Source organism: Cannabis sativa, chromosome 6, assembly GCF_029168945.1.
Source record: "Cannabis sativa cultivar Pink pepper isolate KNU-18-1 chromosome 6, ASM2916894v1, whole genome shotgun sequence".
In the NCBI taxonomy this organism is placed as follows: Eukaryota; Viridiplantae; Streptophyta; class Magnoliopsida; order Rosales; family Cannabaceae; genus Cannabis; species Cannabis sativa.
The window spans coordinates 9,427,116-9,488,320 of NC_083606.1; the positions used below are offsets into that span (position 1 = coordinate 9,427,116).

Consider the following 61,205-nt stretch of genomic DNA (forward strand, 5'->3'; position numbering starts at 1 on the left):
TTATTTAGTTTCTAAATTAATCACAACCATTTAATAGTAATCCAATGGTTTAAAAAAATGTAACCATAATGGTTACAATAAAAATGTAACCATTGAAACCTCTTCCTATATATATATGACATTTTAATTAATTTCCAAGCTCCATCAAGGAATTTAGACGTGCGTGCACATTATCATTTATTTAAAGTCTTCTATTACTATATAATCATAAAGACTATATAATATAGGTTTTTTTTTTTTTTTTTATAACTATATAATATACAAATTCTTTCAAAGGGAAAGAAAAACCAAAAATATACTATATGTACATTACGTATATAGCTTATATATGTAGATAGTATAAATGGATTATTTTTTGATGGAGTATTATCTATTCATTGAAAATTTTAAAAAATAATTACAATTAAATATCAATTTTAAAAATATTATGTTTTAAAAAAAATAAAGATTTTAATCTAATGACCCGTACCGTAATGAAAGAAAAATTAGAATTTATGTGCTTAATTTTACTATTTAATTAAAAAAAATATTATTTTACGCTAGCTACATCAAAAATATATTTATTTTTACATTATTTTTATTCTATTGTCTAAGGCAAACTCAATTTTATTTTTTTTATCTCTCTTAACCTAATGTAACAACCACAACTATATAATACAAAATAAATTCTCTTTTAATTATAATAAAATTAAATATAAGATCTCAAACGGTTCTCATAATAATCATTCATGGGTAGTATATATATTCACATAGTTACATACGTACGTACACTTTGTAATTATTTCTTATTAATCTTTTTTTTTTATTTTGGAAAATATTTATGAAGCATAACTGCATGCAAATTAAGAGTGCAATGTTTAAGAGTGTTTTTTACAATCTTCTATTATTTTTTTAGTCAATTTTCATGCTTGAAATCACATGCTAGAATTTTTTTTTTCAAATTACGTTTCATAACGATATTTGTTATAGTTGCAATATTAATTATCCCTATAAATTTTTAAAAAATTTTGACTAATTTACAGAATCGAAAATAGAGTCCTTCATATTTTAGTTTACGCGCGTATTCAAAAAATTTCAAATCTATTTTTAACATTGTATACTATTAAATTTCTTTAAAAAAAAACAAAGATAATATTGTAACTATAACGAACACCGCTATAAAAAAAATATTTCAATATGCATTTTTTTTTTGAATAAATTTAGCAACTTTATTAACTAGCAATCGTTAATAACAATAGAACGCACTTCATTGGAACAATTCTCCAATTGAAGCACACGACCTGGAGAGAAACAAGAATCCCTGGCTAAAACATGAGCCAGCTTGTTTGCAGATTGTTTGACAAAACACCTCAACATTATTTAAAGATAAGAGAAGAGTACAAACATCATGAACTAATAGACCAAAAGAGGATGACAAAGTAATTTGGTTATCAGTTTCCAAAATCAATTGTCCCCACAAATGACGGTCAATCCAGCTTAAAGCTTCTTTTATGCCAACAAATTCATCTATTTCAGGTTGCACCTGCCATTTCGGCATAAAATCCCTGCCATTTTCTCTGCTGCCTCCATCCGCTGATAACTACCCGACGTCATGGACACCCGAACGAATCCAGAACCAAGAACCAGTAACTAACGCCAGAAACCAATAAACCAAACCCAATGAGAGAAACTATAGAACCATGTCAAAAGACAAAGACTAATGGTAAAACTTAATTAGTTTCAATTCATGAAACTAAAAATTCTAACCCCATAAAAATACTAATAGGAATTAACTTAATAATAGTAAAAAATAAAAAGATCAAAAAACTAAAAAAAAAAGAGTAATTTAAAATAAATGAACAAAAACCAATCTTTCACTGGAAAGCAACCAATTGTTGACTGTAACTCACGGAAACAATAAACTAAAGCCAATTGTTCAACAAAAGAACAAAAGAACTAAAGCCAACTAATAACTCATGAAAACAGAAAACTAAAACCAACCAATCGTTGACTGTAACTCACGGAAACAGGTTGAACCAATCTTTTACTGTCTTTGATCAACGACACGGAAGAACACGGAACTGCCGTCGTTGACGTTTGCGAGAGGGAAGGAACTCGCTGCTGTCGTCTGCGATTGGAAGATCGTGCACCGCCGTCGTCTGCGAATGGGGAAGAGCTTACACCGTCGTCGTCTGGGAATGGGGAGGCACTGTTATCGTCAAATCGTCTAAGCGGTTGGGCTGAAGCGAAGGACAAAACCCTAGAACGTGACTCTCTCCAACACGCGTATTCTCTCTCCAGCACGACTGTAGCGATTATTTAATACTTAACTAAAATTAACAGCTCAATATGTATTTTTAAGTAAAAAAATTTAACTAAAAAATTATAATAGAACCCATCACTCATCTAATATCTAATGTCTAATAATAATCCTCTAAAACCGTCTGGTACTACTAGCTAGCTACTGTGTAATTAATAATTAATAATAATCACTCATCTAATGTAATTAATTAATAATTTAGTATACATTCGAAATAAATATTATTGCTTAATAATAATGTAATGATAGTTTTTTAGTTGCTTTAATAAAATGGAAGCACTAGAAATATATAAGGTAGTAAATCTTGTAGCTACCTTATTTATATAGTTGATTCTACAATATATTATATTATATTGCAGTAGTATAAATACCTACTCTATATACAACATATATATATATATATATATTTAAATAGATGCCAATGATTGCAAGCATATACTCTTATTTTGGGGTATGAGATTTAAGTATATATTTTGACAAAAAGTACAATACATAATTATTGGATTTAAATAAAAATACTCTCTTTCTTTTTTCTTAAGAAAAGTGAAATTATTTATTTATTTAAATTAAATAAATAAATGCAAATCCTTAATTCTAAATTTGGTTATAAACTGTACCATAGTCTAATGATAGTCAAACTATTCTTTTAATAATAAAATTTAAACTATAATCTCACTTTAATATGCTAACATAATGTTTTGTAAAATAACCTTTAAGAAATATTTTATTAATAAAATAACTTTACAAAAAATTGTATTATATTAGCAAAATAACCATGTATATATAATCGCAGAAATACGACTATAAATTACATTGTCCAACCATAAACGATTATTATTTATAGTGCAAAATGACTGTAAATTTATATAGTACAACCATCATAATCGCATAAAATAAGCTTATTTTATAAATTTTAATATTTCACATTGTTAGTTTGATAAATTTTACATTATAACATCTATACTATTTATTTTTATATTTTTGTGATTTGTACAAAATAATTTTATAACTTTTAATTAATTTAGACTTCAAAATTATAAATTAGTTGTTTCTGTATAATTCTATATAAATAAATAAAAGAAACTCATTTTAATTTATTTTTAAAGATCATTACATTTTAAAAAATATAAAAATTTACATAATAAACTAAAAATTTGAAAAAAAATTACAAATATGTCAACACAAAAAAAAATATTTTCAAGCTTTGAACTTTTTATTTACAAAAATACATCTTCAGTAAAAATAATAATTTCTTTTTTTTTTTTGTTTTATTGTTTACTTATAGCTGTATTATAGTTGTTTTGGGTTGTTTTATAGTTTATTTATAGTTATCGTGTGAGGTTGATTTTTTGTTTTTTTTTATTTTTTGTTGAGAAAATTATATTTTTATAATTTTAAAATTTTACAATCGTATTTTTATATATTAAAACTTTATATCGTAAAATTATAAATAAAACAATAAAAAAATATTGTTTTAAAAATTCTCCTATATATATTGTATAAGTAACAAACAATCTAAGAAATAATTTTAATACATAAAGCTGTCAAATAGAAGTATTTAAAAGGAATGAACTTGACAAAAAAAAAAAATAATAACATTTACTATCCAGTATTTAGAATCAGAATAAATTAATGGAGAAATATAACGAAATATAAATAAAAAAAAATCGAAATCAATATTTATAATATGTTATTTACTAAAATTACTTGAAAATAAAATAATAGTAATTTATCTTGTTTACTTTATCAGAAAATGTAGTCAAAATATTTAATTGACTAAATTATCCTTTAGAGTTAAACTATAGTTATTTTGTAAGATATATTTTTAAGGATAAAATTGTCATTATAAATTTAATATTAAAAAATAAAATAAAAATAAATAAAAATCATTAGTGGCAATTATTAGAAAATTAGTGGGGGAATTTCTCTTTTTTTTTTCTCTCCCTTAATTAATCAAGTTCTCTTTTCTAAATTTAATAATAAATTAAGTATATAAATGTAAGGGAATGTCTCCTTTACCATTCTCAATGCTTAATAATAAATATATTATTTTGAATTAATGCCTTTAATAAATTTATAAATAATTTTTTTTTAACAAAATGGTATATTCTAATTTCGATGCTGTAAATTACAAGCTATACGTCATAGATCATTTTAATTTCTTCTAGTAGTGTAGCCTAATTTGATAGAGAGAGTCTTTCAAAAGAAAAAAAAAATTGATAAGAGTGAGAGAGGTGGCACTTTTCACTTTGAATTTAATATTGTGTAATAGTGCATATATATACATATATATAGTCAACTCTAGAGGTTTAATTAAAATAAATAGTAATTATTCAAATTTTGAATAATAATAATTAATCAAAATGTAAGCTCTTATAAAAAGAATGAATATTTAAGAGATGAGAAATGGAATTTTATATTTGAAGCATATTCTATAAAGTGCCAACCCTTGTGTTGTGAGCCCCACTCACAAATTGTTAATAACCCAATTAATATCAGTTCAATCTTGATCTACCCTTTAAAAAAATCATATTAATCCAAACAACTTTGCTTAATTAAGTGGAAATCCCCTACAAAAATATATGATCCAAAAAAAAATTCTTGGGGAAAAAGCTAATAAGCACTTTATGAGATGGTTATTTCATTAAAAAAAAAAAATAGTAGCTAGAGTCCCAAATAATCATCCTAGAACTAATTAATTTGCTAATTGATTAGGCTACATAATAATTAACATATCTTTAATTAATTATTTTCGAAAGGGATGGAATCCACAAAAGGAGGCAAAGACCCCCACTTGTACAGACTCTTCCATATGTAAAAGAAGATTAGAGAAAACTTGTTAATTAAAATTAAAAAAGTTGGAATCCAAGAATGTTTAGGCCAATAATATGAATTAGGTGATTTTGGAGGTCTTTTAGCACTTGTTAATAATTTTAATGAGAATGTGGATAAGACTTTAAGAGAAGGAATAGTTTTTTCTTTTGGACTATTATATAATAAAATCATTAATCAATGTATTGGTGGGTTTAAGTGGGATTTGCCTCAATTATATTCCCTAGTAGTTACACAAAAAGATTTGTAATATAAATTAGGTTTCTAAAAAGGGCTTTAGGCTTCAACTTTGAGATATATAACTAATTAAAGTACCAAACCCTTTTTAGTGTTATATATAATATAATATATTATAATTATTATTAGTCACATTATTATAGAAAAGAAAGAAAAAGAGTTTCCAAAGTAAAATCAAATATATTAAAAAATTGATGGAAATGACAAAACCAAATTGAGATATAGTACTTTCTGAATATTGTGGGGAGCAAAAACATGTTTAATATACTCACAAGCATATTGACTCTTTTTATAAATATTAGTACTTGTTATTATTAATTATTAATTTAAATCATAAATAGCATTCCAACAAAGCATCTTTTTCCACACAGAATGTTTAATGTGTGGAAATAAAAAGAAAGAAAAAAGATTGCTTATGAATTACTCATAAAATGATCACTCTCTTTACAAGGTGGTCTAAAATTTGACTTAATATTTACCCTTATTTTAAATGTTATTTATTTAACAGTTTTTTTTTTTTTTTCTGCATGAAGAAAAATGAATTCATTCACTTAATTAAAATGGGTTAAGTTGGAAAGTACTCAAAGGAGAAACACAATTCTCACAAACAAAATGACTTAAAGCTAACTAGGTCTAATGTAATACATTAATAGAATAAATTAATTGAAATATAATGAAAACCAACAATAATATTAAAACTTCTACACGACACCACTACTCAGGCCCGGCTCTGGGCATAGGCGGGTTAGGCCTGTGCCTAGGGCCCACCCAACTCAGGGGCCTAAAATTTTTTTTTTCTTCTTTTAAAATTATACATTTTTTTTACCAATTTTGAAGAATACCACATTTTTTCTAACATAAGGGCCCAAATTTTTTTTTTTTCCTATGGCCCACTTTATTTCAGGGCCGGCCCTGCCACTACTAATATAGATCTACTAGATGAGTCACATATTGTAGACATCTTAAAATTAAGAAATGACACTCCTTGCTAAATTGAGGACTCCACCAACAATCCAAGACCGTATGAAGTAGGGGGAAAGCTCAAACCAAAATTGGCTAAAAGCCTAAGTCTTTGCCAAGTGTAACGTCCGTGCTAAGATGGCACGTTACAAGCTAAGTGATGCCTACAAGTTGTTCAAGTAGTGGTCAAGTGGTGGCACATGTTAATGTGCATGCTGGTGGCATGCTGATGCTTAGTTTGTAAGGCAGTGGCATTTTTGTAAATATCTTCGATATTGTCCAGAACGGGACGGGACTTGGTATTCGCTATTTATTTGGGTCTACAAATACAATGGTGCAATCAGATTGGCGAAACTATGTGATTTGGTATATGGTTCGGCCATATGTTTACAGAGCCAAAATCATGTATGTTCCTGGTAGAAGGCTAAAAGCTCATAATGCTCTTTAAGGGGTATCCTGGTGTCAGCTATCCACCACCCCTTGGCACCTTGGTGCTAAGTGAGCTACTACTAGCCAACGGGGCTAGGGCGAGCATATGAGGATAACAAGGGGACTCATATGTCTCCATGAGTTGGAGTACTTATGGACATTATCGGGTCGACCCGGTAGTGCATCGAAGAATGCCGCCAGAGGTTCACGGGTACGTTTCCATTAGCTTTCTGGTATGCCGCTTGCACAGGACGTGGCCTAAACTTCCAAGAGACGTTGCGGTTCGCCTTGGCCACGAGTCTCAACACGAGATGACACGGGTAGTCATTCGTGGGCTAGTTTGCATACGCACATGGGACGGATGCAGCATGTTGGAAAGGGACAAAGGTTTAATGTATGCAACTAGTTTGGCGGCTTATCTCGAGGGCCTGCCAACACGCGTGGAGGCATGGCGCCTTGAATATTGGTCCATGGACGTATGGGAGTCCTTGGGCGACGAGGGAGACTGTTCGGACAGTATCGAATGGGGCATGATAGAAGCGTTGGCACGTTGACTTGGTGTTGGTATCTTGCCACACATGCTACCTTGGTCACGAGTGACAAGGTGAGCGTCGGTGTTGGGATTTTCCTTATCATAGTGGGAACCTATGGACAGTGCGAGTATCTTAGCTAGAGAGCCTCGATGCATGGATGCACTCATGGATGCTTGCGAGCATGACTCGGCGGGAGTTGTTTGAGAGACGGAAGTGTGCACGGGGTACACGGTCGCGAAAAAAAATGAGCCATTGTTACTCGGATGATTGGAAAGCTGACTTTGGCTTAGAAAAGTCAAGGTGTCGTGCGGGTGTTCTGATGCCTGAAAAGGTGAGCCCGTGACACCAAGTATTCATTATTCAAACAAAAACTCAACCATATCTACAAGCTAAACAAACATAAAACTAAAAACTGAAACACTAAACACTAAACACACTCTAAACAAGAAAATAAATCTAGAGTTAAATAAATCTCGACAAACAAAAGCAAGATCATCTCCGTTGAAATTAATATTGTGTTATATTTATTACAAAAAGTTAATTTATCATATATTTTGTACAGTTGGGAATTAACACACTTCAAGAACGAGTTAGTTTCAATAATGCAAAATGATAATTAAAATAAATCCATAAAATAACAAATTATAACAAACTGATGCTAGGAAACAATGTTGTACCATTAAATACAGGTAACACCATAAGTTACAATGTTGAATCTCAAATAACTTTATTACTTAGATCTAATCTCCGGAATGAACCACCTTGTGACCAATCTTTATTCAGAAGAGAGTTGCTCATAATTACAGTAATTGATTTTCAAAGATCAAACTCGAAATGGTGTCTTGCACGTACAATTTTCTCACTTAAAGGTGTTGAGATCAAACACGGCCCTTGTACACCCCTCTTCACTCCTCTTTTTCTTCTCGATTTCTCTCTCTAAATTGTCACATAGAACTAAGAACTAAGAACTAAGAACTAAGAGCCCTATATAGACACACACATATAGGCTCCAAGAGATTGAGAAAGTCTAGCTAACAACCTAACTAACTAAATGTCAAAACAGTTAAGTTAGTTGCTAACTAAATCATCTCAGTGGCTAAATTCTAACAGTTCTACCTAATTTAGTCAATGGATAACACTATAAAATTAAGCTAAAAAAACAATAAATAAATAATTGGTAGTTCCATCAAACATTGAGAGTGCCTCTGAACAGAGGCATCAATCTTCAGTAGGCTTAGGCATAGCCTAAACTTTTCTCTTGTGACTGGTTTGGTAAACATGTCAGCTGGATGGACATGTGTACTGATCTTCTTGACACACCTTTCGTGGCAACTATGACATCTCTGATAAAGTATAATTTTATGTTTATATACTTTGATCTCTCATAGAATATGAGGTTTTTCATCAAATAAATTGCACTTTTGTTAGAATGTACTGTGATGTTGTCTGAATTGTATCCCATTTATTTTGTCAAATCTTTGATCCATAAAGCTTCTTTAATGGCTTCAGTTGCAGCTATGTATTCCGCCTCAATTAATGAGAGTGCTACAATATTTTGTAAATTAGATTTCCAACTTATACAACCTCTTAAGGTTGTAAACACATGACCAGTTAATGACTATTCTGTGTCTAGATTTGCAGCATAGTCAGAGTCTACAAATCCAGTCACCTCTTCTTTTTTTTGATCTATTCGCCTCCATATACCAAACTTGTACTCATTGTCCCTTTGGCATATCTCAGTATCCACTTGAGTGTTGACCAATAATTATCTCTTGGTTTTGTAATGTATATGCTTACTACACTCATACAGTGAGAAAGGTCTAATCTTGTGCAAACCATGACATACATGAGACTACCAATACAACTAGCATAGGAAACCTTCTCCATTTTCACCATTTCTGCCTCTATTTTGGGATATTGTTCTTGTGACAAATTGAAATGAGGTGCTAAAGGTGTAGAAACAGGTTTGGCATCCTTCATGCCAAACTTTTCAATCACTTTCTTGAGATAACCTTCCTGAGTTAGAGTGCACTATTACAAAAAGCACAAGTATTGACGATTTAAAATTCACAATTTTTAAAAACTATCGCAATTAAAAATATATGATTATTTAAAACCGTAAGTTATAATTGGATATTTCCAATGATTTTAGAAAGTCATAAAGAATCCCCGATGGTTTAATATAGTCACTTAAAAGTTTGTCAAAATTTTTATTGGGTATCCCTAACAATTTTAAACTGTAAAAGAAAAATAAAAAATCCCGCCCAATTTTTCATAAAACCCCCCCAATTAGATATCTATCTCAATTTTCATTTCAAAGTATCTCTCTCTCTCTTGCTAGTCCGCTCTCTCTCGTCCCTCTCCTTCGACGGAGCACAATAGCAAAAGTCTGATGTAGCCACCACCACTCTCACCAGTTGGTCTATCTCGGCATCCTTTCCAACCTCATTACCTCAGTAGTCGACACCACCTTCTAGTCGCACCATGTCGGTGTTGGATATATTTTACCAGGATCTAGATTTACTAACAAGTATGTTTCATTAACATCCTAATATGAACTCTAAAACAATGAAATAAACACATATAAAGTTTAGGAAACCTTACATTGGGTGCAGCGGAATATAATGACTCCTTCCGTTCAGATATCTAGCCCTTGATTCCTTTCTGTGGCAGAGCATTATCAATATCTGAACCTGGATCTCTTTCTCTCCTTCCTTTGATGCTGAATCTCCTTCTTGTTGGTTGATTTTTCACAGTCTTACACACTATGATTGAGATACCACTTGATGTGTGTGGGCACTCACTCATTCACTCAAGGAATTCGAAATTTAGAGAAGAAAAGAAGAGAGAAGTGGTTCGGCCTATAGAGAAAAGAATAGGAGGCTTAGTTTTCATCTGACAGAAGTTCACAAAGTTAAGTGTGAATGAGAGCCATCACTATCTATTTATAGGTAACCACCTAGGTTTAAGTTAGAATTATTTGGCATTAAAATAATGAAAAAATAAATGATAAAAGCCTATAAGTGTGGCCGGCCATGGGCCTTGGATAATGGGCCTCACTTATGCAATTTTGCTGTTTTATCATTCCTGCATCTGATTTTCTCAAAACTTCCAATTTTCAAATTCAACCATTTAAATGCCAATTCTAATTATTTAATAACTAAAAATTAATTATTAAATAATATTGTCATTTAATATATTTATTAATTAGACATATAAAGTCTCTTAATTAATAAATAAACCTAGAATCTCTTTTCTTTACAATTTCGCCCTTGCTTAATGAAAATTCATAAAGTAGACATAGTCTAACTTTAGAATTATAATTGATTAATCAAAATCAATTAACTGAGTCTTACAAGCAGTATGGTCTCAACTAGTATGGGGACCATGGGTCTATATATCCGAGCTTCCAATAAGTAGATCAAGAATTTATATTTTAAATTCACTGACTTATTAATTCTTCGTTGAATCCACGCATAGAACTTAAAATTGCACTCTCAGTATATAGAACGCTCTATATGTTCCACGATATAGACACGTCATTAGTTATCTATTGTTATAACCCTAATGTGATCAATGATCCTCTATATAGATGATTTACACTGTAAAGGGATTAAATTACCGTAACACCCTACAATGTATTTTATCTTTAAAACACTTAACCCTGTACAAATGATATTTCAGCTAAGTGAAATGAGATCTCAACCATTTATTTCTATTTAGCCAAGCTCGAAGGATATCATCGTTTCACTTCTAAATCCCTATAGAAGTTATAGATTCCATAGTTATGTTAGCGCTCCCACTCAATTATACTATCATGTTCCCAAAATGTACGTATCACCCTGACCCAAAAGTAGGTTAACTAACAAATCAAAGAACATGTATAATACTCTTGAGATCGAACCTAAACATATCAGGATTATGATCATTTGATCTAGGATCAACAGGTGATATTGAATTGAATAGATATTACGGTAAATTTTAACAAATCTAATCAAAGTTCAATATCGGTCCCTTCCGATGTATACTCCATACATCCGATGCTGGTAAACTTTGCCAATGTCCTGGAAAGGACATAACACTTATCCAAGGTGTAAGAATACCTATCGCTGATTATACCATGTCAGTCTAAATTCAGTGTTCTGAAAAATCAGGGAATAAACTTTCTAACATATAATTAAGATTATATTCCACTGTGTTGACAACACTATAATCATTAACAAATTGATATGTTCTGAACTTAAATAGAATTCATACATTATGTACATATAATCATGAAATAAATCATGTGAACCATGCAACATTAAATTTTATTTCTGATCTATATTAATAAGTAAATTTGATTATATTGAAATGAGTTTTATTTAGGGCATAAAACCCAACAGTCGGCAGTTGGCACCACCACCAGTCGCACTATCATCTCGGTGTTGCCTCCAAACATTAGCGCAATTATCATTCGTCAATATCATTCTCGAGTAATCTCTCTTGTCTTTTATTTGTATTTATCTATTGTGTTTTGCTTTGATTTGAGATGTTTACGAGTTATTATTGTGACTATTTTTTATTTGAGATGTGTAGAGTTTCTAATTTTGCATATGGTTCATAGATATGGTAGACGTTTCGAGAGGTGATATAATTTATTTTTTTAATGTGATAATGCAAAACCGTTGATAAAATTTTTTGCTGATTGTTTTAAACTGTCACCTATTCTACCCAGTTTTACGACAGTCGGGATGGTTATAAAGGCTGACAGTAATACATTAGCCAACTGTTTAAAATGGTCAAGAAATCTAGTTTTTTAGCAGTGGTGATTGTGTGTGGCCTGAATTTGATAAACTCAATGCTTAGAATTCTTTTGGCTGCACCTAGGTCATTCATCTCAAACTCACTATTAAGTTGTTACTTTAACTAGTTTATAGCAGATTTATCCTTACAATATACAATAAAAGACAAATCTAATTAAGGTATTAAACACATGGATCATGTTTACTCTTGATAAAAACCAATTTTCCTCATGAACTCATCAAATTTCAAATTCCATTGCCTAGGTGCTTTCTTTAAGCCATATAATGACTTGTTCAAGAGACAAACCTGGTTGAGAACTCGATTGTCATATCCCTCTAGTTATTTCATGTAGATTTTCATTTCCAAATCACCATGCAGAAAAGTAGTTCTAACATCCATTTGCACCAACTCAAGGTCAAATGTTACAGACAATAACATATAAGCTTGATTGATGTTTGCTTGACAATAGATGAGAATATGTCATTAAAATATATCCCTTCTAGTTGTGAGAACCCCTTGGCAATTAATCTAGCTTTGAATGTTGTTCATTCTATTCTTGGAATGCTATATTTTTTGCCTGAAAATCCATTTGCAACCTATCACCCTATAGTTTGCAGGCCTAGGAACCAATATCCAAGTCTTGTTCTTCTTGAGGGAAATATTTCTTCATTTGTAGCTTTTAACCAAGCTTTACCATTCTTCTCTGTGATGGCTTCTTCACAGTTGGTAGGTTCATCACTCTCAATTTCTTCTGCAATAGCTAGTGCATATGTTATAAACTCAGCATAGCCATACTTGTCAGCTGCTTTAATGTCTCTTCTTACTCTATCTCGAGCCAACTAATAGGTACTTAATCCACCTTGAGTTGCATCTATGTGTGTGTCAGTTTCAATTTTTTTTGCATCATCTGGTGGAACTTCTATAATTTGGCCTCATTGGATGGCCAAATCCACCTCAAACTTCAAGTTATCACCTTGTGACTGTGATGTACTTGTTATAACTTCCTCCTTTGACTTCATGGCCATTTCATCATCTCTATATACCTTACAACAAAACATATATACCTACAATAAAAAATAATATAAAATAAAATAATATTATTAAAAAAATATGTATATACCATATTAACAAAATTATATACAACCACTACTACAAAACAAGTCTTTAGAGACACTTTTTTCAGCATAATAATTAATAACTGACGCCATAGGGTTGAAATTTTTTGGAAGGGAATTTGACGCCACTTTTGGAGTCAGTTATTTGAAAATAACTGACGCCATGACTTCCAAGATCCTGGCAGGCACATGACCTGCCAGATCTTGGCAAGAGCATGGCTGGCCAGACCTCAACCTGCACACATAGCATGGTCGGCCATGCCTCATCCTGTAGATGTAGGGCCTGCCAACTTCTTCCTGACAGGATATTGATGTGCAACCTTCATCCATGGACAGCAAGCCAAGCTACAAGTTGGGCCTTGACAGCCCACGAAGATGCTATGAAAATATCTACTTTCAAGGGGCAATTTGGTCATTTGTATTTATTAATTTAATATATAAATATCTCTTATTTTATTTATAAATTAGGGTTTAAGTTCTCCTATATAATGAGTCGTAACTCAACCCTAGAAAGGCTAAGTCTCATTTAAGCCTCTAAGTCATTAGTTCTTTACTCTAAGTCTAAAACCCTAATCTTCTCCTCTCTCTCTCTTCTACACGCCCAAAGGGGCTTTCTCTCTTCCTCTCTCTCACATGCCTCAAAGGCCATATCTTTCTCTCATTAGAGATCTGCCTATTGATTCATACTTTGTAACCTTAAAGAGAGTTATATTAGATCCCACCTACACCTATAGTGATTTGAATAGTATAATCTCTCGGTATCAATACAACTAAACTGGGAGTAGGTCATTACCCGCTAACTAAGGGAGCCAAACCTCTATAAATATTTTTGTGTTTTTTTACTTTATAATTTTAATTGTGTAACACGTGGCAAACATCAGTGTTAATATGACTTCACAATCGGTTGGTCACTTTTTGAGGTTAACAAAGCGCACCTTTGCTACTAAGAAAACTTTTATATATACGTTATTAAAAAAAAACATTTATTGTATATAAATGGATGAAAAAAAAATGGAGACTTTTAATATAGGGGTCCTTGTGCAATGACCAAGCTGCCCAATACTTAGGTCGGTCCTGTCTCTATCTCTCTCCTTCCATCCCTTCTTTTTTCTTGAGAAAATTACATTGTATACCCATTATGTACATTAGGAACTATAATTTTGATAAGTTATGTGAAGTTATATTTGGCAGTGGCACTTTAATTATAAAACAAAGTGTTTATCAATTCAAATTATTTTGAAGTTATATTTAGTGAATGAAATAAAAAGAGGTAGTTTTGAGTTTATCTCCTCCTTCTTTCCTCTCTACCAAACATAGTATTAGGATAATGAAAGGGTTAACTAGTTACCTCCTTAGAGTAATTAGTTACCTTATACTATTTTTCTTATTTTTTAACTGCTTTTTTTAAACTTTTTCAATAAAATAATTTTTTTTAAAAAAATCATAATTTTGCAAAAATGGTATAAATTCAATGTGAGAGTGCCACTTGTCAGTTAGTTTATGTTTTAAGTTAAAAAGTGTGCTTCATCTAATTTCTAAATGATTTTTTTAGCTTTTACATTGTAGTCTTAGTTAAATATATGTGAAGATCCATAGTGATTATTATTACAACATGAAATTATTATCACTTCATATGAATATTCTAAATCTTGGATTTTGGAAGTCGATGTGGGGTACGTTCACCATAACCTGCAAAATTCAAATTCATTTCAAACTTATGTGAGCACCAATATATCATTTTGATAATAACTTTTTAATATAAATATGAAGTAATTAATTTATTAAATTCAATGGGACATTCAAAGTTCAAACTGGAATAATCTTGCTTATCTTATATAAGATTGAACTTGTAGTTGGGTTACACTTACATACATACATCTTGGTATCAAATCAACTATCTTTTCATTTTGACAAATACCAAAATCAATGAATATCACTCCCATATAAACAAAAAGGAAAAAGAGAGGTATGAACTAAATTGGGCCTAAAAAATGGGCTACATCTCAGTCTTCCCGGTGCTGTGATATCCAGCCCACATCAGTATTTGCGGAATTGGGCCGAGAAGAGGTGAATTTTCATGTCGTTTTCTCAATGTTTGTAACTTGCAATTTGCAAGTATAGACTATAGTTCTTTGAACCAAATATGCTATATTAATATTAATTTAAACAAAATGTGAGAAAAAGATTCATTAAAAGTCTATAAATAAACAGTGAACTTAAGTGAGAAAATGCTTCAATTTCAAACCTTAATTATGAGCAAATAAATAAGGCTTCATGTTCTTATTCATACCAAGATTTCATAACCCTTTTGGTTAACATAACAAACAAATACAACAGAAGCAAAAGAAAACCATTCTTTTTTTATAATTTTCTTCTTGTTTTCTTTGTTTGCATTTAACATCATAACACTACAAAGTAGAACATTATTGTAGCAAGCAAGAGTCTCTACATTATTGTCACCCTTTCTAATAATACTCAAATACTAAATAATAATAGTTATAATACAATTTATTATATTATAAGTCTTCTACTACAACACTACTAAGTATTATTATTGAATGTGAATATCCAATTCCTTAAAAGGGTATTACTACTAACCCATGGTGTAAGAAGGAGTTGGCAAGTTTATGACAGTGGTCTTCACTTTGGTCATCATGTTAATGCTGTTTGTGATCCCTTGTGACCCAATACCACTGTCTTTTATACCCTGCAACCAAGAAAAGAACTTGTTTGGATTCAAAGAAAATGTTGATCTCAAATATGATCATATGAAGTGTGTTTGTGTGTGTGTTTACCTGAAATGGGAAATGATCTGGTCCGCGAGCCGGTGCAGAGTTTATCTGAACGGTTCCAGTCTCCATTGCATCTCCAATTAGGATTGCTTTGTTGATATCCTTTGTGAAGACACAACCCTGTTTGAAATTCAAACATGAACCAATTTTAAGGACAATGCATAGAAAGAGAGATTAGACTAAAAATGTTCCACCTCAAAACCATATTGCAGTAAGGGAAGTAACTCCTTAATCTTATAATGTAATCAATCCTATGTTGTTTAGGAAGGCTGTGCTTTAATATCTTAATCCTATGTAAGAACTTCTCTTATGTTCATTACAGATTAGTGAACATGAGCAAAACTAACAATCATCATAGATAAATGGGGTAATTTAAGTAAAAGGGTAATTTCAAAATTTTCATTTGTTTATGGGATAAAGAAGGCCTTGGCCAAAAAGGAAAAAAACAAAAAGAAAAGAAAAATGCAGATAACATTGCACATCAATCAAGATGAGTCTGGTCTAACCAACCAGAAAAGGTCAAAACACATGTATCAGAAAAGACAAATTTGTTGGAAGATGATCCGAAGATGAGGAGATAATATTAAAGCTAATTAGGATTTTTGCCTCTGAACTTTGACAAGTATCAAATCATGCCCCCTAAACTTTTAAGGTCGTTAATAATACTCCTTGAACTATTGAGATTGTTGGATTTAAGGACTTTTGTTTAATTTCATTCAATTTTACTATTTCAGTGATTATTTATGTACTAAACCATGTTTCCCAGACTTTGATATCTACCAAATCATGTCTCTCGAACTTTGACATGTACTAAATTATGGTCTTGAACTTTCATTCATGTTAGACTTTTTTAATAAAATTGGAAAAGAGTCTTTAAATCCAACAATCTCAATAGTTCAGGGGGCATGTTTAACGACATTAAAAGTTCAGGGAACGGGGACAAAAATCGTAATTAGCCTAATATTAATATTAATATGGTGGATACAAGTATGTACCTGGAGTCCAAAATTGCTGGCATTGCAGTGGTGGATTCCTTCTTCAACAGAGCTAATCCTAATAACTGGTAAAACTGGTCCAAATGGCTCTTCCCAAGCAATTCTCATATCAGGCCTCACATTATCTAATAACAAAGGCCAAATAAGATTGCCTTCTCTCTTGTATTCCTGGCAAAATGTTGCTCCTTTCTCTTTAGCATCCTTAACCAATCCTTCAATGTAATTAGCTGAAGATTCCGAAACAACAGGAGTGATATCACTGTCTTCCTCAGGTGGTCCAACACTCAATTTTGCTACCCTTGCCTTCACTTTCTCAACAAGTTCATCCGCAACCGATTCCATCACCAAAACAACTTTAACAGCAGTACACCTTTGACCACTGTTGAATAAAGAAAAACAGAAAAAAAAAAAACAATAAATGGGAATCTATAACACCATCAAAATGACTATGGTTTAACTAGTTTGACATCATTTTCACCTGTAGGAAAAACCTCCTTTTATAATGTTTGCAGCAACCAAATCAAGATCAGCATCCTCAAGCACAATGCAAGCATCTTTTCCTCCCAATTCCATTTGGAGAGGTATCATCCCTGCCTTCTTTGAGATTGCAATACCAGTGTCTCCACCTGTGAAGCTGAGAAGGAAAAACGAGTTCACAATTACCCGAAAACAATTCATAAACAAGAGTAGTGGATTGGTTTGTGGATTTTGAACCGAAAGGGGGAGACAGCACGGCTTTTTGAATAAAGTGAATGGGGTTCTATTTCAAAACTAATTGGCAATAGGAAGAGTAGCATATTCATCTTATATATCACAATTTATTTCCACACATCAGTAATGTGGGACTAACTCTTAATAAAATTAGTACCTTATACAGTTTACTCCAGGGTGCATGGTAAGAAAGTCACCAATCTCAGATCCTTTCCCAGTGACACAGCTAATAAGGCCTTTGGGAAAACCAGCTAAGTGAAAACAGTGCACCATGTGGAGACATGACACAGCACCCTTCAAAAAGAAAAAATGAGTTAATATATATGTGTAACAAGTGAGTTGGGAAGTTGGTAAAAGTTATCACAAAATCCATTAACATGGTATGTTGTTATTACCTGAGTTGGGGGCTTGAGCACAAGGGAGTTTCCAGCTATAAGAGCAGGAGCAATTTTTGAGACAGCAAGGTTGACAGGGTAGTTAAATGGTGGAATAGCTAATACCACACCAAGAGGAATCTGCAAATCAAATTGATATAAACTTGTTTTTTTTTTTTAATTTGGTTGCAACATAAAATCTAGTAGCATAAAAAAATTAACCACAAAAACATGGTTTTCAGTGACTTGAGATATTGACACTTGACAAGGGATAAAAAGAGGAGGACAATAAGCCAAAGCAAATATATTAATAAAAATTCAGTTACAATAAACATGACGTAAAAGTAGTTTTCTTTTTTTTTTTCATTAGTGCTCATCTTTGGCCAACAGAAATTATTATTATCTATATGACCCACTTCAGAAAAGTTCTACAGAACAATTTGCTTAAGCTTGCGTCAATAAATCTACTTCTGCATGGCTCAAATCAGTAGAGGGGGGGCATATCTCCACTTGAACTTTTAATATTACCATTTAATTCCTTTTTAAAAATTAAAAGTTTAATTTTGTGAATATTTTTATATTATTTTTCTTCTTTATTATGTTTTTTTTTAATAATTAATTTTTATTATTTCTTCATTTTTAAGTTTACTTTCATCTCTAATTTTTTTGGCTCCCTCTGAACAAAATTTTTGAGTCTGCACCGAGCTCAGATAAATATATAAATACACACATCATATGGGTCCATCTTCTCTTGTCTTCCAAGAAGTGCTATAACAGAATAACATTACTTGCACTAAAAAAAGAAAAATATTAAAGAATGTGTAACAATATAAATATAATTTAATATTAAATTTTACTTATTTTATTTTAATAAATATTATAAAAAAATCACTAAATAATTATAGTACAACAAGTGTCTCATACTCATAGCAATATTTCCCAAACACATTATCTTTAGTCAAATTAAACTAAATAGATAAGTAGATATACCTTGGAAGTGAGACAATACTTGGTCCTCTCATTTCCTGGAAAACTGTCAGAAACCAAAAACTTCCCTTCTCCCAAAATCCTAACCCCTTCTTCTGCACAATATGACACAAGATCTCCAGACCTCACAACCTTCAGAAAAAAAAAATCCCAAAACATTTCATCAATCACCTTGAGAAAACCCTCAATTATGCATTAATACATAAATAGTAATAGTTTAAAAAAACACACACACACATATAGTACACACCTCAGTGACAGCATCTTTGGCTGGTTTAGCAATTTCCTTAACAAGACACTCTGCAATTGGAGCTTTGTGTTCCTTGAGAATAGCAGCCGCTTTATGAAGAAGCTCAGCTCGTTTCCAAAGAGGAGTCTTTGCCCATGATTTTTGAGCTGATTTTGCTATCTCCATAACCTTGTTCACTTCCTCTTGTGTACAAGCTATTATAAATAACCATATACATACAGATTATATATATGCATTAAAAAAACCAAAGAAATCTAAACAATCAAACTTAGTGATTATGATAATATCTTATCACCTTGAACCTTGTATTGGGTCTTTCTAGTTGTGGGGTTGATAATAGCAACACTTTTAGTAGAAGAAGATTTTTTCCACTCTCCATCACAGTAGTACTTGTACACATCTCCCTCAATTACATCTGCAAAAACTCCAGTCCCAGCCATAATTTCTCAACCAAAAAAACAAGAAAAGACAGAATTTTTCTTCCTTCACAAACTAAAATGAAAACAACCCAGTTTTGTTTTTGGTGTAAAAGTTCTGGTGATGAGACTTTGGGGAGTGAAGAATGAAAGAAGAGAGGAGATGAGAGTAAGAGTGACTGGTGTGAGTTTGGTTTGGTTTTTGGGAGAAGAGATTTAATGGGACTGTTTTTGGGGTGTTATATAAGATTAAGATGAGCCACACTTTGAGTAGCTTGAGGCTAATATGGGACCAAAACAAGACAAGGTTGGTTAGATATAGGTGGTCTAAAGCTTGCCAAGTATGCTTTTCATTACTCTTCTTTTTCTCTTGTTTTGTTTGTGAACTCCATTAACATCTACAAATTCATAGTGAATATAGGTTGTTGGCCTTGGTTATAACGGAGGGAATGAATGAGATTAGTTGATGAGAAAATAAAATGATGACTAGTAAAATATGCAGTTGCAAAAAAATGTTTAGTCTTGGGATTTTATTTTTTCTTTTACTAGAACTCTTAGCAAAAAAAGAAAACACTTGTAACTAATTATATATAGAAAGGGTATTGTTACGAGGTATTTTATGGTGTCTAGCTATGATAAAGTGTCACTCTATAATTAGTTAGTGATTTTTTATAATATTTATTAAAGTAAAACAAGTGAAATCTGATATTGAGTTACATAAATAGTGATATTACACCTCACAAGAATGATAGACACCATGAATATTTTTTAACATTTCTCATATAAAAAATGTTCATTTTTGGTTAAGTTATTTTGTTATTTATTTTAATGTTATTTTTGGGAAATTTATTTTTGGTTAAGGCTATTTATAATGTTTATACATTTTTCTTCTAATGAAGTTAATAATGGGATGATTTAAATTATTTGCATCATATTTAATATTTTTTATCAATCCAAATTATATATAAAAATATAGGATTTTTTTTTTAATTTTTTCATACAGTTGCAATTTTTTTTAGTTGATTGGTTTGAAACGGATTTTAATTAAAATGTGTTTTATTGTAAGAGTATTGTTTTAGAGTACTAAAGTATTTAGCATATCTATAACATAACGTCTTATAATTGGTTAGCAGTTCTCTATATTTTTATTAAATTAAAATAAGTGAAACCCGATATTAAATTATATCAATAGCAATATTACACCTGATGATAAGAGTGTTACGCACCATAAATACTCTTTAACATTGCTATTAACTACATTCAAAAAGCACCAACCAACCCTAAGAATAATTTGGCCTAGACTAATCCCCTAGATTAATTAGGCCAAGGATTTATCTATAACTTAAATAAAATCACAATATTTTGAGTTTTTTATCATTAAATTATATACATACCCCTTAGAAAATATATTTAACTTAACAATATTAATAAATTACATCCAATTAATAATATTTGGAGATTTTTATCTTCATTGAATTAGATACTCCCTTAAATTAATATAATTTGTAAATATATTAAGGTTTATGATATATTAGCTTATTCTAATATTTCTTTACTATAATTTTTAATAAATTTAGAAAATGTTATTATTTAGTGTAATTCTAAAAGTAGTAGTTGAAATCAAATGGAAATTAAAAATCAATAAAATTTAATTAATTAAGAATGAAATTTATTTTAATAACAAATTATTATAGCTATAATAGACAAATATATATATATACTACATTATAAGTTTACTAATAATATTTAAATATTTGCTTTCAAAACAAATAATATTTGAATATTTGACAAAATAATATATTGTATTAAATAATCTTACAAAAAAATCCAAAAAAATTAAGGGAGAGTTATGTTTATTCTCCATAAAAATATAATATATACATTATACTTTTCAAAATATATACCAAAAATTATTTAGTTAGGTCTTAAGTTTTGTAAAAAAATCTTCTCATAAAATCACTAAATATTATGATAGTATTTGATAAGAATAGGAATGAGAATAGCATTGACATTTCAATTCTTTAAGATGTAACTAAATAAAATAATACAATAAAAATTGCTTTCTTTTCTTTATATTTCATTACCTTTAATTAAATGCCACCTAAATATAAATATAATTTAACATAATGTATCATCCATATACTAATACGTGTGAAGCACGTGGTACTTCACTAGTTAAAGAAAAAAAATTGGAAACTTTACACTTAAGACTTAATTTTTAATCTAGTTGCTAAAAATGACTTGGTCAAGTATCCATAACGTTTTTATTTATTTGTGTATGTTTTAATACTTTCATCTGTACATTTCCATATCTTTTTTTCCTTCCCTACTCTTAAACCTACTCCTTTTCTCCCTTTCTTCTTTCTCTCTTTCTTATTTGTCTTCTTTTCTCAAACTTTAAAAATAATTTCTGATCACGTCATTACTCGGATGAGCTAAAAAATATATCATTATGATCTACTCTTTAATGTAAATATTTCAAGATGTGGGAAATATATATTTTTTCGTTATTTCCATAAAAGAAATCATTTAGTTATTAATATAGTGATTAGTGTTTTACAATTTTTTTAAATCTTAGTTAACATTAATTTTAGAATTTTGTTAATTGAAATATATTACATTATATGATAATTAATTAGTTTTCAAAATAATAAAAAAGTAAATAAAATAATTGGTATATAAAAATAGTAGCTTGTTATATTACATAATAACTCATTAGTTTCGAAAAATAATTTTTAAAGTTATCTAAACGTATTTTTAAATATAATCTACCATAATATAACTTAAAAATAACAAATTAATTAACAAGATAGATACAAATAAATTTTAGAGGTAACTAAAATGTATCTTAAATTATATAATATAAAAGTAAAAAATTTTAACTAATTGGTTTCTTATCAGTACTATTAGTAACCAAAAAGTTATTCTAAAAATGCAAAAATATAAATAAAATTAATTAATTTAAACGGGACAACGTCATATGCGTCAAATTTGGCTGACGTGACACGTCAGTAATAGTAGTAAATTGTTGTAAATTAAATGCAAACAATGTGTATTATTGTAAACTTCTCAAAATAAAATTATTTTTAAAATACATATATTTTTTAGTAATTTTAACAAATACTACATTTTTTTTAAAATAGCCCAACAATTTTGTTGCTACCTAGGGCTTAACTAGCCTAATTAGGCCCTAGGTAGCAACACAATTATTGGGTTATTTAAAAAAAAAATGTGGTATTTGTAAGGTCCCCGCTTCAAGTCTCTATTAGGTCCTTACACCCACGGAATGAATGGCTCTTATACACGAGTACGTCACTCTGGCTACTTCATGGACTGATGACTGACCCTACAGACCAACATGAGTGTTTCCAGCGTGCTTTGTCCTCACTCGCACGCTTCCTGGGAAAACTTCCCAGGAGGTCACCCATCCTGAAATTGCCCCAGGTCAAACACGCTTAACTGTGGAGTTCTTTCGAGATGGGATACCAAAAAACAAGATTCACCTTGTTGATATAGGTAGTACCAATCAATCCATTTAAGCCCTCTTCAACTGTGTAGTCCCATACCTACACAGTCTCAGAATCATCCCACTTGACCTTCCCCATATTGTGACAGTCAGTAGTCCCGTGATCTGTAAGGAGAAATACCGGGTAAACTGTGCAATCCCATACCCCCTGGGGAATGCAGACAGTTTGTGTTGTGAAATAAGAATATAAAATAAAATCTTTATTAAGTGTAATTTTAGTATAAAGGTATGATTGTGTGAGTCCTATTTTTAAATTTATCTTTGTTAGTTAATCTCAACCCCTTTCAACTTACCAAGAAATCATTTACACTAACACCCCCTAATACTATAGGCTTTAATTAGTGCCTATTCAAGCTTAGACAGGCTGGTGTAATATCCCCCATGGACAGGACAACGATATCAAGTTTATCAACCACAATAATGCCTCTTTCACACTCTCGTTTCCTACCAAAAAAACCCTAGCTTCCTTCCCATTATTTGGTAAAGATACAAATGGAAGAATGCATAAGAAAATGGAATGGTGGGCACACATGGATAACAAAAAGAAAAGTAGCTGAATCCAAAGTTACAAAACCAATAGTAATGGTATTAGCTGAACCCAATTTGTTGACTGACTAAGTGTGGTTGTTGAAGGTATTTTTGTGGTCCAAAACCAAACTTTGTTTTTGTGGTGCAACAAGGAACTTGAAATAGTGATTTTAATAGGGCATGAGGGTTAAGACACGCTCAGTAAAAAGCATTCAAGAATCAGAAATCCCCACCTACTTTAATGGCCAACTTATAATGAGATGATGAATCACTATTTTTTTTTTTCTTTTTCTTTTTTTCTTTTATGAATCATTATCTTAAAGAGAGTCTTGGCCCATGTTTGTTTAAGTTGATCTACCTTGCAGAAATACATCAAATACCACCCAACCAAAATGTTTCAAGTGAAAGATAAAAAAAAAACAAAGTGAAGATTTATGTACCAAATAAGTACCTCCAAGAACAATTTTGATAAGTACTGATAACTCTCAAATAGAGTATTTGAACGAAAAAATTTATTAGATAATTAATGAACTATTAATTCTAAGCCATCTATTTAAAATACTTTTATTACTTATTCTTAATAAACTAACCATATATAGATGTAGTAAGATCTGGAAAGTAAGAAACTCCTTTAACATCTCTTCATCCTCAAAAAATTCTCGATGTGAAGCTATTGGTGGTACATTTCAACATCTCAACTTAACCCTAACATAGTGCCAGTACCATCATAAAATGTAATATTTCATCAGTGTAATTAAATATTCACCCTAACATTATAAATATTAGTAGTGTTGCGCCAATTAACATTTACAGAAAAGCTTCAGTAAATAATTATTACAACAAAAAAATTGACAACCGGATTTTTAGAGGAACATATGAATCTTGTAAGGTTATATTTCCACCCTAGGGATATATGCAAATAAAGAAAGTGAGATCGACACCGTAACAAAAATATTATCACCCCAAATGAACTAAAAAAAACAGAAGTATTTGTAAATAATTAAATATTGTTTACTAAAAGATACAGCTGAAATCGATAACAAATGGGTCTTTCAGTGTCCGAGCATATCATTAATGAAAACACAAAAATATTCAAAACTTCCTAAAGGGTAAAAAGCCCTCTCCAAATTTTGACTAATTTAATGAGACTTCACATACTCCTGAACAACATGAAGACCCTCTGTCTCCTCACCAAAATCCTGCAAAATAATCAAGCAATGAGTAGAGAGCAATTAAAAAAACAAGTACTAATTTCCATTGAGCAAAAAAGAAAGACGAGGATTGCAGTCTCGGATTTGTTCATACCTTCACAACCACACAGGAACAACCAACCACCTTTCTTGCCTTCCCTTCTGAATCAATTTTGCATAACTGTGAAAACAAAGTAAACAAATTATTATGAGGAAGATTTTCAACCAACATTATCAGATATTGTAAAAATAAATCAATCAAAGATCAGCAGATCTATTTGCATATTGGAATCTGAAGAGATCAATCAAAGATCCAGAAACAATAAGCAGTTCCTGGAGAAATTTCAGAGAAAGACAATGGATGTGAAATGTAGCAACATATTAATCAAAACGAAAGAAAAAATATCAGCAGATGTGTTTGAAAACATATTAATCAAAACGAAAGAAAAAATATCAGCAGATGTGTTTGAAAACATATAAAACAAAGTCAAGAAGACTTTTTACATGTTATAAAATGTGCTTACCCCAACCCATTCACCCAGAGTTTTAGCACTAGGAACTGAGATCAACTTGACATTGTGGTCAGCACATAGACCCTTGATCAACTTAACATAGTCTGGTTGATCACAATCCTCAGCTAGCACAACAATCTGTGCAGCGTGCTTCTCAATAACCTTTGCTCCCTCGTGGAGTCCACGTGCAAGGCCACTATGAGCCAAGGCCTTCCTTAGGACAAGCTGCAATGCTGTCATAAGGTCCATGGGCTCCCCTGGGGCAACAACAGGGGCGGGAGTCTCAACAGGGACAGGAGCAGCTCCGTCTTCTCTGTAGTAACAAACACGCAACAAAGAAGATAAATAAGATGCAATAAACGCAACAACAATCATATGATGATCATGCTCGATGACCATTAAGCCCACCAGGAAAAAAATAATGACATGTACCAACAACACAATTCACCAGAACTCAGTAAAATACTAAATGTAGTAGCTATCTAGTAAGGAAGCCGACAAAGTCTCCTACAATAGCAAAATATGTAACAACCAACTGGTAAGGATGACTAAATTTCCCTCTCATTAATAATTACAAATCAGGGAAGAAGTGTTACGATCAGTATTAAAGAAAATATTTTGAAACACTGTATTTGGTCGTATTGTATTCAATTATATTGAATTAGATTAATTTAATTATCATACTTTTATATAATACTATGTTAAATTTCAATTTATACTAAAATATCATATAGTTAAGTGCCAATAAAAGTCAATACCACAAATATTTTTATGTAAAAATATTGCAAAAAATAAATTCAATATAATACTGTGCAGTTTAATACAGCGTACTAAACGATCTTAAAGAACACAACTATTGTAATGACATGCCAATACAATAATCAATTGTCACAGCAAAAAAAAAGAACCCAACTTACCCAGACATTTTGATGAAGATGTTCGGATCGGGAGCTCTGAAAAAAATGAAATAAACAAAACAAAAAGAGAAAAAATGTCAACAATATTATTTCAAAAAAAAAAAATGGTATAGACTGCAGAACGTAATAATCGTAATTATATGATTCAACGCATTCATACATGTACATATATTAATATAATAAGAACACAAACCTATAAATACTCATTGGATAATTTAAAACCAAAGATCACATCAACAGAACTACAGAAGTGAAATAAGTACACAATCTGATAACACTTTCTTCGCAATTGCTAAATTCAGGGACAGATTTATCACAAATACCTTTTAACAAGAAAAATCGTTTAGGGATTTAAAGTTCAAAAATTCACATTAATTTCCTAGCTTACTTTCTCAGAAACTAAACGAAAAATTAGATAGTTTCCAATATACATATTTTCTTTCTTACTTTCCATAATCCCACAAAACAATTCAAACATAAATGCGTCGCAGCAAAACTGACCTTCAAGAGGGCGAAGATGGTGAAAACAAATCCAGAAGGTGCAACGATATTTAGGGTTTCAAACAGAGAACTGAAGGAGGCGAGTGAAGATTTCTTATAAATTCGTAGTAATTGATTTCTAAAACCCTAGTTCACTGAATTTACCAAACTACCCTATCTCTAATGTCTGGGCCTATATCCAGTGGGCTTCCGTACATGTATTTATAATATAATGGGAATTTTACACTCAAAAGAGTATTTTTTATTTTATTTTTCCACATATTTACCAATTTTTATTTTTTTTACACATTTTGGTGGATTTTTTGTTAATAATTTTTTAAGGGAAATTTACATAGTATACTAAATTTTGCTATTTTTTTTACAAAAATACTGTCAGGCGGAATTTATTACTTTTTTACTGTATTTTTTTATAAGTTTCATACTGCAGTATACTGTGTTAAGTTTACACTGGTGTTTTCCTAGTGTTCTACTGTTGTTTTGAGTTGTTCTGCTTTGTGTTTTACTGGTGTTTTATAAAAACACAGTATTTTTGAAAAAATTTCCGTGTGACAGTATTTTTGTAAAAGTTAACCCAAATTCTAGTATTTTTGTAAGTTTCCCATTTTTTAATTAGTTTTCTGTTTTTAAAATTAAAAAAGTGAAAATATTTTTCAAAAACATGTTTTATAAAACTGTTTTCACTTTTCAAATTTTGTAATTGAGAATCAAAATTTTAAAAACAAAAAAAAATCACTTTCAATATTTTTTAAATAGATTTTTTTCTTATTAATATTTTGGACTCCGACCACACCCGGATCCAAATCTCCCTCCCACGAGCCTGGCACTGAACCCACCCTCTGATCTGAACCCGAATCTGACACCGGCCCTAGACCCGACTTAAATAAATAAAAAATTAAAAATGAAAAATAAACTTTACAGAACACACTTTTGTTTTCTGTTTTTAAAATTAAAAAATAAAAGTGGTTACAGAACGTATTTTTGTTTTTCAAAAATAAAAAATTTACTTTCATTATGTGATTAAAAAATTAAAAAATAAAAATGTTACAAAACGGCACCTTTGTTTTTTACAAAATTTTTGTTTGTATTTTTCAAAAAATAATGCTATTTTTATGTAGCAACAATGGAAAAACAATCAAAACATGTAACTGTCCCTATTTTTTTAAAAAAAAAAAAATATATATTATTTATGGTAAAAGGACCTAAGCTACGAGTAAAATGGGGCCATGTAAGTGAACTTAACAATGAGAATTTGGATCAAAAAAATTGGTTTAGGTACTTGCTAAAGTACTACAAATATAATAACCTGTGAAGTTTTACTTTTAAGTATTCTTTTTTTCTAGGTTTGTGAAAAACATAATTGAAAATAATAATTTTTAACTAATATTTAGATAATTAATCAGTTAATAAAGTTGTAACTCTCTAGAACTAATAGTTAGGTATTGAAAAAAAATAAAATTAAACAGTAAAGGCTTCAGAATTTCAATATTTCATAAAAGTGATAATTATCAAAATTTCCCTTCTTTTATATCTACGGGCCATTAGATATTTAAAGTAGAATTTACGTGGGGTATGGGTTTTTTAAACCTTTTATGATAAATATGGCATAATTGATTATGTACACTTTATATGGCTTTTTTATAGTTTAACCATAGTTTATGGGATTTTAAAGCCCATAGGGTTGGAATTTATTTGTCAAAAGCCCACAGTATGTGTATTGTAGTTTATTTAGGTTATTTTAGTAATTTTAGTTCAGTTTTTTTTTTAACATAACCATTTTTTTTTTTGTAGAGTTTTGCATGTAATCATCAGGTTTTGATGGTTGTTTCTACATTTTAATTTACTTTTGTAGTTTTCAATTCAGACCTATTTTCCCTAAACTGCCTATGCCATTATTTCTCTCCCTCTCTTTTTTCATTTCACCATTTCTTCATTTTCCTCTTTCTTCATTTCCTCTTTAGTTTTCGTCCTCTGTTTTTTTTTTGCTCTCGATTTTTGGAGGACATTGCCGCCATTGTTCTTCGGGTAAGAGCTTCCATTGTTCGTGTGTTCTTCAAGGTACGCATGAGTTTTTGCCTTTTTTTTTCTCTGATTTTAGGGTTTTTGTTCCTTTTCATTTTGTGAGTTTGTTGAAGTTGCATTTTTTCTTAATCATTCTTACATTCTTACTTTTTTCGTTTTTATTTTTTTTATTTCTGTTTTAAGATTACTAGTGTGTTGTTGTTCTTCTTTTTTAAAAAATGTTTCATTCGAAGTGATTAGTGTGTTGTTGTATTTATTCATATTGGATTATTTGAGTATTTTGTGTTTTGGGTTTTGTTTTATGCTTTAGAATTTGGTTGTTTAGTTTAATTTTTTTATTTTTTGTTGATATTCGGTGTTGTTGTTGTTGTGTTTTTTAAAAAAAAAAAATTGTTGGTTTTTGGGTATGATTTTTGTTGGTTTTAGTGATAAATTTTCTTTCATTTTTTAAAAACTGGTTTTTGGGTATGATTTTTATGATGATTTTAGTAATTTCGGGTTTTAGAGTCAATATGTTGTAATAAATTGTGAGTTTATTGTGTAATTTGAAAAGCTATGTAGTTTCTGTTGAAAATATTGTATTAGTTATAAACTTGTAGGGATTTTATTTTGCATGAAGAAATTGTTGTTGTGTTTGAGCAGTTATAATCTTTGTTTAATTTATAGAAACTGGTTTTTGATGTGTATGGGTGGTTTTGAGGTTTGAGGTTTCAAAATAAATCTCATATGGAAAACCAGTTTCTAGATCATGATTACAGTTTTAAAAATGGGTTAGAAATGATGCAGGTGTTGTTTGGGATCCTCAGATACCTAATTTTGAAACATGTCAAAAACCAGTTTCTGGAGTTTGATTTATGTTCTAGATATGTGTTATTTGTGCATTCTGTGACATTGGGTGTATGGGTGGTTTTAAGGTTGATGTTGCAAAATGTTTGGATTTTTGAGTGGGTTTCCTTTTGGCTGGATTATTAGTTTTATTGTTTAGTTAATTACTGTTGAGGAAATTGTTGCTACGATTTTTTGTTTGTTTTTTTTTTTTGTTGTTTTGTTTCGATTTTGTGTGAAACTGGTTTTCATGTTAATTATCAGGATCGATTTGTTGTTTGTGTCTAATGTTTATTTTGTGTTTTATTTTTTTATCAGATGGAGAGTGAATCAGACTCGAAAGTCCCATCTGTTGTTGAAAAGGTTGAGCCGACTACGAAGGCTAAAGGCCGACCAAAAAAAACTTCACGTAAAGCTAAAGTATGTTTTTATGTTTGTATTGAAACCAATTTTTAATACTTGTGTTTGTTGTTTTTTTTTTTTTGTTATTATGTTATTATGAAACTGGTTTTATTTATTTTTTATTAAGATCCTTCTATTGAAGAAGAAAAACCTGTTGAAGTTGAAACGAGGAAATCTCCGCGTAAATTCAAAGTGTGCTCTATGTTTTTTTTTAATATGTTTTTTTGCTGTTTATTCATGTTTTTGTTTATTTATTTTTTTGAGATGAAACTGATTTTTTGTTGTTTTGTTGTTTTTTTGATGATGAGAAGATGACTAACGTTGATAAGAAAGTTAAAAAGAAACCAGTTTCCAAATCCCTTGGCAAGAAGAAGAACGAGGCTCCTGCTATTGACGCTCCATTGGTAATTTTTATTTTCTAAAGAAACCGGTTTCTTGCTTTTTTATTTTTCATGTTTTCAGGTTTTCTGTTTACACTTTTATTTGAATGTGGTTTCTATAATCTATATGTTTTTATTTTTAGTTTTTAGTTTTTCTCTTTGTTTTGGGTAACCAGTTTTTGAATATTTTTTTTTTGTTGTTGTGTAATTTTAATTTCGATTGTTTATATTCTTTTTTCTCTCACAGAAATATTATTTTAAAATTGATGTTAAGAAGAGGTTTGCTGGGAAACCTCAACTTTACAATCCTTATAATGTCATTGATGATATCAGTGAGTTATAACTTTACAATCCTTTTTTCTTTTTTTTTTCTTTACTAATTCCAACAAACTTTTTAGATCACAGTTTGTTGGTATTAGTAGTCCAGTCATTATGTAGTCTTCATACTTTTTATCCTCTTTCCATTGCCCTCCATATTTGACCACACACATTATTGAGTGCATTCCTGTACAATATTTGAAAATTGTTAGTTAAAAATCATAATGTATTAAGAAACCGGTTTTTTTTTTATTTTATTTTCAAATTATATGTGTTTTTTTCGCAATATATTTGAGAAACTGGTTTCCAACATTTCTTTATATTTTGTTTATGTGTAACAGATAATTTATAGTAACCGGTTTTATATTCATAATATTCAGTAATTTTTTCATTTTCAAGCGTGTATGTCTAAAACTAAAATTATCATAATTTTCATTTTCAGTTTCTTTTTGTCTTTTGTTTGTGAAACTTCATAGTCTCAATCTAAATTGATTATGAAAATTTCGTTATGAAGCAATGCAAGATGATATAGTTTTGGTATGAAATTTATTTCAATCTAGATTTATTTTTATTTTTAAAGTTTAAATTGCAAATGCACATATTCAGTGTATTTTTCTTTTATAGTTTATATATATACATATAATATTCATAGCATAATATATATAAATGTACCTGTATTTCTTTTGATCGGTGTTGACAGGGATGATCGGAGTTGTCTTGATTGTTGATTGAATTTTGTGTGTGCAGGTTGATCGGTGCTTTGAGCTTAAGCTTTCGTTTTCTGCTTTAAGGTGAGAGTTTCATTGTTTTTCAGGTGCCGATGTTGCTGGTTGCTTCTGTCGATATCATAATTGTTGAATTTTATACTTTTCTGAGTTTTTCAGGTCAGCGTAGGTTGCATCAGAGGAAGAATTGCCCCATGGAGAAGAGAGAAAGTGAATCAGAGAAGATGGAGAAGAGAATCGCAGGTGAGAGAGAATCACAGGAGAGAGAGAGAGAGAGAGAATCGCGGGGAGAGAGAGAGAGAGAGAGAGAGAGAGAGAGAGAGAAAGAATCGGTGTAGAGAGAGAATTTTGTTTATATATGGTTAAAAATAATAAATTTGCTTGATTTAAAATCAGATTCTGTTTTAAGGTATTTTATGGTTTTTTTTTAAAAAAAAAACCATATTTGTAGTTTGGTTGGTTAGTTAATACCATATTTTGTGGCATTTAGTTTTCTTGCCATATTTATCATAAAATGGTTTATTTTTCCCATATTTTTGAAAATATCCCATATTTAAACGAAAGAAGTAAGCCCAAATCATATTTTTATTTTTATTTATTTTGGGATTTTTACAAAAATATTGAATTTTGGCTAAAACTTTATTATTTTACTATCACACAGAATTTTTTACAAAAATATTGTCTTTTTATAAAACGATTGTAAAATAACAAAACAAAATAATTAAAACAACAACTAGTCAACTAAAAACCAACCGTAGAACAACAATGAAAACTTAACACAGTACACCATATAAAACTTACATAATATTTTTGAAAAGAAACACAGTAATTTTAAAAAAAATCAGTAAAAAATTCAAAAATTTCAGTATTTAACGTAAAAATTCCTTTATTTTGACACAGTTGAAGAGTATTTAAACTTTCTTTTTTTTTGTTTTTTTTTTGTTTTTGAACAAAGAATATTTAAACACCTTATTACTAAAAAACGAAATTAAAATTAAATTATTTTTATATCAAAAAAAATAATACTTGTTTGTTACATTATATGGTGTTAAAAAAAAATTAATAAGACCCATTTATTTTATTTTTATTTTAAGTGGAAATTATCTTTTTTTTTTTAACAAAGAATAGTTAAACACCTTATTATTAAAAAACAAACTTCAAATAAAATTATTTTTATATTAAAAAAATAATTATTTTTTTATACATTATATTGTGTTAATTTTAAAGTTTTATTCTTATAATTTTTTTATAGGACCCATTTATTTTTTTTTTTATTTTAAGTGGGAATTACTTTTTTTTTTAACATATAGTATTTAAATATCTTATTATCAATAAAAAAATCAAATTAAATTATTTTTATATTAAAAAAATAATACTTTTTTTACATTATATTGTATTAATTTTAATAATTTTTTTTTTTAATAAGACCCATTAACTTTATTTTTATTTTAACTGGAAAGTACCTCACTTGATGGAGGTATAATTTTTTCCCAATTTTTTAAAATTTTAGGTAAGGAGCTATTTTATCTAGGGATGAGCATCGGTCGGTTTAGTCGGTTTTTTTCTATATAAAAATCCAAAATTCGATTTTCGGTCTGGATTGGTGGAATCCGAAAACCGACCGACCAATTCAGAACCTATCTTAAAACTGACCGTTTTGAACCTCGGTTTGATCAGTTTAAACCGCCCAAACCGAACTTTTTTTTTTAAAAAATGATCCAATTTGTTTTATAAATACATTATTCTACATTTTACAACTACAAACATACAAATTAATTGTTCAAAAACTAATTATCTTATTCTTTTAACTTTAATATTAATAAAAAAAATAATATATTATTTTTATATATTATTTGTAAGTATAATACATGCAAAAAAAACTTAATAAATTAATATATATATGTATAACGGTCGGTTTCGTTTTTTTCCGGTCGGTTTATTACCAAAAAAAAGCCTGACCGTTCAATGGCGGTTTTAACCGTTAGCAATTTTTTCAGTTTTTGGTTTCGTCGGTTTCGATTCCAACGGTGTTCGGGAGGTCGGTTTTAACGATTTTTTCAATTTTCTAGATTTTATGCTCACTCCTAATTTTACCTCTTTCTATTGTGAGTACTCTAATTACTCTAATTACCTCTTCAACTATTTTTTTTTTCTAAAATAAACTATAAAATTAAATAGGAGTACGTATAATTTGAAAAATATCTTATTTATATTTAGTAATTTGAAAAATAAAAAAGAAAATTTTATTTGCACCTTATAAAATATAAGTACATTCCAATATTTAAAAAAAAAAATTTAAGATAATTTTTAAAAATTACTTTTAATATATGTCTTTTTAATTTTTTTAATTTAATTCTTCAATATTTTTATTATTTTTTTTTATAAATTTCACATAATTTTGTATCTTAATTTTGTTATTATGAATATAATTTATTTTAGTTTGATAGATATATATTTTAAGAATAGCAAAAAGCTATGTGCAAGGCACATATACTAAATTTAATGCTAGTTTTTCTCTATGTTATTTGAAAGCGATACAATTAAAAATTAAAGAAAAAATATTATTAGTTATTAGGTGAGATTATTATTATGTGTATCTAAATATTATAGTTTATAATGTTGTCAATTAAAAGTGAATACCGAATGCAATATATTAGTGTTTAAGAAAGTTTGATGATGTAAATATGTTCTTAAGTTAATCCAAAAATAAATTAAAAATTGATGTTCCAATACTTAAAGAAACATTACTTAAATTGGTGTAAGATAAAAAGAAAATTAAAAATCAATCTCTAAATTGTTGATAATTGAAGATAGCATTTGTCTAAAAATTGTAGATAAGAAAACTAATGATAGTCATTGGTGGATTTCAATTTTCATTTGCTTCGATAGAGACAGTAGTGTAATTTTTGTATTTTGCACTTGTCATTCTAGCTGGGTCTGCATATATCTGGATTGTCCATTTTTTCGTTGATAAATTGAATATGGTAATGTCGACAAAAAGTGAAAAACCATGTTTAACAAAAAGTGATAGTATTCTATAACAAAATACTATTAAATTATTATTTCTTGGTTTAACAGAATATACTTTACAAATAAAAGAATATTCTGTTAAAGTTAACGCCAAAAAAAACCATCCACCATTTTTTTTAGAGGTTGGTTAACCATCCCCTTCTTCACACGATTTTTTTCAAATGGCCGTAAAGCTAGCCATAATCAACAAAAATTCCAATCGCAGCTCAGCAAGCGTTCTTCACAAACATAGCGTTACTGCCTCATATCCTGTCTCTACTCGGATACAATGACTTGGCGACGGCAGCTCCGTCTCTCTCTGCAGATTCATCTCCATCGGCCTGGATCGGACCTTTCACTCTTTTCACTCCGTCCGACACAGCACTCCGATCATGCATCTCTTGCTCAGTCCCGAACCTCCTCCGCGAGCACATCGTTCCTGGCCTCTTCAGCATGGATTACCTCCGGAATCTGGCGTTCGGAACCAAGATCGAGACCTTGAGCCCCGGTCGCTGCCTGACGATCACCGCGGAAAGATCACCGCTGCCTCCTCCTAACTCTGCTGGATCCTCTGTTCGTCGGAGCAGCCCCGCTTCGTTTGGCTCTGGGGGTATCAAGGGCGATGATGGAGGTATTGTCTCGCTTCGATTTGTTTCTAAATTAAAATGTGCTTTCGTTTCGATTTCAAGCGTTTATTATTCAGGAGAACTGGAATAAAAAAAAGAATGGAAATGAGCAAGTTTTGGGGAACAATTTTGGACTGAACATGACAAGTTATTTGCTTTATTTTAAATTAATTATTTATTCAGCTTAATTAGATTCTTAGCTTTTTCGATAATCTTTTTTATTCTACGGGCATATATATTGGATTTCTAATGTACAAAGTTTAAGAAATTTCTTTAACTAATATGATGATGAATTTGTGTGAACCTTTCTGGATGTTGTTTACGAGGAAAATTCTTGTTTTACTTTTAACTATGGTGTTATATTTAAGAAAAAAGAATGTTAATATTATGATTACTGACCGATTAATTCATGAACAGTGGGAGATTGGTTCCAAGGTCCTTTTGTTTACTACCTTTACAGTACTTATGGATTTGGTAAAGGTGAGATTGGACAGCTCTTTATTGCTGGTTTTGGCTCCTCTATGCTGTTCGGAACAATTGTTGGTTCTCTAGCTGACAAACAGTAAGTATTCTTTCAAAGTTTTGTTCAATAAATTTATATATGATGTTATGAAGATGTTTTCTGATGTCCTACTGGCTTCAAATTCAGGGGTTGTAAGTGAGCACGTGTGACTTACTGTATTACTTACATACTGAGCTGTATTACCAAGCATTCTCCTCAGTACAGAGTTTTGATGGTTGGCCGTGTTTTGGGAGGTATTGCCACTTCTCTGTTGTTTTCCTCATTTGAGTCCTGGCTCGTTGCAGAACACAACAAGGTAAGGGGCATTCATCCTGTATATGTATTTTATTTTGCGGTTGTAATCATGTTAAATATTTAAACTGATTGTTTGTGAGGAATGGATCAAGAACAACGAAGTTTAATTTGTCACTTTGAAGGGCCTGTTTTATTTCATGTTTATTAATTTGTAGGATTACTACCCGTTTGATGTGCAAATTTGTTTTGTTACAATTTATGTGATTTCTATCTTTTCAGGTTGACACATTGGTGTGTTTATTGTTAAATTGGTAATATTTTAGATTGATCCTGTATTGATAAACTGATTTAAGTGCTTGCATAATTGTCTGAATTGGCAAAATGTAGGTGTAAAAAGAGGAATTGATTATTAGTTTGTTTGCAGTTTCATGTGTGGGGATCGTGTTGCTTTTCTCTTCCATTCTCTTTTGCATCTGATTTATAAACCTTTTGTACTTTGCTCACTGTTCTCCAATATTATCTGCAGAGAGGATTTGAACAACAATGGTTGTCAATAACATTCTCAAAGGCAATATTTCTTGGCAATGACCTTGTTGCTATTGTGGCTGGTTTGCTTGGGAATCTACTTGTTGACTCATTATCTCTTGGACCTGTTGCACCGTTTGATGCTGCTTCGTGCTTTCTTGCTATCGGTATGGCGGTTATATTATCTTCTTGGTCAGAGAACTATGAGAATCCTTCTGAGAGCAAGGACTTGCTTACCCAATTCAGGGGTGCTGCTGTGGCCATTGCTTCTGGTAGACTTTAAGCCTTTCCTTGTTTAGTTTTTTCACATAAAATTGAAGGCAAAACTAATCTGAAACTAAAAGGGAGAGAGTGATAGAAACTATTCTCTTTCCAGTGTCTTCTACTTTGATGAATTTTCCTTCTCATTTAGTTACTTCTTTGTGATTCAGATGAAAAAATGACATTGCTCGGGGCAATTCAGTCTCTGTTTGAGGGTTCAATGTATACATTTGTGTTTCTTTGGACTCCCGCTCTAATCCCGAACGATGAGGACATTCCTCACGGATTCATCTTTGCAACATTCATTTTGGACTGAACGTGAATCAGTTATATATATATATAATTTTTTGCTCTTTTGTTTTTATCAATTTGAGATTATAGAGTGGACTAAGTTTAGTTCAGTTCGTTTTGGTTTCTATTGTCCATTCGTGCTTTGAATGATACCAAAAAAAGGAAAATTTGAGTAGATAAGTAACTGTAGGCTGAACCCAGATAACCAAATGATGAAATTTCCTATTGCATTCGTTCTTTTTTGTTTTGTTTGTTTCCCCAAACAGTACCTGGAAGAGTTCGAGTGGCCACAAGATTGAGACCCCGAAATGCTGAAGAGTTGGCAGCAGATGTAGATTTTGCTGACTGTGTAGAACTGCAGCCGGAGGTACTTTCAGTTTTGTTGTTTCTCACTCATTGTCGTTTGTAAATTTCACGATGCTAATAACAATAGCACTTTAAAGTCCCTCTTAGTCTTAATGGTCAGTTGGGCCTATGTTCTGGTTGATTGTGGTTAATGTGCAGCCAGTTTTTTCTTCAATTCTTCTGCTCACCCCCAAAAATAAGAAAATGTCAAATTCTCATTCAATATATGAAAATAAGAGCATAGCATACTTAATAGATTTTGAATTTGTTACCAAAGCTTGCTTGTGAACTAATAAATATTTCATGATATGAAGAGCCATATTTGACTCCAACTCTTATGGTGGGAGTTGACACAGAACTTGGATTCACAGCTTCTTTTCTCTTTTGAACCAACATTCCTCCAGGCTAACCCTCCCAATGCTCCACACTTGGCCCTCCTTCCTCTTCAGCAGAGCTCTTATTTGAAGACCAAAACTTGGTATTCATCCTTATCTTCACAGACTATTAACACATATGTATGTATTATGAATATGTATATGTATATGAGGTGAAAAGAAAAATAGTAAAAGAAAGAAAAAGTTGCAAGATTTTATGTTCTTCCCTTAGACTTGAGGAAACCCAGAAGACAAGAAAATTAGAGTTGTGAGAATTGGTTTGTTGACTTTAATTGTACAGAGATATGTAGAGATGAGTTCAGTGCATACCCACCAACTAATTAAATGGCTTCTCATTTACTTAATTACTGTGAAATGATTTTATCAATGTATTGAATAATGGGACGAAACAACACTTCAAGCTTCAAATTGTAGTATACTATACATATATATATATATATATATCTTACTAGGTGATTGTTACGTGCCAAGTCGTCACGTAGTGTTAGTTTTATTTAATATTTTAATTTTTTATTTTAATTAATAATTAAAATAGTATAATTATTTGAACGATTTGTTTTATAAAAATAAAATATGTGTCAGTATATTTAGTAAGTAAAACATAGTTGTGTTATAATAATGTATGTTATTAATAGTAAAATGTACATTAATCTTCTAATTGAAAAAAGTTCTATTATCTCATTTCATATCTAATAACAGCTACACAACTATATATTTATAGACTTTCACATTCTTTGCAAATTACTAATAAGCACCAATACTATTTTCATATTCTAATATTTTTTCAACCTTCTCCTCTTGCTGGTAAAATTAAAAATAAAACTAAAAATAAGCACAAACATATAAGGTAAATACTAATAACAGCCAATTTCATCTTCTTTTTATTTTTTTAAGCCCAAGCCCAAAAATCTCTAAGCCCAACACAATCAATCTTCTTCTTCTCCGATAGCAATGAGTTGTCCCTTTTGTAATTATTTATATCATGGTGTTAGAGAGATATGTGGCTAAGATGTTTTTTTTTTTTTAATTTAAAAAGAGATTATTAATATTTAAAAGATTGTTTAATTTTTTGGGTTTAATTATTGGGTTTATTTGTTAACGGGAGATAAAACCTAATCGTTAAATTTAACAGAATATTCTTTTATTTTTAAGTATATTCTGTTAAACCAAATGCCGTTAGATAGGCACTTTTAATATATAAAGATATATCATTTTTCTTAATAATCGGTTGGTTATTATAAATTGCACTCTCTCTTAATTATATATTTGTATAAATATAGAAAGAAACTCATTACTAATAATATTCATAATTTTATAACAAAGAGAATTATTTGTATCTCCTTTTAGCATGATTTTGATTTGATAAAATATACTCATTGGCGGCCACTTTTTTTTAGCCGAATAATTTCTCTCGATCATTAATAAACAAAAAAAAATAGTAAACTAAACTTTAAATAAAACTAATATTTACGTGCCTCGGCACGTAAATTCTACCTAGTAAATAAAAAGTCACCCATAAATTTCTCATAAACCAAGAATTTATATAGGCACACTTTATATAGAATAGATAGATATAAATTGAAAAACAAATTAAAAAAAAAAACTAATATAATTAAATATATATTTTTATATAAAATCAAATTATTAAAATTATTTGGAAATAAAAATCTCCCAACAATTATAAATAGGGGTACTCGTACATTTTTGTTTGCAAATAAAACTTCCTCATCAATACTATCCTTATTTCTTCTTCGATTGTTTTCATCTGAAAACCCTAATTTTCGCGAATTGTTCATACTTGAATCGAGTAAAGGAAAAGATGCATCGCGAATCTCACCAGGCTCAGCAGATCTTCGTTCAGTTCCCGGACCTGCAAATCCCAAGCAAAACCCTAAGCTTCACCTCCAGCGAAGTTCGGACCCTTCGCCAGTTGAAGCTCTCTCTTCTCCCCAAACTTTTCTCATCCGAAGCTCTCTCTTCTTTTTACTTTACATTAAACGGTAGGCCTCTCGATGATTCTTCGCAGATTTTGAGTTCACAAATCGCCCCTCTTTCGACCTTAATTTTACGATCCAGAGCTCGCGGTGGGGGTGGAGATGGCGGTGCGACTGGGGCAGAGTCACGGGACTGCTACCTCAAAATGTATGCAGAGAAGAAGCCCGATAAAGTCGATCCGAATGAGCAGAGGCTGTCGAAGTGGTTGAATTGTGCTCTTTCGAATGAGCCCTTGAAGGAACCGTGTGTTGTGGATTGGCTCGGTAATCTTTTCAATAAGGAAGCTTTAGTGGAGGCTTTGTTGGGGAAGAAGATTCCCAAAGCGTTTGGGCATATAAAGGGTTTGAAGGATATGATAAAGATTGAGCTTTCGATGATTCCTGGGGTCGAAAAAAATGGCGATGTGAGGTCTGCACCAAGGTTTGAATGCCCTATAACTGGGCTTGAGTTTAATGGAAAGTATAAGTTTTATGCTCTGAAAAAATGTGGGCATGTTTTGAGTTCAAAGGCTTTAAAAGAAGTGAAGTCTTCTTCTTGCCTTATTTGCCATGTTGAGTTTACAGAGACTGATAAGATTGTGATAAATGGGAATGATGAGGAAGTTTTAGTGCTGAGAGAGAGAATGGAAGCAGAGAAGGATAAACAGAAGCAGAGGGAGAGGGAAAAGAAGGCTAAGAAGGTGAAGCATAGGGAGATTGAGGAGGCGTCTGCGGTGAACAACGGCGAGGCTGGTGTCTGTTCTGATCCACATTCGGCTCGGTTAAGTGGTACAAAACATGGTGTTAGTGATGCTAAAGAGGAGTTGAAGGTTCCTTCAATGGTGGGAACTAATGGGAAGGCTGCTAAAGCTGCAAGTAATGGTACTGTTTCTGTGAAAAGTTCGAGTAATAATGCAGCAGCCAAGCGGTTCAAAGCTACAGATATTGCTCCAGCTCATGCTACCAAGGAAGTTTATGCATCGATTTTCACTTCTTCAAGGAAGTCTGAGTTCAAGGAAACTTATTCTTGTAGATCACTCCCTCTTGGAAGGAATTGATTGGTGGTGTTCTTTTCTTGTGGCCAGGTTCTTGTACTAGTTATCTTCAGTATGATTGATATTTGGAAAGATACATTAGTATATTGAGTTTGTAATGTCCTTTTTACTAACTTGTGTATTTGAACCAAAACTTTTTTCTTTAATGTAAAGTATTGATTTTTATTGTGAAGGATTTAATAAGGCTTCTTCTTGTTTATGTCTTCTTTATATTTAGAATATGCAGTTCAATTCTGATGATGATTTTTATTGTTTAATAGTCTAAATTATAACTGTAAATAAATTATAATCTATTCCACTCTTCTTTTTTTTCCTTTCTTGATATTGCTCTACATAGGTACACTTGGGTTCTTTTTAAAAAAAAGGGTACTTCTAAATTTTCCTATATATAAACACCAAAGTGTTAAAATCCAAAATCTTCTTCTTAACTACTCTCTTCACCCCAAAATACTCTTACCAAGGCCAACAAACGAAATAAAGAAATATTTCCCTCTCTAATCTTTTTTCTTTTCTTTTCTTTTCTTTTCTTCTCTTCTTCCTCTCTGCAAATCACGTAACTCAATATCAACAAAACACTCGTTTGTTGGCCTCTAAGCCGTCTCATAATAGTAAAGAAATTATCCACAGTATTCGTCATTGGTCAGAAAACATCATTTATTGCAAGATATTCTTCTTCTCAACGTCTTGAAGGGGGGAAATCTTGACTTTCAGAGCATTTGATGTAAGGCCACACATCTCTTTCATATCTATTTCTTGGTCTGTTTTTATTTTATTTTTTGTTCTTTTTTAGGATTATGTGTTGGGATATGACAGATTGTAGAATGTGGATGTTTTTTTTTTCCTTCTCTTGATTTGGGATGGTGTGCTTTTGTGTCTTTTTTTCTCTCTTTTTCCAGACTTGGATGTTCAAGTAGCAGAAAATGGCAGATTTGTTAACAAATGATTCGGTTCACTTCAGGGAAGTTTGGAGAGACAATCTTGAAGACGAGTTTAAAATGATAAGAGATATATTGGATTATTACCCTTATGTATCTATGGATACTGAGTATCCCGGTAAGCTTGTCTCCACCACCAGGGAGGACAGGGAGTATGACATCATGAAGGTCAATGTGAAAGACACAATATTGATTCAAGTTGGTTTGACATTTTCTGATGAGAATGGAAACCTTCCCACTTGTGGAACTGGTAAATACTGTGTTTGGCAATTCAACTTCTGCGAGTTTGTCCCGGAGAGGGATAAATGTAACAGAGATTCGATTGAGTTGTTACGCCGATCTGGCATTGATTTTAAGAAGAACAATCGAAACGGTGTTAGCTCTTCTGATTTCGCTGCTTTGCTAATGTCTTCAGGGGCAGTGTTGAATAATGAGGTGCTTTGGATTACATTTCATGGTAGTTATGATTTTGCATACCTTCTAAAGCTCCTTTCTGGTAAAAATGAGCTTCCAAAGAAAGAAGATGATTTCTTTAATATTATCAGAGTCTACTTCCCTAAATTTTATGATATCAAGTGTTTATTGAGACGCCAAGGTTTGCATGGTGGGTTGAGCAGGATTTCGAGCAATCTCGGAGTGAACAGAATCGGTACGAGTCACCAAGCTGGCTCTGATAGTTTGCTCACTTGCTGCACATACATGAAATTTATAGACAGAAATCGGAGACTCCCTAGGGAACAACAAGTATCACTCAGTTTAGCATTAGGAGTATTATACGGTTTAGGAGATGAAAGTTTTTATCGTTAAATAGTAAAACACTCCTTTAAACGACAGAAACATTTGTGAAATTATTGTATACAAACTAAATATATGCAAATGAAAATTTCTTTAGTACTTCTGTCTTCATGGAGCCATCCATCTTTGTTTTATCTAATCATTTTTAGTTACATTATTATAATTATTTTTTATCATTACACCCATTAAGGTGAATTGAGTAAGAGTATTCCATGACTGTAAATTGTAAATGATGTATCATCACTCTGAATTGTTGACTTGGCTATGGCTTTGATTTTAGTGTGGATTAATTATCCAAAACTACCACCCTTTTGCACTTTTGTTTCAGCCAATGAAGTTCTTTTTTATGCAAATTTCAGCCATTGAAGTCTCTAACTTAACCTTATTTGCTGCTAAGTAAAATAGATGACTTGATAAATTAGTGAATAGTAACCATAATTTAATACACTACTTTAACTCACTTAAATCTAGCTCTAGTAGTAGTAGCGTGAGGGAGTGTGTATGGCCCCATTACAAAGTAGAAGAAAACAAATATTCTCCTATACTATTATTACATCAAGAAAGATATCACTTGAAATTAGCATAATACAAAAATGAGGCCAAAATCGAGCCTTTTTGCTATAAGATTTAACATATAAAATGACAATTATTCTTCTTTTCTTTTCCCACTTCAAGTTTTTTTGAAAAGAAACATAGCAAAACAATACAAAAAATGGATAATAATGGATGGTTCAAACCTTAAAAGTCTCTTCTATCAAGCATATCCACAAAGGTCATTCTCCTAGGGAATCTAGGGGGAAGCCTCAAAACCATAGCATCATCAATCTCAATAGGCAAATGGGTAGCCAAAATCACAATCCCACCTTTCTTTCTATGCTCTGCAATGATATACTCAAGCAGCTTAACTCCATCATCATCCAAAGCCACAGAAGGCTCATCAAGCAACCAAATTTGCCTATCAATGGCCAACAACCTAGCCAACTGAAGCCTTTTCCTTTGACCCATTGAAAGCATTTTGGCCTTCTCTTTGGCCAATCTACCAAGTCCCATCAACTCCAATGCAGGCAAAGACTTTCCTTGTTTCCCTTCAAGTACCTCGAACCACTGAACATTGTCCAATACCGTAATATTGCTCTTGATTGCATCCTTCAGGGAGAGCCAGTTGAGTTGAAGCTTGTATTGGTGGAAAATCCCTGACTTGGTTATGTCGTGACCGTTCCATAGGACTTCTCCGGCTGATGGCTTGGAAAACCCAGCCAGCATCCGGAGGAAAGTTGTCTTGCCCGACCCGTTTGTGCCAGTGAGGACAAGTGAACCACCGTCGTGGATGGTGGCATTCACGTTACGAAGGATTTGCTGAGCGTTTCTCATACACGAAACATTGTTGAGAAGAAGCCGAGGGACTTGGGGTTTTCTCAGAGACATTTTATTCCAGAGCTTTGGAATTTCTCAGCGGGTCTCCGAAGGCGGAGAGAGACGGTGTATCATAAATTCTAAACTGTTGGCCATGAAACACCAAATGACAGAGCATTTAAACGAACCATAATAATAAGAGAAATTCTTAACATAATTTGTGAATTATTTATGATAAATTCAATCAGACATTTCATCAAACACTATACATACAAACAAAATCTTCAAACTGAATCAGACATTTCATCAAACATTGTACATACATACACAAATTCTAAACTGAATTAGACATTTCATAGGTCCAATCAAACCAGAGGCAATTACTCCATTACTACTTTTTCTCCCTAAGATTTGACCCTTTACAAGAATCAAGTATAACCATTGTAAATTCATTAAAAAAAAAAACAACCCACAAACAATAGTTTAACAGCATAATAAAAGAAAACATAATAAAAATTATAGTCAGAAGAAATAAGACTTACAAGCAGAGTTTAGATTTGTGGAGGAATATGTGTCTTCGGAACTAAAACTAAGCCACCGATCAAATCACACCGCCGCCTTCTTCGACAGTCGCGTAGGCCAAGTAAGCGGCAGCTCCGTCTAGTTAACTGATTGTGAGGCACTAAGCTAGAGCAATGAATCGTGTTAAAAGATATGTCGTTACAACTAAACGACTTGTCGTTTCAAAGAATAGGAAAATCAATTTACATATAAAAAATTAAGGGTAAATACCATTTTGGACCCTGTGTTTTGCAAAAGTTACAGATTGGACTTTGTGTCCTGTATTTTCTAAAATAGTAAAAATAGGACCCTGAGCTTAATTTTTGATATTTTTTTTTTAATACAACCAACTTGAAGACAATGCTTAATACGAACAGATACAAAAAATGTAAACAGTTTTGTCATATAGCACTTTTAAATCGGATTATAATTAAACTTTATTTTGACAAAAAATCAATTCAGTGTCCTATTTGTACTATTTTAGAAAATACAGGGTCCATTTTGTCATTTAACAAAACACAAAGTCCAATTGGTAACTTTTGTAAAACAGAGGGTCCAAAATGGTATTTATCCAAAAATTAATAATATTTTAGAATAAATAATTTATTGATATTGTTATCATAGTGTTTTACACTATTACCATATATATATAGAGAGAGATTAGAGATATGAGAGAGATAGATTTAGATATAGAGAGATCCAGGTAGAACTTAACGGAGCTCGATCGCCGAAGAGACGGCCGGTTGTGTGCTCGGCCGGAGGGCGGAGGTGCTGTGAGTCTCAAATGAAGGGTTTTGTATTTTTTTTTTTTTTTTTTTTATGTATTAGAAAGGAATGAGTTGATGTAAAGTACAAGTTATTTTAAATAATAATTTAATTATCATTGCTATAAAATAAATAAATTTATTAGGAATAATTTTGATAAGTCGATACCATTGCTATTAAAAACAAAATTTTATTGTTTCTCATAGTGTAGCGCTTAAAATTATTTATTGTAGAGATATGTGTTTAAATTTAATTTACATTTATTTTATATTTTTTAAATATTCATCTTAATTATTTGAGCTTTTTTATATTTTAGAATCCAATAATTATCTAAGAAAAATAAATTATCACAAGCCACAAATTAATGTAAAAATAATTAACTTAACTTACATTAAAAAATGGCCGAAGTTTATAAATATAAATTTAAATATAAAATAAATTACAAATCATATAAATTTGTAGGTGAGTTGAATAGACGAAGATATATAATAAATATAGATAAAGAATAACATATATACTTATAAATTAAACACTTAAGACAAATTACAATAAAAAATAAACACCTAATGTATATTGTAAATTTACATACACACTTATAATATTTCCATTGTTTAAATTTCTCATCATAGAGATACTTCTTGTCTTTCCTTTTCTTATGTTTTTTTTTTTGGCAAGAATATCAATTATCTCATCAATAATACATTGCTCTTTTTGAGCATTCTAACTTGTTCTGATTGAATGAAATTAGAAAGGAATAGTTTCCATCACAAACCACACCATATAATTCTCACTAAGATCTAATCTTATAGTCTTAAACTTTTGGTAACAACCTATAATATATGTGTATATTACTTTATTTTTTAGAGACAATTCAATAATATAATAACTTGATGATTATTATACTGATATTAAAACTTAAATAAGATTTTTTTTTTTTTTTTGTATTGTTAAAATTTTATTAGTTTGATTTTTAAATTTTTTATTATAATGTTTAATAATGATGATAGTGTAAATCGCTCAAACTGCACCGCACCGTATTTTCGCATTGTAGTTTTTGCAAGTTTAAAATCTCACAGTGCGATTGCGGTTTAAGAAATTATAAAAATTGCTTATACAGTTTGTTTTAAAAACAATAGCTACAACCCGCACCACCAACACCCCTAATTTTTGATACTGAAAGTATCCAATAATGAATGTATTCTAATTTTATTGATATGAGTGCAATTCTATAAATTATAAATAAATTGATTGAGCTAACTTAAATTAAGTTGCTATAGTATATAGTGTAATGTAATGTAATAAAGAAGAAAAGAAAGAAATATTATAGTGCAGCCAGAAAGAAGATTAATATTATTTCTCCCCGATAAATTTGTTTTAGTAGATTGTGAATTTTGAATTTGAAACTAAATTATCCTACGTTACAAGTTGATTTCCTAATAATTTGGTGTTTTAGGCCTCTGCCAAAAACATAGACAAAAAAGATACATAAACAAAGCCAAAAAATAAGAGAAAAAATATGAGTTCTAGTGATACAAGTATATATAAAATTTAAAAAGCAGTTAAATTAACTTCAAATACATCCTCTCAAGCTTGTCTTTTTGTTCAAAAGTTCTTCACTGAAATCAGTCTTTCAGTTCTTCAAGCTCGGAATGCCATTGTTCAATCCCTGGAAACCTGATCTTCCTCAACAGATCCACAGGTGGTCGTTCTCCACGCAACACGAGTCGTCGATTCAAACCTGTGTGGAGGTGTTTCAATATAAATTTTTGCTAAAAGCAAAAGTGCCACCTTCAGTGTGATCAGTTAAAGATTACATTGCTCAGTATATACAGATAATTAAATTGTATAAGGGGCACCCTGATATAAGCAAAAATATAGCTACTGCAAAGGTACATGGCCATCTGAAGAAACCCAAAAAAATCATAGAAAGCAAACACAGCGTAACCGTGGACCTGCAGGGTTCCAGATTCAAAAAATGAGGCCGATGATATGACATTCCCAGAGAAGGCAGAAATTATACCCAGAATTTATCAGACAGGGTGAATGCCTTCGATTCTATTCAGCTACTGATCCACCTCCTTTTTCTAGCCGGCCGTTCTGGTTTAATCTCGGATTCCTCTAAAGTCACACTTTTGACAGAAGGCAGCACTTCGCTCTCCACTTTTTTTATTGTTATTGCTTCTTTCTCACTTGGCATCGGAAGTTTGAAGCGCTCACTTCTTTTCTTTAACTTCTCAACTGTGTCCAGGTGACGATCGTCCAATGGTTTTGTGTCGCCGTCTTTAGCCTCTGGATCAGCTGCATCTTTCTCTTCAGCCGATGGGTGTTGAATATCAAGAGTCTCAGCTGGCTTGGAAGGTTCATCCGAGTGTTTAGTGCCTTCTAGAGATCTTATGTTATTCTTATCCATCTCCTTAAACTTTAAAGTAGATGACTTGCTCTTGATAGAGAAATCCCTCTCCTTATGGCTTGTCCATCGTTCCAGTTTGGACCGACCTCTTCTTGAATCATGCTGCTCGTCATCAGATGCGCCTTCCCTTTGTTTTCGGGACAAAGGATGTTGCACTAAATTTTTATGCTCGCCAAAGCCTTGCTCGGTGCTGCCTTTTAAACCCTATAAAAGACCAAATAATAATAAAAACAAGAAGAAAAATATTCAAGGAGAGATAAGAAGCAGACACAGAAGTACATCAAAGAAAATAAATGAATATAATGTTGAAGATTGCAGACTGATAACAATCTGAAGGGTAACTTCCAAAATCTGTAAATGCAAATCCCCCTTTTTATTTCTTCCATTTCACCGACTTGACGCAGTCTTTGTGAAGCAAAAGTGGTTACCATCCTTCCCCCACCATCTCCCACAGTTAGAATCTCATATGGTTCACTTCTAAACGAGGACCGACAGTTTAACACATAGGGTTCAAGAATGCAGTCAAAACACTAGTGTCGTAGGCAAAGGGTGTCACAGCCAAACAATATACAATGGAGAAATGACCTCATCTACTATTAGCTAAAGTAAAGTCAATTTAAACCATAAATTATTACTACCAATCAGTACATGAACTAGGTATTTACTCTAACTAGTTAATAAAAGTTATTATCCCACCTTTCTACCTCACTTTTGTTAATTTAATACAAGGAAAACAATACCAATTTATATGATATTTTCTTATAAAAGCCCAATCAAAGAAAAAAGCAGGGACCTTAGCATATTGAATGAGAGAAGCCCCAAGCAGGACCTTAACATATTGAAGCTTAAAACTTTAGATATGATCTGATAAAAAAATGCATTCTTGCTCCAACTAAAATCAGCGACATGATAAAAAAAGAAATAATAATATTAAGAAGTGAGAACGAAAAGGAAAACAAGAAATCAAATTCTGTGCAGTTATAAGTGATGCTGGCCAAAACAAGAAAGCTAATATACAACTTACTCTTTAGGCCTCGTATAATATAAAGCAATCCAATTGAACATGTTTTTCAGAAGATCATATTTGACAATCATAAGTTTGTAATCAACACAAACTAATAATAACAATAATGTCCCCTTCAATAAGAACCTTTTTTTTTCTTTCATCATTCCTTTCTGTCTGCATTTATGTCAGAAATCATTCCTGACAACAGCAGTTTAGCAATGATGAACAAAATATTATATGTATAGCCGGCGAGGATTGGAGCCTTGATTCCAAGTTTAGGGTACAACATACTCCATCAAAACAATTTGTTCTTCGTTTTCCCCTTCTAACATGTCAAACTACTCATGCTATCTATTCTAAAGTTTTATTTCTCGTATAAATTGTAAGCAGACGACTACCCTAAAAAATAGATCCCAAAAAACCATGTTCAAGCTTTTGTTAAACAAGTACAGGTATTGATTTAACGAGAAAGTAAACATTGGTATCATCTTATTTACCAACCCACAACCATACCAATTAAAGACAAGGTCATGCCCATTACTATTAAAGTCGATGGCATGACATTGACAATGTTAAATCTAATCACCTATCTATTATGATTGCTAAATGAAAGTAAATAGTTGTATTGTTATTTTTACAGGTTTATCATTGTAGAAAAATAAAATGTTTCGATTATTTCCATTATCTGAATTACAAAAGTATGTTGATCAAGAACTAAGCTTCCCTACAGATGATAGATTGACTGTGATATAGATATTAGATATATAGAAATAATATATACATATATATATAGTGGAGAAAATGTGATCTTTTAAAAGCAGGATTCCATATGTCCAAGAGAGAAGTTGGTTAACCCAGACTGAGGATAATGAGCAATGCATGTCCTATTTTACTAATTTGAGACACCTAAGTTGGGCCGAGGAGACTGTCATCTGAGAAATTTTAACCAATAATAGTATATCCCAACCCTCCCCAATCAGATTTATTTGTTCCAAAACAGGTGGAATTTATGAATTTCCTCATCTACAAAAGGAAACTTCCTAGCATATGGAATACTTTATGATGATTCAAGCTTTAAAAAGAGAAAAAAAAACTTATTCCTTTTCAGAGTTCTACACTCTTGCACTCAAGGAACATACCGTCTCATTACTCTGAATGCCATGCTCTTCTTGATGTCTCTTTGATGAGACTAAAGTGCTGTTATCACCACCCTCAAATTCCTTATTTCTCCTTGCACTCTCTCTATGCTTTTTGTCATGAACCCTCACGTCTTCAGAAACATTAATAGAACGATCATTGCGGATACTTAGCCGTTCTTGTCTGGATCTTCTCTCTCCATTACTTAATTGATTTCCACGAGCATAGATATCCTCGTTCCCTCCATGGTGAGAACCCTCATCCTCAATTCTGTCTCTTCTTTTAGCAGGCTCGATATGCCGCAATGTCTCTTTATATTGGTAATCTTTATCAGAACCTTTACTATCATCCTTAAGCTTAGGATGGCCAACCCATCCTTTGTCCTCTGAAACACGCCCACTCCTTGTGACACTCCGCCCTTCATCTCTTTCCCTCTTGGGTATAATTTCTTCATGAGACTGTTTTAACCTCTGCCAATCCTCCCTCTCCCGCTGTCTTTCACCTCTTTCTCTTTGCAACCACCCTTCATCTTTATGTCTGACAGAGTGGTGATCATCAAGATGTCTTTGTTGCCCGTCTCTCTTCCGAGGATCCAACACTTCATCCCTTTCTCTCTTTCGACGATTCATATTTTCCCTATGGCCATGCAATATTTCTTCTTTATCAACATGATCTCTCCTCAGATGTTCTTCGTCTTTTTTTCTCTTGCCATGATAATCATCTATATGTTCATATCTACCCTTAAGACTATCCTCTCTTTCCCTGTGACGGGGTCCAACATCCTTCTCATAATAAACCCTATGGCTGCCATTATCCATCTGTTTTCTCAAATGGATAGGTTCATCTTTGTCACTCCTGTCGCTTTCTCGGATCTTACTCCGATGCCTTGATTGCATTTCATCACCACGTTCTCTCTTCCTTGTTTCCTCAGTTTTTATTCTTCTGCTGTAAGGATCATCATCTCTTTGTTGCCAAACCATATCAGAATTGTCCCTTTCCTTTCTTCTGTCATACCCATCAGCTCTCATGTGCAAATGGACCGGGTTAGGATCAAATTCTCTATAAGAATAAGTATCTTCTCTCCCTTTTACAGCCATGCGATTTCTTTCCAATTCTTGTCTTCCATCACGGTTTCTCCTATGGACGCCCTGTTCTTTTTCATCAAAGTGCCTCTTGACACTTCCCATGCGTGTTGAATGCCCTTGCATAACTTCCTCCTCAACCCCATCTCGCCTCTTTTGATAATCTCTGCTGCTTCCCGATCTTGCTCTGCTGTTGTCGCTACTTCTTGCAGCCTTCGAGTCTTCCCCGTCATCTAGTTCTTGGACAAAAGGCTGTTCAGATCGAGAACTTATTGTCTGTTTCTTTGTTGATCCATCTTCAGGAGTATCAGTTGTGGCTAATACATTTGAGGTTGTCTCATCCTTTTCCGTTCCAGGGCTTCCATCAGCCAGAACAAGCTCATCTTGATCATCAACATCTCTTTGCTCAAAACTTGATTCTTGCGCATCCCTAACTGCGGCAGGAGACGACAACAGAAGGCTATTTTTACTGTCCATGCTCTCAACCGACTCTTCTGGATCATTATTAAGGTACTTTTTATCTCTTCCACTTCCACCCAAGGTCTTACGAGGAGATCTGTCATGTGTTCTTCCATGTATTCGCCTGTGTTTAAAGGAGAGTTAAATGGTGCAACGAAGATGGATGTAAACTTTCCACGTAATTCATATTAATATATTGCATATCAGTATCAGTCTATATACATAAATAATAATAAAAATAGAAGAGAAAACATAAAAAGATACCAGGGGAAAGTTCTAGAAATTATTGTTAAGATATACTACACCAATTCAGCAATGTATACCTTTCCTCATAGCCAGCAGAAGGGTCGTCATCGGGATATTCTCGAATATTAGCACTAGAAGCGACATTACGGACCGGTGGTCCTGGAGGGAAGGGTAAAACTCCATTTCTATCAGGTATATCATCAGAAACAGAACCCAGTTGTGGCATCCTTGGTTCAACAGGCTCTCTCTTTCGATCATTGTAAGTCTGGGGAAAATTGTCACTACACTCAGGGTTCACTGGTGCGGTGTCAGCTACACCTCCAAAATCCTCTTTGCTTGTATCATTGTCGGATCTGTTTGGGATATCATTTCCAGCAGAGACATCATCATCTAAAGAGCCCTGCAAGACAATCTATTACCCCAAAAGCAGATACTAATTAGTATGAAGCAATCATCATAAACTTAATAATCAAATGTAGAGATAGGATTAGGGAATTATTGGTTCAAGTACCTCAATGATTGCATCTGAATCACGGTTTCGGGCTGGTCGAGTATCAATAGAGGGAAGACGCTCCCCATAACCATTTTCCACCTGTATTGCCCTACCAGTTGGCTGATAGAAAACAATTAAACTATTGAGTTCGGAATCTAACCCAGGGAGAGAAAAAAATGCCACATGTATATTTAGTGTGGACCACTCAAGAATTTGCAAGACATTAATTGAATAATAGTTAACAACAAACAGAAGGTAAGAATTTAAGATAGTAAACAAAGACTTCAAATAGAATGAGTATAAGGACATACTAATGGTGGACGTACACGAGCAGACCCTTTTGGTAAATCACCTTGCCCTAACTTTCCCGAACTTGCATTATCAGAAGAAGGAACTTCATGAATACCTGCTGCAGCTGCTAATTCTGGAGGCAGATCAGGATCATACTCCTGAGAAAAGCATTTAAAGAATATACTTATAAGCTTTGTATGGGTACAAAACAAGCATTTATGCTCAACTCGATAAAGGAGATAAAAGGCCATTGGTCAACGAGCCCTTCATTACCTGCTCTGCACGCCCACTTTCATAAACACGAATTTTGCTTTGCATTGTAGACTCCAAGCGGAGTTGCTCCTGCAAAAATAAAGTTCAGGACTCTTCTGAATCCTCAAATACGTACTAAGACACCATTCATAATTGATAAAATTTACCAGCTGTTTGCAATAATCTTTCCAGGTATCCTCATTTAAGCCGAAGTTGAAAAAGTCAGATATATCAACACTGGGATATTTCCATGGCTTCTCCTCAAAACTATCGATGTCAACCTCAAATATAGTCCTGCAACGTCAACAGATAGCATAAGTAACCCTGAGAAACAGCCATCTTATAAATCCTAGACTTTGCACATGAAACTAAATTACTAAAATAAAAGAGGACAGTGACACACGAAAGAGTTCAAAGGGACCCTACTACAAAGCATAATGTTCCCTCCCTTTCTATTGCTTCAGTGGTACCAAAGTACGATGGATTACAAAAATACATGCCTTGGTTTCTGATAGCACCATAGCAACTTTTAATAAATAATATCTCCATAAAATACCTCATCTTGCCACTAATAATTAAAATGTACGGTTTTAAAGCACAAAAAGATATCTAAACATACACAAGCCTCCAGCAAATAAAAACTCATGTACCTCATCTTGCATATGCAAGAGGTTTGAAGTAAATACACAGTACGGTTATAAATTTTTAACATCTAAACAAATACAAGCCTCAAGCAAACAAAAATATCTACAACCTTGGCAAGCAAACAAGCATCAGATAGTTTCATAGCCTCTACAGTCGCAAATCTAATAAGTTATGAGGTTAAATGGATTCTTCCATCACTTTCATTGAGCATCGATATATGCAAGTTAATTATGTCAACAAAGGAACAAATAGACCCGCGTGGGCATAAAATACAGTGACAGCCAACACTGCCACAGAAGTTAACCCAATCAATTGAATTTCCCAGCCAACAAGTCATACAGTGACAGCCAACACTGCCACACAAGTTAACCCAATCAATTGAATTTCCCAGCCAACAAGTTCACCAGGCCATTCAGCATGACACTTACATAGCTATGCTAGAATACCTGGTTAAGTTTATGATAACTAATGGCACTATCAATCAATGGAAGTTAATGAGCAATACAGAAAATAAATTTACTTGTGTGAAGGAAGCGTGAATTCTAGTCCTCCACCACCACTAAATCCTCTTCCTGCCGTATTGCCACCCCAATTTGGCCCTCCAAACCCAGAATGAAAATTTTTCTGCATAGGAGTACCAGTTTTCAATCCCATTGGTCGCCAATCACCTCTTCCCCGACCAGGCATAGGACCCATACTGATAGGAGGACGAACTTGACCTGGCACTCCTCCAGGACCAGAAGTAGTTGCTCCAGGTATTGGTGCTGCGCCAGGTCTCACATACTTCATGAAACAAAAAACAGCCGTAAGGTTTACTTGCAAAAAGAAGAAACAAATGCAGCATACTGTCTTAGTAAAAGTTTACAGGTATATCACTACTATATAACTAAGAAAATATTCAATGGAAAAATTCAAAAAACACATACAGTTACTCATTGCAACAAAAATTAGAAAGACATAAGAAGAAGTCATATAATTTTTCATTGCACGAGTACAGAAGAAAAATAATTATCAAATTTGAAAACGTTAAGAAGAAAAGTACTTGACTATGGCCAAAACAATGTAAAGCAAACACATAGAAAGTAAAACCATAGTCTAGAAAGATGTAAAAAGAGTAGGAAATTAGTCGTACTTCATTAAACAAAACCATAAAAAAGAAATAAGTAATTGTATGATAATATTACTCTCTGAGTAGTTGAGTTCTAACATGTGAAAAGACACATTTCCCAATTGAGATTGTAATGAAGAAAAAAATGTAAGGGAGAAAGAGAGGAATATATGAACTAAAGATGCTGTGGATTCATGGATGTGCGATTGCTAAGTTGACATGGAATTAGTGACAGAATTTGAACACCTGCTCTATCAAAATAAGCAGGTTTGGTGTAAAGTGAACAATGATATACAAATACACGAATGTAGGTAATTCAAAATAAAATAATCCACTATTGACAATATTACGGGACTCAAACACAGTAGTGCCCAAATTGAAGATAACCCCACATAAATTTACTTTCAATGCATGAATAATTATACATTAAAATAAAGGTTAATAAGGTAAAGAAATAAGAGTCGCACAATTAAAGCCTGAATCACCAGAAATTAAATATAACATTGCATTCCCCCAAAATAAAATAAAAAAATATTTAAGGAATTCCAAATCAGCTCAGCCTCATGATCATGATCATGCCTGATTTATGAAAATATTAAAGAATCCATTGGTCCCTAAGGAACCCCCGAAAGGGCTGCCGTTCAATGGATACACAAAAGTGATGAAGTTGCTTTAACTATATAATCATGCTTGTCTGTCGGAGCGAATTGGATAATTATCCAATCAATTAATCCCCCAAACCCGGGAAGCTTAAGGAGAAATGAAAAGAGTAGGGTGAGGGACACTAAATTGAAGTCGCTCGCTTGCTCTAATGCTCGTTTAGTAAACAGCAAGTGCATAAGCTCCTTTAAGAATAGGGGCACGAAGAGCCATTTAGGGAAAGATATTGCAAAATATTTTGGCATTCCAGACAGTGGGTGGAGATGGAGGCCAACATTATGGAGCGTACTCCAATACAATGAAATAACAAACTAGAGTTAATACTGCTCAGAGTTCATGATTTCAGCTCTTTATTCAAAGAATTAGCATTTGCATCTATTCTTCATAACAGAAGTACAGAGTACAAGAATCGTAATCCATAATCACACCTTTAACCACAGCAACACCACTGTAAAAGACATGTGAGAGATCAATTAGGACATGCAGGTTGCAACATGCCAATTCATCGAGGTACGACATTTTTGAACAGCAGTTGAAGAGCCTAATAATAATAATACTAGTACAGCAGATCATTGCCTTTGGCTATGAAGCATTTCATTAAGCTTTAGTATTCTTTTACGTGTTTACGTTATGCATCTTATCGAATTCTCGCTAAAGTTTAAATATAGTAAAGGGAGGGTAAGCTTTTGGAAACATTCATTTTCAAATCATACATTTCATTGGACTGAAGATTTTTCAACAATTTTCTTTGGCTCTCAGCAAGAAGACATTTTTAGAAATGTCAAAACAAGCTTAAACCTGAGACCAGAGAATAATCTCACGTAAGCATCTTTGTGTAGCTCAAATACTTAAAATTTCATTGATCTGCAAAACTCACTGTAAGTCAATTAGTTACCAAGAAAATTTGCATTTCGTAGTGTCATTTCATAAATATATTTAGCATATAACAGAGAAAATAAATGTGGAGGCAAAACAGTTCATTCATTTTGTACAAATCATTACAAACTATATCTATGCTTTAATTTCTCACCAACAAGAGGGGAAAACAGACCCCATATGTACAAATATAATCCTTAGCTTAATCAGCAGCATATGAAGACACTGACCTTAAACTGAGAATGAAATGGATGATAACCATGAGTGTTATAACCAATCTTCTGTGGCGCCACAATGCCGGCACCAACTTTCCCAGCTTCACCCACCTCCTTCCTCTCGCCATCCGCCACCTGCGCAGAATCCTCTCCCCATTCTTGTTCTTCCATCACTTGATTAGGATCGTCATTAGTCACAATAACGAGCCCGTCTTCATCTTCATCGTCGTCGCCACCTCCCATTCCACCTCTCTCCATAGCCAAAGGTCCATGATTGTTATCATTAAGGACTATTTGCAAATCGTCCTCACTATCACTATCCCAATCATCACCATCACCGCCAGCGGCATCATCTTCATCAACTCCATCACCACCCAAACTTCTAACTCCCATTGAAGCATCCACGTTATCAACATCCCCCATCGTCCCACCAATAGGTACGCTACTCTCGAGACCTGGAATCATCGGTTCCGAACCAACATCTTCCATCCCCATATTACCTTCTTCAATATCAAAAGTTACATCTTTCTCCATCAAATTCTCAACTTCACCACACGATTGCTTCATAACAACATCGTTCCCAGACTCACCAACACCATAGTTCAAGTTCAAATTCGAATTTGAATCCTCCACAACCCCATCACGCAATTTCAAATCCCCGGACAAAGAAACCCTCGTCCGAGCCACTGCATCATCCACAACCACCACCTCACCGGGAATGATCGAATTATTAGTAACAGAATCAACCGAGACGGCGGGAGGAGGACCTGGAACTAGGGTTTCGTCCGTCTCATTAACGGGTAGGACGGAATTGAGGCTGGGAGCTCGAAGCATAGTGTCTTCGACATCGCTCTTGAGATTGAGATTGAGATCGATCGGAGGGCGAAAAGGTTGAGGCGGCTCAACGGAAGGGTGGTGAGGCTGCTGAACAGAGGAAGACGACGAGGAAGCAAAGGGCTGAAGAACATCGGTGTAGAGATCTCCGAACTCGTCGTCGTCTTCCATGGTGGTAGAGAGAGAAGGTGTAGAGAAGAAAGAAAGGGTTTTGAGGTTTGGGAGAAACAAAGAAAGAAACCCAAATGGAATTTTGTGCGTGTAAAAGCCTAGTTCGTTAAACTCTCTCTCTCTATTTGTTTCTTCTTAGTTAGTTTGGGCTTTTTTTTAGGACTTGTAAAACTCCTCTCTCTTTTTTCTCAATATACACACCATTTTAGATTTTAGTTAGCAATTCCCTCCAAATAAAAATATAATTTTTTTATTTTTACACTTGAAAACAATTATTTTTGTATTTTTATAAAAATTCACCTATCAACCCACTTAGCAACTAACAGAGAATTCACATTCAAACCACCGTAATAACCATTAGAGCAACTTAAATCGTAAATTTAAAAAAAAAATATATATATATATATGAAATAATTCCTAAAAAATAATTCCCCAATTTTATTGTTTATTTTTGAAATATATATATATTTAAAAAATTAAATAGAAACACTAAAATTTACATAAGATTGTAGCCCATACTTTGTGCAAGAGTAATTGTAATACCCGATGTGTCCTATAAAAGGAATATAAATTAGCTTGAAGAATATAATAATTAAATTGTATTATTAATTGCAATTTAATTAACTCGTTCCAATTAATTAAAGTTGATAGAAATATTCAAACTCGCTGACAACGTAAGCATATGCAAAATAAAAATAATAACTATTAACAGATATAATTGAGAGTAAAAACTTGCAACTTATTGACCCACATATTTGTACATGGAAAAGATAACTACATTCATTCATCTCGCCCTTTACATAATAGAGTAGCCACCACGAAAATAACTCTACGATATAAAGAATACTGCGATAAGAAGAATATCTATACTTAGCGTTTTTTCCTCCAAAGATGGAGAAGAAGGAAAACTCACATTCAGCAAAAAATAACCTTCTTAGTTAGCATAATCGTTTAAAGGATAAAGACAAAGAGCAGTTGGGTAGTTACTAGATATTATCTCATGTGCGTATAAATGAAACATGGGGGATGTCCACGTTTTATGAGCAATTGTAAGTGAATAGATCCCAATAAAAATAATTGTCATCATATACACTTATAAATAGGGACGATATCCAAAAAAAAAGGGACGACAAAATTGAGAGAAAATACTATTATTTACTTTTATTGAATTGTACTTTGTATTCAAATAAATATTCCTAATAAGAAGTAGAGTATGTAGATTTTAACTACAAAACCACATAAAATATCTGGTGTTTATTTACTATTATTATTTAATTATGTAGTAAATTTATTACGTAAAAGGCTATATATTTAGTTAACAAAAATATGTGTTAACAAATTGGTGCTTTCATTAAGAGCCTTGGTGATAAAAACTCAAAAAAAATCTCTCCTTATAAACACAATTACAAATCCATACCAATGGCAGATAACATTCCACAAGAAGAAAGTCATCTAGAGGAAACTACCCATCGTCTTGGAAAAGAACCTATGGGATCTCAAAGAACCAGTACGACTGAAACACCACGTTCTGGGAGGAACGATGGAAATTTCAATCATGCTAATGAACAAATCCCAAAGAGAATAAGTAAAGATGCTTATGATCCTACCAGATATGTCCTACTGGTAGAATTAGAAAATAGACAACTTCGATAACGCCTGGCGAAATCAAACTGACGAAACGCTGAGTTAGAGCGAGAAGCCACGGCGGCCAGGACTGCACAAAAAACAGTTCCTCAAGCCTAACCTAATCCAACTGTAAGGAGACCCTGAGGAAGACTTCGAGGTTCTAGGACCAGGAGGCAAGAGAATAACCAAGGGAATCCCACAAATGCTTAGGAAGAACAACTTGGGAATGTGAGGGATGTCCCAATGGATGGAGAAAATCAACCTAACACAAGTAATACAAGAAATCAAGGTCACGACGTGATGCTTTAGGAACTTCCCATGGATTTACTAACCAAGGGAATGAACAAACTGATGTACCTGAGTCATCTCACATGAATGCAGAGGCAAGACAACTGCGATTAGGAAACCAAGAAATTCCTCGTAATGATGGAAGAAATCCTAGAAACCAACCTGGATCCGGTCGACGCCCAAGGCATCCACAAAGGCCTTCTCGCACGGACAGAGAGAATATGCATACTTATTTAAGTAAGGGACGTGTGTCTAATCCCTTTCGGAGAAGAAGACCAATGCGAAATGAGATGCGTGAAGCAAGTTTGAATACAGGAGAATCACGATCCTACGGGCATAGTAGGTTGACTTGAACAAATAGACAAACGCGAGACGGGAGCAGATCTTGATGATATTTTACTGACCAAGAAAGTATGAATAACTCGCGTAGTTACCAGTCTGAAAGTTACTCAGGGACTATTGGGATTTTATGCCCTAAATAAAACCCATTTCATTCTAATCTGATTTGTTATCAATAAAAGATTAGAAATCATTTATGTTTACATGTAGTTTTTATGTTTATGGTTTAATGTGTACAAAATCTGTTAAGTCCAGAACATATAGTTATTCACAATTACAGTAATGTCAACACAGTGGAATGTAATTGTGATTATATGCTTCAAAAGATAGTGTCCCTGATTCATCAGTGCACTGGATTTACACTGATGTGATAATCAGCGATAAAATATACTTACACCTTGGATAAGTGTTATGTTATTTCCAGAACATTGGCAAAGTATGCTAGTTTCGGATGTATGGAGTATACATTGGACTGGAACCGATATTGATCTTGGTAAAGATATTATAATCTTACCGTTGTATCTTTCTAAGTCAATATCACTGGTTGATTTTAGATCAAAAGATCTTAACCCTGACATGCTCAGGTTTAATCTCAATAGTGTTATTTATGTTCTTTGATTTGTTAGTTAAGCCTACTTTTTGGTCTGGGTGATACGTACATTTTGGGAACATGATAGTGCAATTGAGTGGGAGCGCTAAACATAGATATGGAATTTATAGCTTCTATTTGGACATAGAAGTGAAACAATGATTTCTTTCGAGCTTGGCTTAATAGAGATACATGGAAGAGCTCTTGTTTCAGTGATTATATTAGCTCACTAAAATATCATTTATAGGAAGCTAAGTGTGTTAAGGATAAAATACATTGAGGGGTGAAACGGTAAATTTATCCCTACTCGGTGTAAATTATTTATAGATGATCTTTGATTTTTGAGATTAGAACGATGGTTAAATGTTTATAGCGTATCTATATCGTGGAACATATAAAGCGTTCTATATGAGTGAGAGTGCAATTCCAAGTTCTATGGTGGATGCAATGAGGAATTAATAAGATAGGAAATTTACTTGGTAAATTATAGATCTGCTTATTGGAAGCTCGGTTGTATAGGCCCACAGTCCCCATACTAATTGAGACAATACTGCCTGTAAGACTCAGTTAATTGATTTTAATTAATCAATTGTAATTCTAAAATTAGACTATGTCTAGTTTATGAATTTTCACTAAGCTAGGGCTTAATTGTGAAGAAAAGAGATTCTAGAGTTTATTTGTTAATTAAGAGACTTTATTAAGTCTAATTAATAAATATGTTAAATGACAATTTTATTTTATAATTAATTTTAATTATTAAATAAATAGTTTTGGCATTTAAGTGGTTAAATTAGAAAAATGGCATTTTTGAGAAAATAAGATAAATAGTTGGAAAAATGGCAAAATTGCAAAGTGGGGGCCCACATCCTCTGGCCGGCCACTATTGCTTTATTTTATCATTTATTTTATTTTTTTAATGTCAAATAATTCAAACCTAAACCTAGGTGGTTGCCTATAAATAGATAGTAATGACCTCAAATCAAAAGATGATGAACACACTTGCCTTCAGTCAAAAATTTGAGCCTTCTTCCCTATGTTATTCGAACCACTCTTCTCTCTTCCTCTCTTCATAATTTCGAACCCTATAGTGATAGAGTAAGTGCCCACACACATCAAGTGGTACTCAATCATAATATGTAAGGCTGTGAAGAATCCAAATTCAAGAGAAGGAGATTCGGGCTCAGATCTTGGTGATACTCTGCTACAGACAGGATACAAGGGTTAGAGATCTGAGCGGAAGGAGCCATTATAATTCCGGTGCACCCAATGTAAGG

General features: G+C 32.2%; 6 protein-coding genes and 1 pseudogene across 8 annotated transcripts; 3 read left to right on the forward strand and 4 right to left on the reverse strand.

The window, feature by feature from the left end:
• Positions 1–15,440: 15,440 nt before the first annotated feature.
• Positions 15,441–20,269, reverse strand: LOC115724840 (NADP-dependent glyceraldehyde-3-phosphate dehydrogenase). 2 transcript variants are annotated; one of them, XM_030654197.2, is made up of 9 exons: positions 19,595–20,269; positions 19,300–19,493; positions 19,053–19,181; positions 18,084–18,203; positions 17,846–17,982; positions 17,456–17,611; positions 16,978–17,356; positions 15,986–16,102; positions 15,441–15,897 (listed from the first exon to the last, which is right to left on the reverse strand). In XM_030654197.2, the coding sequence occupies exons 1-9, from the start codon at positions 19,737–19,739 to the stop codon at positions 15,784–15,786; spliced, it is 1,491 nt and encodes a 496-aa protein (XP_030510057.2). In that variant the 5' UTR covers positions 19,740–20,269; the 3' UTR covers positions 15,441–15,783. The 2 variants fall into 2 exon arrangements, with proteins under 2 accessions (XP_030510057.2, XP_060972989.1); XM_061117006.1 differs by having other exon boundaries at positions 15,441–16,102.
• Positions 20,270–24,736: 4,467 nt separating this feature from the next.
• Positions 24,737–27,059, reverse strand: LOC115723160 (small ribosomal subunit protein eS12). The gene is made up of 5 exons (XM_061117007.1): positions 26,890–27,059; positions 26,389–26,424; positions 25,484–25,784; positions 25,075–25,140; positions 24,737–24,968 (listed from the first exon to the last, which is right to left on the reverse strand). Exons 2-5 carry the CDS (start codon positions 26,394–26,396, stop codon positions 24,909–24,911), a joined length of 435 nt encoding a protein of 144 aa, XP_060972990.1. The 5' UTR covers positions 26,397–26,424; positions 26,890–27,059; the 3' UTR covers positions 24,737–24,908.
• Positions 27,060–34,693: 7,634 nt separating this feature from the next.
• Positions 34,694–37,957, forward strand: LOC133038751 (uncharacterized; annotated as a pseudogene).
• A 1,498-nt stretch (positions 37,958–39,455) lies between these two features.
• On the forward strand, positions 39,456–40,994 carry LOC133038750 (uncharacterized). The gene has a single exon (XM_061117008.1). It carries the CDS (start codon positions 39,587–39,589, stop codon positions 40,796–40,798), a length of 1,212 nt encoding a protein of 403 aa, XP_060972991.1. The 5' UTR covers positions 39,456–39,586; the 3' UTR covers positions 40,799–40,994.
• Positions 40,995–41,001: 7 nt separating this feature from the next.
• LOC133038752 (probable CCR4-associated factor 1 homolog 6) lies at positions 41,002–42,628 on the forward strand. Its single transcript, XM_061117009.1, has 2 exons — positions 41,002–41,516; positions 41,692–42,628. The coding sequence occupies exon 2, from the start codon at positions 41,716–41,718 to the stop codon at positions 42,535–42,537; it is 822 nt and encodes a 273-aa protein (XP_060972992.1). The 5' UTR covers positions 41,002–41,516; positions 41,692–41,715; the 3' UTR covers positions 42,538–42,628.
• Positions 42,629–43,043: 415 nt separating this feature from the next.
• LOC133038753 (ABC transporter I family member 1) lies at positions 43,044–44,576 on the reverse strand. The gene is made up of 2 exons (XM_061117010.1): positions 44,421–44,576; positions 43,044–44,023 (listed from the first exon to the last, which is right to left on the reverse strand). Exon 2 carries the CDS (start codon positions 43,948–43,950, stop codon positions 43,264–43,266), a length of 687 nt encoding a protein of 228 aa, XP_060972993.1. The 5' UTR covers positions 43,951–44,023; positions 44,421–44,576; the 3' UTR covers positions 43,044–43,263.
• A 1,955-nt stretch (positions 44,577–46,531) lies between these two features.
• LOC115724951 (FIP1[V]-like protein) lies at positions 46,532–57,243 on the reverse strand. Of its 2 annotated transcripts, XM_030654335.2 has the most exons (10): positions 56,100–57,243; positions 53,746–54,008; positions 52,748–52,874; positions 52,602–52,670; positions 52,349–52,486; positions 52,056–52,157; positions 51,622–51,956; positions 49,760–51,422; positions 47,225–47,818; positions 46,532–46,942 (listed from the first exon to the last, which is right to left on the reverse strand). In XM_030654335.2, the coding sequence occupies exons 1-9, from the start codon at positions 57,087–57,089 to the stop codon at positions 47,264–47,266; spliced, it is 4,242 nt and encodes a 1,413-aa protein (XP_030510195.1). In that variant the 5' UTR covers positions 57,090–57,243; the 3' UTR covers positions 46,532–46,942; positions 47,225–47,263. The 2 variants fall into 2 exon arrangements, with proteins under 2 accessions (XP_030510195.1, XP_030510194.1); XM_030654334.2 differs by having other exon boundaries at positions 46,532–47,818; positions 56,100–57,242.
• Positions 57,244–61,205: the final 3,962 nt, after the last annotated feature.

Excerpts from the sequence above, each read along its gene's own strand:
- LOC115724840 (XM_061117006.1), bottom strand. The coding sequence starts at position 19,739 with ATGGCTGGGACTGGAGTTTTTGCAGATGTAATTGAGGGAGATGTGTAC. Across the intron at positions 19,494-19,594 it reads GACCCAATACAAGGTTCAAG|CTTGTACACAAGAGGAAGTG; the intron begins GTGATAAGATAT and ends TATTTATAATAG. Across the intron at positions 17,357-17,455 it reads AAAGGAGGTTTTTCCTACAG|TGGTCAAAGGTGTACTGCTG; the intron begins GTGAAAATGATG and ends TTTATTCAACAG.
- LOC115723160 (XM_061117007.1), bottom strand. Across the intron at positions 25,141-25,483 it reads CTCTGGGTGAATGGGTTGGG|TTATGCAAAATTGATTCAGA; the intron begins GTAAGCACATTT and ends TTGTTTTCACAG. Across the intron at positions 24,969-25,074 it reads GTTCCTGTGTGGTTGTGAAG|GATTTTGGTGAGGAGACAGA; the intron begins GTATGAACAAAT and ends ATTATTTTGCAG.
- LOC133038750 (XM_061117008.1), top strand. The coding sequence starts at position 39,587 with ATGCATCGCGAATCTCACCAGGCTCAGCAGATCTTCGTTCAGTTCCCG.
- LOC133038752 (XM_061117009.1), top strand. The coding sequence starts at position 41,716 with ATGGCAGATTTGTTAACAAATGATTCGGTTCACTTCAGGGAAGTTTGG.
- LOC133038753 (XM_061117010.1), bottom strand. The coding sequence starts at position 43,950 with ATGTCTCTGAGAAAACCCCAAGTCCCTCGGCTTCTTCTCAACAATGTT.
- LOC115724951 (XM_030654335.2), bottom strand. The coding sequence starts at position 57,089 with ATGGAAGACGACGACGAGTTCGGAGATCTCTACACCGATGTTCTTCAG. Across the intron at positions 52,158-52,348 it reads CTCGTGTACGTCCACCATTA|CCAACTGGTAGGGCAATACA; the intron begins GTATGTCCTTAT and ends GTTTTCTATCAG. Across the intron at positions 51,423-51,621 it reads TCTGCTGGCTATGAGGAAAG|GCGAATACATGGAAGAACAC; the intron begins GTATACATTGCT and ends CTTTAAACACAG.